The following is a 60514-nucleotide window of genomic DNA, read 5'->3' as shown; positions in this document are numbered from 1 at the left end:
GACCCAAGGAAATGCAGGTGTTGGCCATGGAGTATTTGGGAGAAGAGCATTCAGGCAGAGGAAACACCAGTGCAGAGAGGCAGACAGGGGTAGGAGTAGAAGAGAAAGCTGTTGAAAGAGAGCGTGAGGCCGAGTAGAGCCTGTAGTCCCTGCAAGGACGTTGTCTTTGTGCTGACTGACAGGGGGAAGCCACATGAGGGTGTGAGCAGAGGCGTGAGCTGCTTGGATTTATATTGGATCAAGGTCCACATCCTTACTCAGCAGCGATGCGTGGACTGCCTATCTTTGACCTTAGGGACACAGTAAGGTCCACTGCCATCCCCACTTCTATTCCATGTGGTGCTGGAGCTCCAAACCAAAGCATGAGTCCAGGGACAAACAGAACACGGTCATTACCCATAGATGCCACGATCGTATACATAAAAACTATACAACCATCTGCAGGTAAATTATTCAAATAAACAGAGAATCTAACACTGCTAGAGGCGAAGAGAATCACTCCATAAAACAGAAGTTTTACTCCTCCCGGAAGGTAGAACAATGTAAAACTTGGTTGCCTAACAGCTTCAAACTCTATAAAATAGAAATGGATGTCATTAAAGGAGAAACAGACAAATGCACAATCATAGCAGAAGATATTAACACTCTTCCCTCGGTGATTGACAGAACATGCAAACCAAAAAGAAAAAAAAAAAACCAAATCAGTGAGAATATGAAGGTAGGAACCATGCAAAAGCAAATTTGGCCACTAGATAAATAAAGCACTGCCCTCAACTGGTGCATCCATTTCCTTTTTAACCACACACAGAATATTTATGACAATTGGCCACACTCTGCCTTGCGAGGCAAGTCTCAACAAATCTCAGTAGACTGCATCACACAAGGTGTTCTCCTGGCAATTCCCACGTGTGATGCTCGTAGCATTGACTCTCCAGCAATGACAGTGCACAAGAGACAGCTACACACAGCATGGATGTGTCCCACAGATGGGGCATGAAACCGCAGAAGTAAAGCACAAAAGACATTATGATTCCATTTCCATAAAGTTCAAAACCAGGCAAAACCAAGCTACATGTTTTAGGGTATGTGGGCGGATGGTGAAATCATAAAAGCTAAGAAACCGTTGTAAAAGTTAGGATAGTGGTAATCTCTGGGTTGGAGAACTGGGGAGGGTGGGGGAGGAACGATCTCTTGAGGGCTTGAGCATGGGACGTCCTTTATTTCTTCAGGTGATGGCTACTTGGGCATTAATGTTACAATTATTTGCCACAGTACACAGTACACAATGTAACACATCCATGCGAATGTTCTTTCCATAGGTATGCTATGTGAAATGTGTACAGTACTGAATAAATGAAAACAGAGCACGACAGGGAGGTTGTGGCTCAGCAGTAACGAACCCCACTGGTACCCATGAGGTTTTGGGTTTGATCCCTGGTCTCGCTCAGCAGGTTAAGGATCTGGCGTTGCCATGAGCTGTGGTGTGGGTCGCAGAGGTGGCTTGGATCTGGCGTTGCTGTGGCTGTGGTGTTGGCCGGCAGCTGCAGCTCCAATTAGACCCCTGGGAACCTCCATATGCCGCAGGTGTGGCCCTGAAAAAGAAACCAAAAAAACTGTGACAGACCATGATAAAATGTAATTCTCAGTAGGTCGTATGTTGAGAAATGGAAACCAGAAAGTCAGAAATTTGGGAAGCATGTCACTGTCTGTGATACAGCAGGGAACCCATGTAGCAAAACTCCCCGCCCAAGGGAGCTATTTCCGGGCAATGCGGCAGCTTGGCAAGCAGGTAAAAGATTTTGAGCTCCTCAGCAGAATTATCTTTAAGATCCTTTTTTCTCTTGGCTCTGAATGAATTTTAGAGAGGAAATTTAAAAGATGGAGAAAAGCAAGTCAAAGAGGACCATTCACAAGGGGGATTGGGGACAGTGGGAAATGGAGGGGGTGTTTCAGGGAGACCTGTAGCTGTTAATGAAATGAGTGTGGGGTGGTGGTGAGGCTCCTTCCTCTCCTGGCAAACTTCTCAAAGGGAGAGTTCAAGGACAGCGTTTCCCTGGGGCCCTGCACCTGTGCTTGAAAACTGTGCAAAGGGAGGTCCTGTCATGGTGCAGCAGAAACAAACCTGACTAGGATCCATGAGGACACAGGTTTGATCCCTGGCCTTGCTCAGTGGGTTAAGGATCCGGCCTTGCCGTGAGCTGTGGTGTAGGTCGCAGACAAGGCTCGGATCTGGCATTGCTGTGGTGGTGGTGTAGACCCATGGCTACAGCTCCGATTTGACCCCTAGCATGGGAACCTCCATATGCCGCAGGTTCATCCCCAAAAAGACAAAAAAAAATTTTTTTAATTAAAATAAATAACTGTATAGAGACAGAGTTCCCTGGTGGCCTAGTGGTTAAGGGCTCGGTATTGTCCCTGTTGTGGCTCGGGTTTGATCTCTGGCCCAGGAATTTCCATATGCTACAGGTGCAGCCAAAAAAATAAATACAACTGCAGTGAGGATCCTGATGTGCAGCCTGGTTTAAGAACCCACTGTGCTCCTAAGATCTTAATGTCCCTACAGATCCCCTAGAGGACTTGAGGAGGCCTGGGGAGGTGCTCGAGTGTCTGCATTTCTCATGGGCTCTCCACCGGTGCCCATTTTGCATTGGAGCCCACATTCTGAATATAGATAGGCTAAAGAAATCCAATATAATGTGAAGTATTGAGCTTGTGAAACAAAGCATGTGTGTTTTCTGGCAGAGTGAGATTCCTGGGGCTTCTCCTGTTATGAAATGAGAGAACAGGCACAAAACAGCCCCACAGGACACAGTGGACCTCCGTAGGGGGTCACTAATTGAGACAGTGCGGCCCCAGGCATACTCTGACCCTGGGAAATATTTTCACAGGGCTCTGACTGTTTTTCTCCACCAAATTATGTCTTCTAGTTGTGTCTTGATTGCTTGTTCCCAGCAAAAATATTTGAGGTGAAGAAATAAATTCAGCCAAAGCCAACACAAAGTGCAGAAGGGTTCTTCACTGCTCTCCAGCCAGTGTTTTCATAGCACACGGCTGGCTCTTACTAATGCAGGAGATCAGCTGAGTGGTCATGGTGAGAAGCCACAGTGTTTTCCAAATAAGCTTGTTTCTGCATCTGTTCTCTCTGACCTGAAAAGTCTGTTTGTTCCATTCCCGGCTTTCGAAACAATGCCCACTCGGTGCAAATGAGTTCCTTCAGACAACGGAAGGATTGACGTCCAGAAAAGCCTTTCAGGTTACTCTGTTGAAATAGTGTCCTTTGGAAGTGGGCATATGGACAAAAGGACACAGCATATCAAGTCTGTTATTTTCCTTACTCTGAGTCTTAGAAAGCCTCTGCAAATTCAAACATTTTTGTTAGGATTTCCCTCATTTTAGGTTAAGTCTTCTTTGCTTTCAAGGCTTCGACTTCTCAGTCTCTTTTCTTTCTCTCCTTTTGAAAGCTGCCATTAAAGTCATCTGTGTCCCATTTTCAAAGCTCACAGCAGAAGCAGGGCTAGAAACAGAGCCACAGCCTGAAGTTGCCACCAAAGTCCCAGCTCTGTGCAGTCACCAGCCTTTGGTTCTTGCCAGCAATTCCTCACCACCCTAGGGGTTCTCTGTCTCACTTAGATGTGCCAGACAGTCTAAACTTAGTGGAGAAGGATGGTACTGTCTCCCATTTTGCAAATTTAGAGTGTTAACTCAGATTAGACACTTTATTTTTTCCCAAAATCCATCAATAACAAATATAATTAATTGCTTAAGTGCATATACAACGCTATAGTATATATCATATATACCATGTAAAGACTAAATTGGGATTTCTCTTGTGGTTCAGAGGGGGAAGGTTCTGGTGTTATTGCTTAGTGACTCAGGTTGCTACTATGACGCAGGTTTGATCCCTGGCCCAGGAACTTATGCATGCATAGGCAGGGCCAATTAAAAAAAAAAAAATCGTACACATTAGGAAATAGTGTTAAATGACCCTCACAAAAAAAATCAGGCAAATCCTGAATGTAGGACATTCTGCAATTTAAACAGCTTGGTCTCTTCAGGAAGTCTGTGTCATGAAAATAAAAAGGTAGGAAAACCGTCCAAAAAAGCAGTTCTGTTCATGACAACCAAATGCAATATATGAACCTTATTGGATCCCAAAGCGTTCTGGCATAGTTTCACAGAGTCTAAAGTTATTCACTTCCATAGAACGTTTGAATTCTTATCACTATTCTAAATTTCATGCAATTGTACTGTTCCAGGACTTAAGTTTTAGCTTTTTGTTTTTTCAAAATCCCCCTAATTCAACAACCCTCTGCAGTGAGACCTTTGAAAATGGATTAGGGGCTCCTCGTGATACTCTGGAGCCTCATCATGATACATCTTGATATATATTTCTCTCTTTTTTAAAAATCCTACTAAAGGAGCTCCCGCTGTAGGGCAATGGGATTGGCGGTGTCTTGGGAGCACTGCCCAGCACAGTGGGTTAAGGATCCACTGTTGCCACAGCTATAGCCTAGGTCGAGACTTCAGCTCAGATATGATCCCTGGCCTGACAGCTCCATTTGCTGCGGGGCAGCCAAAAATGGAAAAAAAAAAAAAAAAATCCTACTTAAGATTCACTGGACTACATGAATCCATAGTGGAAAATGCTGAGCTCTTAGTACTTGACGTATGACTCTGTCCATGTTTCTCTCTTTTCTCCTTGCAGAAATCTAGGTAAGCCTGCACGACTTTATTGCCCTGCATATCTTACCTATATATCTTCTTTTCATATTTTTAACTCTTTATCTCTTTGTGCAATGTCCCAGAAAATTTCTTCTGATATATCTTTGAGTTTGTCAAATCTCTTTTAAGCTCTATCTAATCCACTTTTTTTTTTTTTTGGCTTTTTGGCTTTTGGCTTTTTGAGCATATGGAGGTTCCCAGGCTAGGGGTCTAATCGGAGCTGTAGCCGCCGGCCTACACCAGAGCCACAGCAACGCAGGATCCGAGCCGCCTCTGCAACCTATACCACAGCTCACGGCAACGCCGGATCGTTAACCCACTGAGCAAGGGCAGGGATCGAACCCGTAACCTCATGGTTCCTAGTCGAATTCGTTAACCACTGCGCCACAACGGGAACTCTAATCCACTTTTAAACCCATCCTTTGGGTTTTTCATTTTTAGAAGTTCCATTTGGCTCTTGTTCCAATAATCTATGCCATTTTTCATTTCCCATTCTTTACTTTTTATTTTCTGCCGTATCTCAGTAATGGAGAGACAAGTGTAGAAATCACTGTCATGATACCAGATATATCAGTTTTTCCCTGTAGTCCCATCACTTTTGCTTCCTGGTTTTGTGGGTCTTTTTTTTTTTTTTTTTTTTTTGCCACACTCATGGCATATGGAAGTTCCTGGACCAGGGATTGAACCCAACCACAGTAGTGACAATGCCAAATCCTTAACTACTGATCCACCAGGGAACTCTGCTTCCTGGTTTTTGAAGATATTTTATTAATTGTATTCAACTTTGAAAATGCTTTATTTTTATTATTATTATTAATTTTTTGTATAATAATTATTTTTTTCCATTATAGCTGGTTTACAGTGTTCTGTCACTTTTCTACTGCACAACATGGTGACCCAGTTACACATACATGTATACATTCTTTTTTCTCACATTATTATGCTCCGAAAATGCTTTCTAATGCTGTCCTTTCTATCACTAATATCACTCTTGGTTTAAAGTTTGTCTTGTTTGATGTAATACAGCTCTCCTTAGCTTTCTTTTAGATAAAATTTTCGTGCTATGTCCTTTTCATTATTTTACTGAAAATCTTTCTGTGATCTTCTGTCTGGTTTGTCTCTTGTAAATGGCATGTAACTGTAAATATGAATTTTTTTTATTCCAGTCTTAAAGTCTTTGTCTTTCACGTGGTCCATTTAATCCATTTATAGTTATTATAATTACTGATGTATTTGGACTGCATAAAACAAAATTATCATACTCAATTTTTTAAATTTTTTTATTTTAATTTTTTTTTGGCTGTGCCCACAACATGCAGAAGTTCCTGCGCCTGGGAACAAACCCATGCCATAGCAATGACAACACCAAATCCTTAACTGCTAGGCTGCTAGGGAACTCCACCATACTCAGTATTGATGATGCCAAAGACATGTCCCCACTAATTAAACTAATCAGCCAGATTAGTTTAATACCAGATATTAATTCAGTATTATTGAATATCTCCCAGATCATGTGAACTTGCAATTCATTCTGATTAATTTCCTTTATATTTCTAAGAATTTATGTAAGCTCTTAAGTACCTTTAAGCCAATTAAATAGAGCTCATCTACAAATTAATTTTGATAATACCATCTGGAGGTAAAGACATACCATATCTCTAATGTACCTATGAGACAGAATAATAACTCAAGTAGTCAGCGTAGGAGCATGGGCTTTGATGCATTCTTTGACATAGCTGTAGATGAACATTTGGGCTTAAGGCCTCCAGGGAGTAACATCCCCACAGGCCTTGTTTCCTTTTGAGAGTGTGGACATTAATCTCTAACCTACTCCTCAACTTATAGAAAAAGAATGAGGGGAATGGTGACTCAGTCTGTGGGAAGAGAAACCATGAGATTTAAGGGATATTTCCACCCCTAAGTCCCCTACTGGACAAGGACTGATACAGGTAACTGGGCAAGGCCAATGGGAGAAAACCACATCTTTCTGGACTTCCATAGGACAATAGCGAGGGGGACTCTTCTTCCCCCTCTCAGCCTGTCCTGGGAGCTATTTGTTTTCCTGTAATAAAGACTCTGCTTGCTTGCTGCCTGTGTGTTCATGAAGTTCATTCTTCAGCTCCGTAAACAAGAACCCAGATTCAGGTTGCATCTTTCCGGCATCACACAGACACACACATCCATACATCCATCCATGTACACGCAGCGGTCTCATAGGTTTCCTGCTTGAATTTAAAAGCCCTCTCACCCCACCCCCTTTTTTCAGTCTCAGGAATTAGAGAAGGTCAGATAAGACGAGTTCCTTAGACCCCTGGTGTAACATTTACACTTCTTAGAAATCCAGCTTCTAATTGCATATACAAAAACCACTTTGGGAATGTCAAGAGAGCCATTTCACAGTGATATTCTTCAGTTCCCAATAGCGAATTCAGTTAAACAAACCACAGTAATAGACAATCATATGTCTCATTCACTCACTTTCACACTTCCAGATGAGCTTGCCCACTTTGAATCAGACTCAAGACCAAATTTAAATGATCAATGTCTAGGAGTGTCTAGACCCCATTCAAGTTACCAGGATCCTGTAATGGTCAAAAACTCAAAGAGATGCATCAAATTATTCCGTGTATCCCCTGAGGGGGAACTAGGACTCTGTTTTATCACTGAACTATTTGCTTTTCCTTTGCTTCTGCATTTCTTCACTTCCCTCATTAGCAACTGCTTCAGCCCACTCTTTGCAACTCAAGAAAGGTCTAAGCCTTTTTCTACAAACAGGGGACACAGAGTGGCTTTTGTATCTAGGAATGCCCCAGAGGATTCTGCTCCATTTCACTGTCTCCTCAGCACGTGCGCGCGCGCACACACACACACATACAGGCACATGCAACACATGCATGCACAGACACATACACATATCCACACACAGCTCCAGGGCAGGGGCTCCCCCCAGGCTCTTTCTTGGAAGAACCTTCCTCTTCACTCTCTGAGCTAGGCCAGTGCCCCTAGCAGCTCCTTTGCAGAATCTCCTCATACTGGCTTCCACAGGCCTATTTGCACCAGGTCTGTCTCTGCTTCTGTGGGAAAGTGAGCAGGTGCCTTGGACAGCAGGGAAGGGAGGAGTATGGGATGACTATCAGTCATGTGCAGAGGTTTTACCTCGAGTCCCCAAGCCAGTTCCTGGCAGATAGTAAGTGGTAGGTGGGCAGTGAGACTTGAATGTCTGAAGAAACCTTCTGCATCACACACATATCAGGGTCTTGGATGCTAGGAAACAACACAGATGACTTTATACTGAAGTGCTCAGATTCTGCAGCAGGCTTCTCATGTATCAACTATATTGAGACCCAACCATGCCCCTGGCACTAGGGAGAAAAGGCTGAATAAGACACCACCCCGGACACAGCCCAGAGAGGACACACATCTTGCCTTTTTCTTGACAAGGCAGCACCAAAGGTGCTGGAAACCAGATATGCACTTGGGCTTGAGGGCAGGGCAGGGCAGGGCAGGGGAACTGATATATCCTGGCTGGCACAGAGGTGCTGAGCCTTCTTAAAAGGTGTAATTATTCTATCTGGGTCAGGAAGAATGGGCAGGCTTTTCCTGGGTCGAGATGGGAGAAGGTGCTCTTGGTAGAAGGAACTGCCCAGGAGTATAAAAATGCACAGCATTTTAGGAAGGTGAAAAAGCCTAGCTTCCCCTGGAGTCTGGATGAACAAGGGTCAAATTCCGCATGGCCCAATTAAAAAAATAAAAATTCCTAGAGCCTTGCAGACCAGGCTAAGGAGTTTGGACTTTATCTTTAGGGAACTGGGAACCACTGATGGAGATTAAGTAACAGCAGGATCACTAGAATGAGCGTGTTCCCAAGCGCTGTGCGGCCAGAACTAGTGGGGTAAGGATCTGGAATCCAGGCTGTGCCCAACACCCACATAATCAGGTCAGGCCCATCGCCACTTTCTCCATGCTCTTCTGGAAATCAGATAACTCAGGCAAGCCAGCCTTCTGTCCTCCGGGGAGTGTGTCCTGCAGCATGTGGCACGGTGAGACTGGACTGGCCAGTCCACAGGAAGGTTTCATCCACACTGGCAGTGGGGGTCCCCAGGGAGCACTTAGGATGGGGCTTAGCTAAGCTGGAAACCCTACTCCCTTGGGCACCTGACTATTGAGAGCTGACCTCGGCCCCCTTGTCCCACCACACAGAAGTTGCTTCCCCAATCCCTGTAAAACGCTGGGCCAGCACCGATGAGCTGGTGAACAAGAGCCAGAACATTTTCAGGAATGTTCATTTTGTGAGCTGACTGCTAAACATAGCCATTAGTAAAAATTGTTATGTAAGCTAACGATTTAAAACAGAGGTAGGGGAGTTCCCGTGGTGCCTCAGTGGAATCTGACTAGGAACCAAGAGGTTCCGGGTTTCATCCCTGGCCTCGCTCAGTGGGTTAAGGATCCGGGTTGCCGTGAGCTGTGGGGTAGGTTGCAGGCGCGGATCGGATCTGGCGTTGCTCTGGCTGTGGTGCAGGCCGGCGGCTGAAGGTCCAATTCAACCCCTAGCCTGGGAACCTCCATATGCCATGGGAGCGGCCCCAGAAAAGGCAAAAAGACAAAAAATAAAAAAGTAAATACGTAAATAAATAAATAAATAAATAAATAAATATAATAAAACAGAGGTAGGGAATTCTCAAAGTCCACCACTTCCTAACTATTTTCTACACTATTAGCTATGAACTTGAGGTTGTGTATGTCATTGCATATGTATGGTGGACAGTCAGTGTAACAACGAGTTCCTGCACTTCTCTCCCTACTCCATGTTCAGGGAACACGTTGGGAGCTTGGAATTGGCTGTAGTGGGACAATTTACACCATAGAAACTGGTTAACGCTCCATAGCACAGCTCTTTCTACGAAGCCAGTTGTTCAACCTTTGCCAGCCGTGCTGCCCACAGTCCCACCAAATGCCTCACACCGTGGACAGGCTCCCAGGGAGGGACTGGAGGGAGATGCTGGCCTGATCCCTGGGGTAGGGAACTGAAGAGGGGCCTTGCCCATGTCAAGCCAGCAAACTCCAAGCTGCCTCCCGTTCCAGGTAACAAGCTGAGCATCTCTCCAAGGTGCCTGGCTCCTGAATGCCACTGCATAGCCAGGAGCCCTTTAGGGAAAACTCAGTTATGAGAACAAGAGCACACCAAGCAGATCACTGGCAGCAGCAACATGCCTTCGGCAACATTAAGGCAGCCCTCTCAATGGGCCATAAATTAAAAATCTCAGGGATAGCTTCATGACCTTAGCTATAAGGAGAAAAAAAAAAAGGAGACCACTAAAGTGAAAGATTAGTAATTTGGGACTTTATTAAAATCAAGAACATCTATTTATCGGAAGATACCACTGATAGAATAAAAAAGCAACTCATAGACTAGCAGAAGAAACTTGTAATACATAAAACTGACAAAGGGATCACATCCAGACTATATAAAGAACTATACAGACAAGCCATTTAAAACTAGAAAAAGCTATAAACCAACTATAATGGAAAAAAATGAAAATAATTAAAAAAAAAAACCCTGGCAAAAGACTCAAACAAGCACTTTGTGAAGAAGGATATGCAAATAACCCCATTGGCTTATGAAAAGACATAGCCTTATTGGTATTAGGGAAATTACAATGAAGAGCCACAGGGAATGACACACCCACAAGACTGGGGAGAATGCTAAAAACAGAAGGACAACTGTGGGTCAGGAGGTAGAGCAACTGAAACTCAGGTGGGAGTGTAAACTACTACATCTCTGCAGAGTGTCTGGCAACTTCTAAAGCTGGCCCAGAGTGGGAGTTCCCATCGTGGCTCAGCGGTTAACAAGCCCAACTAGCATCCATGAGGATGTGGGTTCCATCCCTGGCCTCACTCAGTGGGTTAAGGATCTGGCGTTGCCATGAGCTGTGGTGTAGGTCACAGATGCAGCCCGGATCGGGCGTTGCTGTGGCTGTGGTGTAGGCCCGCAGCTGCAGCTCCGACTGGACCCCTAGCCTGGGAACCTCCATATGCTTCAGGTGAGGCTCTAAAGAGACAAAAAGACCCCCCCTCAAAAAAAAAAAAGATGACTCAGAGTTTCCAGCAAGGAGCATATTCATGCACCCAAGGATATGTACTAGAATCATCATCACCGCTTTATTCATCACGGCTTCAAAAGGGAGACAACACAGACATCCACCAGTCGTGAACTCAAGCATGTTCACACTATAGAATACTAGGCAGCAGGGATAAAGGACATCACAGGGTGCACATTAGAACGTGAATAAATCCCACTGAGGAACCAGGGTACCAAAGAGCATCTACCACATGAGTTCAGTTTTAGAGAGAGAGGTCAAAGCAGCTGAGACTAACCTCTGGGAGAGAAACCTCCTCCAGGGAGGAGGCGAGGGGGTTAAAGAAACCAAACAAACACTCTAGAATCCAAAGTTTAAAAATCAAAGTTGTCTCCGCTGCTGCACTAAGAACTTCTTCTGCTTTGCTTTTTGCAGGTAGAAAGTTAGAAGACAGGTAGTGTGTCTGAGGAGCCTCTACCTTTCTTACCACAGCCCCCTTTCTCATCTGCCCCCAGCCGGGCAGGAACTCTGAGGAAAGTCCACACAGGGGCCGGCCACAGTAGTGATTTCATTTTGGCATCAAGTAAGATTGCCACTGGCAATTCTGCTTTTCATTTCTTTCTAATTTTACTTATTTATCAAGTATTTTCTTAGCTCTTATTATGTACCAGGTGCACTGTTTAAAGTATGTCATTACGATTTAGTGTGTCACCCATTCATTCATTAGGCCTATAACAGTGGCTCCTTTTGGAGTTCCCGTTGTGGAGCAGGGGAAAGAATCCCACTAGTATCCATGAGGATACAGGTTCAATCCCTGGCATTGCTCATTGGGTAAGGATCCAGTGTTGCAATGAGCTGTGGTGTAGGTCACAGACGTAACTCAGATACTGCATTGCCGTGGCTGTGGTGTAGACAGGAAGCTGCAGCTCCAATTTGACCCCTAGCTTGGGAACTTCCATATGCCAAGGGTTTGACCCTAAAAAGAAAGAAAAAAAAAAAACAAAAGGTTTCTTTATTGAGCACTTAGCATGTGCCCAGTAGTAAGCTGAGTTTCCGATTCCCATGTGAGCCCATGGGAAAGGGAATATATATGTTCCCGCCACAGATAAGGAAACAGAGGCTCAGAGGTTAAATGATTCATTCAAGATCACACAGCCAGGTCGGTGGCAGAACTGAGATTCCAAGCCATATACCCTGCATTACTTCAGGGTACATGACTTGCCATTTCTAGTGACCCTCTTAAACCAAATCCTCTTGAGAGACTGGTAAAAATATGAGGTTTCTTAGGTCACAAGCTGAACCTAGTAAATCAGCATCTCTGGTCCCAGCAAGAGAATCTCCCACAGTGGTTGTTCAAAACCTGATTCCTGGCCCCATCCAGCACTACAGAGCCAGCCTCCCAGCCCTTCACGCCATGGGATCACACAGCCTGTCCGTGGATCCAAGGAGATGGCTGCCTGCATCAGTCTTCCTCCGCAGGCGAGGCTGGGGGCTCCCTCACTTCCTTCTGGTTTCTGGGCAAATGTAAATCCCCTCCTCTGGGAAGCCCTCCTTGACCACCCTGCACATGACACCCCCACACCCCGCCCTCTCCCCAGAACTTCTAATCCCTTTGCTTTGCCTTCCTTGCATATCTGTCTTAAATAGGGACTAAGACGAACTATATGGAATTGTCCTTTCTGTAGGTCAAAACTAGCTGAATACGGTATTTCATCCAGTCCATTTATGCAATTCCCTTTGCCAGAATGTCGACTCCGAGAGGGCTTGGGCATGTTGCTGTTCACAGCCCTGTCGGCAGACAAAGCCTGGCACACAGTAGGCACTCTGTAAAGGCTGGGTAGGTGCTCGAATGAACGTGACCACTGCCGGGAGCGTCACAGACGACACACCGGCCCCCACGTCGAGCCCAGTGACCAGAGCGCTGCCCTGTACCGCGCAATCTCCGGCGCCTTCCCGGCGGAGGCGGCCGGGCGGCGGGGTGGGGCTCACCGTCATCCATTTACCAGCCTCGCCCCTCCGACGGGCGCGCCGTTAATGAGATTAGCAATTAAAAAGCCGGCGAGCGGCCGCGGCAGAGGCGCGGGGCCACCCACCCCGCCGCGCGCCGCACTCCGAGGCCATGGACAAAGCGCGGCCGCTGTGGGACACCCCGCTGCAGTTCGTGTTCGCCTGCATCTCGTACGCCGTGGGCCTGGGCAATGTGTGGCGCTTCCCCTACCTGTGCCAGATGTACGGCGGAGGTGAGTGCGGGCGCCTCCAGTGCTGAGCGGCCCGGGGCGGAGCGGGGGGGCGCGCTGGGTTGGTCCCACATTCGCGTGTCAGTAAACAGGCTCAGAGAGCAAAGTGATTTGTCCAAAGTTAAAGAGCCGGGAATCGGACCCAGGACATCTCAGTCCACAGTTGGCGCTCATATCCAGAGCGCCTTCCCCGGGCCTTTCCACCTCAGAGAAGGGTCTGCTAGTGAGTTAGCCGTACGTTTAAGTGCAAAAAGTGAGCAGGAAATTGTCTTGTTCACAGAAACTTGTTAAGCAACTTTCAGATCAGAAACTTATATTCCTGGCAGCATGATTTGAAACTCAGGATAAAAGGATCTTAATCTCTTTATTTAATTTTTTATCAAAAAAGTTAGGCTTGGAACCACAGTAGGCAGGAAGGCCAATCACTCTATTTCAGTTTTATTTGCTTTTGACAAATTTTTCCTCTGAAGCATCACAGTGCATTCACCAGACAGGCAGCAACACACCCCTACGGCATTCCCTCAGCTTCCAAGGAGCTGGGGACACCTTCTGTGACATGGCAGAGAACATCTTTTTGGAAGGCAAGGTGGCAATAGAGATTGAAGTCTCAGCATTAAAAAAAAAACTTTTTTTTTCTGAGTTATTCCATTTCTAGAATTCTACCTGAAGGAATATTTCTGACAGAGGTAGACAATAAAAGGGTGGCCTCCATCTTTTACTAAAAGCAAGATATTAGAAAATTCCCAAGTCCTCAACTAAAAGGGACTGGTTCCATAAATTATGGAACACGCACGCCATGGTGCTCTTAGAAGCCATTAAAATGATGTTTTAAAGAAATGCATTTGAGTATTTTTTCATGTCATTTATTAAGTAGAGGGAGGGAAGTCAGATTCAAAGATATATAAAATGCATGGTCTCAATTATGCATTGAGAAAAGGGAATGAGCAAAAACATACCAAAGGGAATGAAACAGCAGTTATCTCTGGGTAATTGTTGCTTACCTTGTAGTGTGTGTGTGTGTTTGTGGGTGGGTGGGTGATGTCTTCTATAATCAGTGTGAATGGCTTTTTCACCATAAAGGACATGAAAGATGTTAGACCAAAGTATTTACCACATTCATCCCATTTAAGGAGACTAAGACCTAAAACACTGCTCCCTCACTCACACCCCCACCCCACCCCCACCCCACCCCCGCTCAAAAATAAAAGTTATCAAAAGGTTTTAATGTACAGTTTTTTTAAAACAGTGCATTCTTAAGCCTGATTCCTTTTTTAAATTTGAAAGGCACATGCACATCATATTCTCGTGACGTGCCTGTGTTCCCATATGCTCCAAGAGCTTCATAGCCAACTTCTGAAAAGAACCGTTTGTCAGGATGAGATTTCCACAGCATTCTGTGTTCAGCACGCCTACCCAGGACACCTTTATGCTGGCTACACATTTCCCAGGCCCCAGGCCAGGCGAGCCTTGCTGTCACATGACTATTTAATTCCTTGTTTGTCACAACACCATCACCTGAGTAGTCTGCAGGTGGACACGGGTGGGGTGGAGTTGCTCTGAGGCAGAATACCGTTGACCCTTGAACAGCCTGGGGGTGAAGGGCATCCATCCTCCACACTGTCAAATATCCCCATATCCCTTACAGTCGGCTCTCCACACCCACAGGTCCTCCATGTCCACGGTTCAACCAACCAGGGATTATGGAGTACTGTGGTATTTACCACAGAGAAAAAGCTGCATTTGAGAGGACCCGCAGTGTTCAAATCCAGTGTTGTTCAAGGGTCAACTGTATATAGAAGGAGTTGCTAGTGAAAGGGCAAGAACTTCAGGACCCAGGAAGAAAGAAGAGATATTGTGCCTGGTACAGAGTATACTTAGGCTGATAGGTGGATGGACAGATCAATAGATGAGGGTTGCTGTCGTTAGCCTGGAGTGTTCCCGGCACCTGGTCAGAAGGACTGCGCTTTGTTTTAGAGTTTCTGTCTCTCACTCGCCCCATCTCTGTGAAGTGGTGGGGTCAGAGGAAACGCTCAGTGAAGAGTTGTTAGATGAAGGAGCCAGGTCTGTTTTGAAAAGCTACAGAGTTCGTGAGGCAGGGATGCTGGTGGTTTTCCCAAGCCTTTCACTACCCAGTGGTGTCACCTACAGTAAGTGATTTATGTTGGCACACCCATTCTGTACCTGATGGGTCACCAACCACATCATGAAAGGGCCAGGAGATGCCCAACTTCCCTCTTCACAGAGCCTTGGCTTCCGCCACCCCACCCCCTGCCAGCCAACAAAGGGCTTATTTATAAACCACAGAGCCAAGCTGTGCCAAAATACTTCCCAGAATAAAAAGGATTAAGGGCCCGAGCTCCTTTTCATGAAGCTCTGCCTGTAACCTGGGAGGCTGGTTTCCTTCTTGCCCTGTGGCCCGGCCGGCACAAGGAATGTTAATTCTGAAGATTACATTCCAGGTGCCAACCACCTCTTATAGCACCTTGCTGCTAAAACAAAGGAAAGGCAGCTGAAGGAACTGCACAAAATCTACTTGGTAAAGTCAGCAGGTGGCAGCTACCATGTCAAAGTCTAAGTCCATGTTTGTTCAGGAAGAAATAGGGATGAAAAGGTGCTGTGTAGGAATGTGCAGAAAATGAGTGCAGAGGAGTTCCTGCTGTGGCACAGCGGGTTAAGGACCTGGTGTTGTCTCTGCAGTGGCCGAAGTTCAGGCTGGGAACTTCAACATGCCGCAGGTGCAGCAGAAACAAAAAATGGCAAGAAGGAGTTCCTGTTGTGGCGCAGCAGAAACGAATCAAGCTAGTATCCATGAGGTTGTGGGTTTGATCCCAGGCCTCGCTCAGTGGGTTAAGGATCTGGCATTGCCATGGGCTATGGTGTGGGTCGCAGATGTGGCTCAGATCCCGAGTTGCTGTGGCTGTGATGTAGGCTGGTGGCTACAGCTCCAATTCAATTCCTAGTCTGAAAACTTCTATATGCTGTGGATGGGGCCCTAAAAAGCAAAAAAAAAAAAGAAGAGGAAGAAGAAGAAAAGAAAATGCGTGTACCCGCAGTTGACTTTTATGTAAACATGGTCAAATGGTGGAAGAAATGGAGGAGGGGGGACAGTTTTGTGGTTCCTAGAAAGCTGGGCTTTTTTTTCCCTAAATTTTCTCTGTATGCTGCTATTTGAAGCACAAAGATGGGCAGTCAGAGGACACCTGACCAGGCAGTGGGATGATGACACTGCCCCTCAAAGCCTCTTCTGCTCATCCCTGGTCATTAGATCACTGTGTCTCAGACTTTGCCCACCCAAGCATCTTGATAAACTATAGGCTGCTGGCCCCACCCCTAGAGGTTCTGACTTGGAGATCTGTGCAGGAGGGCAGGATTCTGCATTTCTGACAAGCTCTTAAGTGATGCTGATGGATGCTGCTTGTCCATGGTCCACACTTTAGAGGAATTCCCTGCCCTCCACCAGACCACCAGCTGCTTGGAGCCAGGCAGTTGGGTGCCATTAACGTAGAACAACTGGCTTTTGGAGGGAGGCGCAGGATCTAAGTTAGAGTGTTTGCTGATGACTGCAGTGTAAATACTCCCACTGTGGCCTAGTTCAGACTACCAACATAATGCCCAGGAATGAGGGGCTGGGAAGAGCTGCACAGCTTTTGTGAGCTGATGTGAGCCCTGGCCCACCCCTGGAGCCACAGCCCTTGGGGGCAGCTCCAAGCCTCGGACTGAGCCACACCAGGTCAGTCCACAGATGGATGGGTGGGCTAAGGCACGACCACTGCTTCCTTGTACTGGGGAGGTGGGGGTGGGGGCGGGCACGAGTGCATGCTCAGTCTCTGCTCGTGGGGTTTCTGCAGTCCTTTTGGATGGAATAAAAACCTGAATTTCAGAGGTTGTCAAGTATCAAACACAATGTGCAAAGTAAGCTCAAGATGCTGGGTCCCGGCCATCGAAAATGAGGCCTGGGAGTCCCTTGAGAGGCCAGGCCACATCTGACATCTGCTGCTCATCCCGGAGTTTCTTTTCTTTGTTTGTTTTTGCTTTTTAGGGCCGCATCTGAGGCATATGGAGGGTCCCAGGCTAGGGGTCTAATCAGAGCTGTAGCTGCCAGACTACGCCACAGCTACAGCAACTCAGGATCCAAGCCGAGTCTTTGATCTACACCACAGCCCAGGGCAGTGCTGGATCCTTAACCCACTGAGCAAGGTCAGGGATCAAACCTGCATCCTCATGATTGCTAGTCGGATTCGTTTCTGCTGTGCCACGACGGGAACTCCTGCTCATCCTGAGGTTTCTAGATGCAATCCTGATAGCAGCCATACCCTTGGGCTCTGAGCATGTACCAGGCATCGTATGGAGTATTTTCTGTAAATATTCAAGTTGCTCTTCACAACACCCCTGGGGTTGGAATTGTCACCCCCACTTGGAGATAGGAATCAAGTTCAGAGAAGAAAAGGGGGCTTTGGAGAAGCAGCTGGGACCACTTCCGTGTCCAAGCCATGTGGAGGCAGTGGAGTGAGGGAGGAAGGCAGGAGCCCTGTTCCACAGCCTCAGACGCCTCAAGAGGGAGTGTGGGTGCTGGTCCAGGTGTAAGGAGATGCCAAAAAGGGTTTTGACCAGGTGGGAGGGTGAGAGGTCAGGGAGGCAGAGAGTGACATGATCTGAGAATAACTAACTGTTGGTGGACCCAGAGGACTGCGGCAGAGATGTGATTGGGATGAGGTTGGGGTTAGGCTGGGCCTATAAAATTTTTTTTGGGGGGGGTCTTTTTTTAGGGCCACACCCATGGCACATGGAGGTTCCCAGGCTGAGAGATCAAATCAGAGTTACAGCTGCTGGCCTACACCACAGCCACAGCCACACCAGATCCGAGCCACCTCTGTGACCTACACCACAGCTCACGGCAACACCAGATCCCTAACCCATTGAGCAAGTCCAGAGAGAAAACCCTCAACCTCATGGTTCCTAGTCAGATTCGTTAACCACTGAGCCGCAACGGGAACTCCTAAAATATCTTATTACAAGTCAATCACTAAAGGGATGTTGCCTATAAGCTTAAATTATACAAAATGGCCCATCTCTGGGAACCCTGCCTCCCAGGTAACAGTGTTAAGCTAAAATCCCTAAGTTTAACTCACAGGAAACTTCCTGACTAGGCCCACCTGTCAGTGGCTGCATCCCCTCCAGAGGCTGATGGGAATCAGGAAGCGTTCAGCTTTATGTCCTCACCTTTTGGTATAAAAGGAGCCTCTGGCAAGAAGTTTTCTGGGACACAAATCTTCTCGTCTTTTCGGTTGGCTGGCCTTCCAAATAAACATCGTTATTCCTCGCCCCAACAACTGGTCTCACCATCGATTGGCCTGTCCTGTGATGAACAGTATGACCTTGGACTTGGTAACGAGCAGTTGCAGAATTTTCAGGTAAGGCCCTAGCAGCTGCCAGGACCTCTTGTCCTGACAATTTGCGCATCAAACTTCCGCAAAGCGGCAGCCCTAGGGCCTGGCATTTGAAGCAAGGAATCGACATTTGGGAGCTGAAGGGCTCCCTACAGTAGGAGTAGACATTCCGTGTCCATAGCTGGAGACTTTATCTCCTCTCCACTTGAGGGTTTTTTTTCCCTCCAAAATAAGCCAATTTGTTTGGAATTTGAGTGGGATACCCTTTTGGAGAGAGGAAAGCGTTGTTGGACCTCTACCCAATTTGTAAACTGGTCCATCTGCTTCTTTGGATGTTTGTGCTGTTTTTAAAAATGGGGAATGTTTCAACTATCCCTAAAGGAAGCCTTTGGAGGTACGTTTTGGCTAAGTGATCTGATGTTTGGCTAAGTGATCTGACGTTTGGCTAAGTGATCTGACGTTTGGCTAAGTGACCTGACGTTTGGCTAAGTGATCTGATGGCAGCCATGGACCCATGAGTGAGAATATGCTATTTTACTTTGACAACATGTGGCCATAGTACCTGTTAGGGTTTCCACATGGGGTTTCGGTAGGGGTACCATGTCCTGCCACCCTTGCTGTTTTCATTACATCCTTTATGGTCTCCTGTGTTGTTGGGATATGTAAAACCCCAAGACCAAACTTGCAAGTTTATTAGGATTTTGTTTGTCCTTTGATTTTTTTTTTTCTCTTTTCATTTTGCTTGATTTGACTTAGAGAAATGGTACCCGTCTTGTGACTTTCAAAACTTGTGCTGATGTCAGCTGGAGGAAAGGAATAGAGTGTGGGACATTCCCAGGGAGAACAGAAATATTACACTTGATTCCCCAAATCGCCAAACACCCCAGCCCAGAATACAGCCCACCTGGTTGATGTGAAGGCAGAAGACATCCTTTGAGATGATCATTGGCTAGTTATGGTTTTCTGGTGGCTCTTCTGTGAAGTGGAAAAGAACGATGTTCTTCATGTGCAAGCACTTGGGTTCTCACATCAGGGAAAATGAGAAAAGGAAGGGGAGTGAGGATAAGTTACTTCAAACCTATTGCCTCCGGCTGAGCTGGCTTCCTTAGCTGCCCCATCTGCTTTGCCAATATATCCACCTTCCACTCCTATCCAGCCCCAATTCCTGACACTTGGGGCTCAGGACTGCCCCTCCTTCTAGGGCTCAATTAGAGTATCCTGTGTTAGTCTAAATCCCAAGAGGACACCCAGTGGGCCAGGGCAGCTTGGATCCCAAACCCACTTGGCAGCACCCACAGCTGAACCAAATGTGATCCCAGTAGGGGAGGAAAGCTTTTCCTAGAGCACTGCTTCCAAGTGCACCTTGGCAGGGCTTTGAAAAGGGGAATAAAGGCGAAAGAGTTTGAACAGAATTCCAGAGAGAGCAAAAAAGATAAGACCTCTCTGAAGTTTTGGAAAAAATTGATCAGGCCTAAAGACATTAGACTAATGCAGATCCCAAGGCCCCTGAAACTATTAGGATGGTAAATTTGACCTTTATTCTGGGGTGGGGGGGGGGTGGGGGCGGGGCAGAGTGCTTCACACAGCAGAAGAAAGTTGCAAAGCGATGGTGCATTTGGAATGGACCTTTCTCAGTTGGTAGATGTTGCACTGAAAGTGTTCACCAGGGAACAGAAACAGAAGAAAGAACATGCAAGACAAAGCACCACCTTTTGTCAGCGACATTGGATTCGCGGAAAGTGAGAAACCTGAAGAGGGAAGAGCCAGCACTAGAAAGAACAGTGTGCTTCCTGTACAGAGGGGGAGCTTTGGAGAACAGATTGCCCTGGGCTGCAACATGTTGATGAATGAAGAGGCCCAGGAGCCCAAGGTAAAACTGACATTAGGGATAGACTTTCTGATAGACCTCACCCTGAAGCTCTTCACCAGAACATGCTCGGAGCCTTCAGATGGTGGTCATGACAACACCAGGACAGGAGACAAAGCGCTTCCCCCTGCCTTCCCGTTCCCCAGGTCTGTGAACAGGCGAAACCAGCAGTGTATGCTCACTGCCACCCAGGGAAGGTCAAAAACACATGGCCAACATGAAACCCATTTAAAAGGGACGCTGGGACACTTCATCTAAAACGGTAGCTTCAGGAGTTCCCGTTGTGGCTCAGAGGTAATGAACCTGACTAGTATCCATGAGGATGTGGGTTCGATCCCTGGGCTTGCTCAGTGGGTTAAGGATCTGGCATTGCCGTCAGCTGCAGTGTAGGTTGCAGACGCGGCTCAGATCCCAAGTTGCTATGACCGTGGCATAAGCCAGCAGCTTAGGTCCAACTCCACCTCTAGCCTCGGAACTTATGTATGCCTCAGGTGCAGCCCTTTAAAAAAAAAAAAAAGGAGGATCACTTTTTCCATAGATTCACTTGTCCACATACTAGCCAGTTATTCAGAAAAGGATGGAGAGGCCCAAAGAATAGGGTTTCATGCTTGACCACACCTGGTCTGACTAGGATCCTAGAGCACAATTGTTTCAATCCCCGAGGTGCTCCAGGGCACTGAATGCAGTGCATTTGTAATAGTACCTATGACTGGAGAGATGCCACATTACAGTGGATCCAAAAATACTTAACAGGGCCTAACTTATGAAAGACCATCCAACAAGCCACTCGGCATTGCATGACTGGTGCTAAAAGTAACCCAAAGACGGCTGGCAGACACTCCCGGATGGAGACCCAACCTAGGACCTACCCACTGAGGACTGGACTCCAGTGCCTGGAGCAGCAGGAAGTCAAATCTGTTGAAAGGCACAGGGAAGCTTGGAGGAAAGTGCTTCCTGGGGACTGTGTGGGCTTCAATGTCAAGAGTGTGTCTGTCAAAGATGTTTGTCATGACAGTGTGGCTGGTGACAGCAAAAATGACCCACTGATGGAAGCAGCTGGCTTCACAGCTCAAATAATCTTGAACTATCCAGGCCAAATCCTCACTGGAGATGCACCTGTGCTGATGGCCACACAGCTTACATTGCTTACATGCGATTAGCCCCTTCTCAATCCCAGCCCGTAACAGCCACAAATCAGTGTTCTGTCCCTATAGTTTTGCCTTAGGGACATGCCTTAGACATGCCTTAAGAGGTCATATAAATGGAATCACATAGTATGTTTGAATCTGGTATCATTCACTGAGCATAATGCTTTCGAGATTCTTCCATGTTGTTTCATGAATCAGAAGTTTGTTCCTTTTTACTGGCTGAGTAATGTTCCATTGTATGGGTGTGCCAGGGTTGATTTATCCATTCACTCATTGAAGGACAATTAGATTGTTTCCAATTCATGACAACTGTGAATATAGTCATGATCAACATTCATGTATAGGTTTTTGTGTGAATGTAAGTTTTCATTTCTCTAGAGTCAATACCCAGGAGTGGGATTGCTAGGTCACACAGGAATTCTATGCTTAACTTTACAAGAAACTGCTTTCCAGAGTGGCTGCACCATTTTCCACTCCCTGTAGCAATGTACGGGAATACCTCCAAGTTCTTGTGAGCACTTGGTATTGTCACCTTTCCTACTTTAGCCAGTCTAATAGGTGTGTCATGTCATCTCTTTGTGGTTTGAATCCGCATTCTCCTAATGATGGCTGGTTGAACCTGGATGATTCAAGATCATTTGAGCAGCTTTCCATGTGCTAAAGTACTATTCATATATTTTCTTTGGTGAAATGTCTGTTTACATTTTTGTATATTTTTGAATGGATTCTTTGTTTTCTCATTTTTGAGTTTTGACATATTCTAGTTATATAGAGAAAAATGTCTTTGTCGGATAAGTGTTCTGCAAATACCTTCTCCCAGTTTGCAGCTTGTTTTATTCTCCTAAAAGTACCTTTCTCAGAGAACAATTTGAAAAGATGTCTGATGTTTTGTCAATATTTATCAATACTTTCTTTCACAGGTAATGTTATTGATATTGTATCTAAGAAATTTCTGTCTAACCAAAAGTTAGATTTCTTCCTGTGTTTTATTCTAGAAGTTTTATAGCCTTGAGTTGTACCTATAGGTCTGTGATCCATTTTTGCAAGCCTTTTTTTTTTTTTTTTTGGTATACAATGTGAACTGTTGGTTGAAGTTCATTTTTTTCCACCATATGGATATTCAGTTATTCTAGCAGCATTTGTGGAGAACATGATAGTAGAACATATCCACTGGGATTGTGTGTTTGGATGGTTGGCTAGTGGGAGGGGTAATAGACCTGACTGAAGGGCAGGGCCAAAGAGTGGGCAGTAGGCCTTGACTTTTCAACTCTTCCGCAGGCAGTGGGCCGTCAGGCAGGCTCTGTGAAAGAGAAAAGCCTCCTATGGACCTTGCCGGGCCTCCTGTGGTTACTGTTTAACACCTCAGGTGAAAATAAACCACTTTTCTTAGAACCTCTGAGGCTGTGCATGCCACTCTAGGCAGGCGGTGCCAGTGCAACCTGTGTTAGGGATAACTGGTGGGTGTGAGCCCCTGAGGGCCTCTTGGATTCCTTGCCAGGCAGAGGACCTGGGTAGAGGTGTGAAACATAGGTCTGCCCAGCAGGAAGGGAGCAGGGCCTAGTAGAGTCCCCGGAGCAGAGCCCAGAAATGAGGGGGCAGGCCTTGTAGCCCTGACGTGAGCCAAGAGGTCTAAGCTGGGAGTGCCGAGGCCTGGTGCTGGCACCCACCCTCCCGAGCACACACTGGCACCTTGCTCTCTGCAGTGAGAGCACCTCATGCCAGCCAGTCTCCCTTTGGGATTTCTATCCTGAGGAAATAACCAAATGCGTGGACCCGGCTTTGTTTAGGATAGCAGAACCCTGGCACCAGCCTAAGTGTCCAAGGCTGAGGTGACGAAGGGAAGTCTGGGCTCGTTTTCCTAGGGGAATGTTAGGGCTGATGTGAAGGTATATGGTGTGGTTGAGAGGGATTGGGATCCTGTCTGGGGAGAAAAGTGGGTTGGCTGTTTGTGGGAGCATATGTAGTGACGATAATAGTTGATGAGCCAGTTCCTTCTGTAACCAGCCCTTAATCCCTGCAGCTGTAGGATCAGGGTTTTATTTCAGTCAGAAGTCCTGCCCTCTTGCCCCGGTGAACCTTTTGACATCTGCTACCAAGGATCCAGGTACGGGAGGATGGCTGGCCAAGGGGCTTCACAGGAGAGGTAGTGGGCCAGCTGCCTTCAGGGACAGCCGCTGTGGGAGACCCTCCTGCAGGCTGCTGTCCTCTGTCCATGTGTCTGGCAGTGGGGGGCCTTTCGTAGCTCCATTCACCTGCCCTGGCTCCCCATTATCACCAAGGGTCCTTGTCTGCAGATGATGCCTTGGGAACCAGTGGGTTTAAAATTCCTATTAATCCCAGTGCCCCTAATGAAATGAAATTGTAGGCCAAAGGCCACTGTATAAAAGAAACACACATATATCCTAGGTGCTGTGTAAAGGGAGGTGGTGGCTGGGATCTCTTGGAGTCCCCCTTGTCTCTCAACATACACATCAAGACCTTGCCTCATCACTGCAGATGTCAGGCCCAGAGGAGTATTCTGTGGCTCAGAACCATCATGAAGCTGCTGGAATTCCTCTGCCCGGGTGATGCCTCATGGGCAGGGAGCAGGGCAGCTAATTTCCCTTCCAACTCACACTTAGCTCAGGTCCCAGCCCAGAGGATGTATTTAGTAAAACAGTTAATAAAATTAACGCCTCCTGTGAGGCACCTTCAGGGCTGTACAAAAAGGCCAAAGGAAGTGTGTGGAGGTGAGCAGATGGATGGATGGACTTGGGGGGTAGGGTGGTGTGCAGAACGTTTAACCACTTAGTGGTCCTGGCTCTGCTCAACCATTAGCTGCCATAATAGAGGATGGATTGGGGGTTTCTGGCAGAGGATCTGGTGCAGCTGAAGCATCAAGGAGGGTGTTCAAGGCAATGGGCCACCCCAGACGAAGTATTTGAAGACTTCAGTAACTCACATGGCTGTGGGTCATCTGTGGATGGCTGGCTGGATGGATGAGTAGGAAGAGGAAAGGATAGAAGGATGAACGGATGGAAAGACAGAGTAAATGGGTAGAAGAAAGGAGCATGAGTAGAAAGATAGGATGGATTCTGAGGGAAAGATAAAAGAAAAGAAGAATGAATAGAAGATGGTCAGATGGATGGATGGATGGATGCAAAAGTAAAAGGGTGAATGAAGAGGTGGAAAGACCTGAAAGGGAGGAAGGGATGGAGGATGGGTGGAAGGACGTTTACAGAGAGTTTGGGCGGGTTCCAGAGTCCAGCCCATGGGTGACAGCCTGATTTTGGCTCTGGACACTACAGGTAGCTTCCTGGTGCCCTACCTCATCATGCTCATTGTGGAGGGCATGCCGCTCCTGTACCTGGAACTGGCAGTGGGGCAGCGCATGCGCCAGGGCAGCATTGGTGCCTGGAGGACCATCAGCCCCTACCTGGGTGGCGTCGGTAAGTAGCCACTCTCCTGTCCTCTCCCATCTGTGGACCCCCAAACAGTACCCTGGGAAAGAGGAGGTGATGGGGGAGTCCACTGGCAAAGCTGCTGGGGCAAGTGGCAAGCACAAGGGGCCCACGAGAATCCTTGAATGGGGTGGACAGATGGCTGGGCGGAGGTGGGGAAGCCATAGCATGTGGGCTGAGAGGGTCTCTATTCTTCCTCAGGGGACAGGGAGAAAGGGAGGATACGGCCCCCGCCTTGGAGAGCTGATGCCACATGGCTTCTCTTCCCTGGTCTCATCTGTAAGGGGGAAATAGCTGTCAAGAAGAGCTGGAACTCGGGGTCCTGGCCAAGAACCATTCTGGGAACCCTTCTAACCGCTCTCTGCTAGTCATTACTGACACGGCATCCCTCTGGCAGTGGTGCTGGCCTGTGTGTGTGTGTGTGTGTGTCTCACTCCTCGCCACACCAGAGGATGTGGGTGCCATCCACATCTCCAGGGCACGAAGCCCAGGCACAGTGGATGTTGCGAGGGGCTCTGCTCTCCATCCTGCCCCCTGAGTTACTTCGAGCCAGTGTCTGGGGTACCTGCGGGAGATTCGCCTGCCCTGCACAGCCCTCGCAGGCCAGGGCTCCTGCTGGAGCAGGAGGAACTTTGACCAGCAGTGGCCACGGTCTGTTCTGCTCACTCCTCCTGCCCCCAGGCAGAAGGGGAAGGACAGGAAACAGAGGTGTCAGGAGCCAGAAGAATGTAAACTTGCATGTGACTTCATCTCAGATGCAGAAGAAATGTGTCTAGTGGCCTTACACATCACTTCCACATCCCCCTGCCGCCTCATCTCAAATAGCTGTTAATTTTTAACAGGGAGGTGTGTGGTTTTAAGATCAGACCAAGTCATCATTCACAGAGGGCTTTTTCGAGGCAGCCTTCACTGCCTAATAGGAAAGATACCAGATGTTTGTGTCTGTCAGGGCTGCTGGTGAATGTTTAACAAGCAGCTCTTGAGCTGGGGTGGATTGAGGAGAAGGCCGGTTGTGCAGCATTTACTGATGCTGTTGGTGTGACTACTGCCACCACGGCCAATGTCACCTACTAAGGAGATGTCCCAGAGCGTGGGGTTGGGCAGAGATGCACTCGGTGACTTTCAGGGCTGGTGAGAGCTGGCTGAAGGACACCCCCTGGTTACTAACCCTCTCTGCTCTGAGTCCCCCCGCCCCCAGCCCCCTCTGGTTCCCCACCGTTTGGACCAGGAGGGGGGCAGCCCCAGTCCCCTCGACTCCTGACGTACCTCCTCAAGCCCTGCCCTGTCACTACCAGGCGGTGTTCGGTACAGGTGCCCCAGCTTCAGGTAAGCCAAGGAGGGAGCAACAGGGATGTGGCAGCAGTGATGAAATGCTTCTCACACTAGGTTCGAATCCTAGTTCTGCCACTTAAATAGCTGTCCTGAACAAGTACTGTGTCTTAGTTTCCTCCCCTGTGAGGTGGACATATTACCTGCTTAACATTTTCATGAAGACCTAAAGCACATAAAGTACTTAGCACAGCACCTGACACTTGGATCTCAAAAGAACATCACCAGCCTCATGTCCCAGAAGGTGGGGAGAGAGGTAGCAGAGGGGACTATAACCCTTAGCAAGTGCTCGCACGTTGGAGTTCCTGTTGTGGTATAGCGGAAATGAATCCGACTAGAAACCATGAGGTTGTGGGTTTGATCCCTGGCCTTGCCCAGCAGGTTAAGGATCCGGCATTGCCGTGAGCTGTGGCAGACCAGTGGCTACAGCACCGATTAACCCCCTAGCCTGGGGACCTCCATAAGCTGCGGGTGCGGCTCTTAAAAAAAAAAAAAAGTGTTCTCGGGTGCCTGGGTGAGACCACCACTTCCCCTGGCCAGGTGGGTGGGGGAGGGGTGGTCCTCAGAGCCCTCCATGTTCTTGTCCCCACAGGTGTGGCCAGTGTGGTGGTGTCCTTCTTCCTCTCCATGTACTACAATGTCATCAATGCCTGGGCCTTCTGGTACCTCTTCCACTCCTTCCAGGTGAGTGTGCCCATGCCCGAGCAGGGGCCAAGCAGGAAAGCAGAGGGCAGAGGGTGTGTGGGGGGGGGTGGCAGTCTTGGGGGGAGCCAGGAAGTGGTGTGAGGGGTTAGGGGAGGCTGGCACCCCAGGCCAGTGGAGGGCTCTGAGTCCATGGGCCCCTGCTATAGAGTGTGGTGTATGCATGCATGTTACTGGGGAGCAGGACCACAGCTTTCATCAGGTTCTCTATGAAAAATGTGACCCCCAAAATATTAAGAACCACTGCATAGTAGGCCCAGGAGGGAGACCTTGGAGAGAACATAGGGACTCCACCCCCAAGCATGAGAGTACCAGCATCCTCCTCCCACCCCCCCTCCATCACTTGTTCTTCCTGGTCTCTCTCAGCCGAGGCCCTACTTTTTCCCTGCAGAACAAAAGTTCTCCTAGAAGGACCCTTGTCAGCCCTGTAACACAATGGCAGCTGTTCTCAAAGATAAACATTTGAAAAACTCATTTCTTTTTCTTTCTTTCTTTCTTTTTTTTTTGTCTTTTGTCTTTTCAGGGCCACACCCTCGGCATATGGAGTTTCCCAGGCTAGGGGTCTAATCAGACCTACAGCTGCCGGCCTACAACACAGCAACAGCAATGCCAGATCTGAGCCGCATCTACGACCTACACCACAGCTCACGGCAACACCGGATCCTTAACCCACTGAGGGAGGCCAGGGATCAAACTTGTATCCTCATGGATCTCAGTTGGGTTCATTAACCACGGAGCCATGGCAGGAACTCCGATAAACTCATTTCAGATTATAACCATAGTGGATGCTCATGGAAGAAAATATTGGAAGGGGCTGGAAGTTGTGAAGAGAGAATCCTCATTCCACACAGAGGGCCGGTCTTTGTTTCCACAGTGGAAACTTCCCATCCATTGCCCAGGTTCCTGTCTTTTCCTTGACACCTGCCTTTCCCTCTCGGGGTTCCCCCTCCCTTGGCCCCCACGCATCTCCCAGCAGCTCCTGCATCTCAGCCTCCTCCCAGGAGGGAGAAGACGGGGAGGAGGCAGGAGCTCACTGGGCAGATCCCTCACCCTCTCCCTGATCCTTCATAGCACAGACCCCGTCTCCAAGGTCAAATGGTAGGTGGGGCCAGCTGTGGACTCTGAACTGACCCCAACATGTGGGGTCACACTGGGGCAGGCCTTGAATCCTTGGGGCCCGGAATGCTTAGGTGAATGACCTCAGTAATCAGGAGTTGGCATCTACCCTGAGACAGTGCTCCATCCACACCCATCTCTGGCTTCCCAACCCGCCCCACCCAGAACATCTCCTTGGAAAATCCCCTGTGCACATGCCACATGCCTGACGGGAAGGACCGGCCCTGAGCTTAGCTGCAGCCCCTCATCCTCTCCTTGGTTCAGTGTAGAGTTTGAAGGCCAGCCTCCACGCAGACTTGTGGGTAGAAACAGGGTGCTCTGCAGCCTGGGGCCCATTCCCCTCCCTCTGAGCAGGATTGTCATGTATGGTTGGGCAGGCCGTGCACTGTACAATGCCATATGCCACCTAAGGGGCTGCCCTACTACGTGTCACAGACATTGTATGTCTGTATACTTAAGAGTTTTCCAAAGGTAGAAGCAATGTGTCCTCTCCTAATGAGTCAGGATCATTTGACCATCTTCCAAAGGCAAAAATAAAGTGCCTGCAGAAAGGAGTACCCTTGTGTAACCCTCAGAAGTGTGAAGATCCGTGATGCCAGGAAACAACTTGGCCGTTCATTTCAGCCCATACAGGTCCGCAGGCCCTCTCCCTTATCCCCTCTGCCTCCACAGTCCTGTATCAATGATAGTGATGATGGCAGCAGATACTCGCTCATACTTGCTCTGGGCCAGGTAGGGTCATGAGCACTTGGAAGTACCCGCTCATGGGATCGTCCCCGTCTCCTGTGGCACTGATGCCTGAGTACCAGAGGCAGAGAGGGGTTGAACAGCGGGGAGACTGGACATGGCAGCCTGGTCACAGGGTCTGTGCTCTTGTCTACCCCCTGACCTGGGTGGGCTTTCCAGCCTTGCATCTGGCCTTGCCCTGCAGGGGCACCGGGCTCTTAGAAATGCTGTTGCAGGGATCCCAGCCTGACCTGCTGATCCAGAGCAGAGAAGCTGGGTGCTGAGAGTCGGTCAGTATAACACGTCCTTCTATACTTGAAAGTTTCTCCATACTGACTGCACAAAGGGAGCTTTTAAAACTCTGAAGCCCAGGCTCCACTCCGGCTGCAGAAGTTGTGGGTCAGAGTTTGTTCATTACAGACCGGCTGGCCATTGTTCGTTTGATTCAGTTTTTCAGACCCGCTGGAGAGTTGAGTAGTTTTCAACCAACGCCTGTAGGGTCGCTGGGAGTGTGGCGGCCCTCCTTGCCTGTCACCTCTACCCCCACCCCATCCATGCTTGAGACAAACTCTCTGATGCCCTGTCTGCCTCCAGGTGCTCCAGCCGCCTGGCCTTTGGGGACCACTGACCTCTGCCTCAGCCCTCACCTCTGTGTATAACGCTTGCCTTTTTTTTCTTGAGGGCCACACTCGTGGCATATGGAAGTTCCCAGGCTAGGGGTCAAATCAAGGCTGTAGCTTCTGGCCACAGCGACGCCAGATCTGAGCTGTATCTGTGACCTGCACCACAGCTCATGGCAACGCCAGATCCTTAACCCACTAAGTGAGGCCAGGGATGGCCTCATGGTTGCTAGTCTGGTTTGTTAATTGCTGAGCCATGTCAGGAACTCCTCTAATGCTTGCTTTGATCCCAAAGGATCCCTTGCCGTGGTCTGTCTGCCCACTGAATAGCAACCACACAGGCTATGACGAGGAGTGCGAGAAGGCTTCCTCCACGCAGTACTTTTGGTACCGCAAGACCCTCAACATCTCACCATCCATCGAGGAGAATGGGCCAGTGCAGTGGGAGCCAGCGCTCTGCCTCATCCTGGCTTGGCTGCTGGTGTACCTGTGCATCCTGCGGGGCACCGAGTCCACAGGCAAGGTAGATTGTGGGGGGTGGGGGGGGTAGTGGCTGGGGAGCCCTGGACAGTGGCAGGAGCAGGGGTTGCCTCTGTGGCCAAGGGGGCGGAAGCTGTGCTGGGGAGGAGGGCCAGACTGTGATGCTGACCTGTCACCCGCTCAGGACTAGACATGGCTGGCGGTGCTTAGTTGCAACCCTAAATCTTGAAAGCAGGACTTTGCTATTTCCTATAAAGATGAGCGTTTCTATCCCAGCTCCAAACCTGTACTACCCATGGGGCACCAAGCAACTTGACAGTTTCCCATTCTTTAGAAACTTAGAGGTCACAGGTGTCCCTGAGACACCCTCGGCTCACCCTTCCCTGCACAGCAGTGCCTCCTGGAGGGCTTTTGAAACTCTGGTGTCCCAGCCCTGTCCTCCATGGTCCTTGAGTGATCATTTGGGGTGTGACCTGATCACTGGGACTGTAGAACTCTCTGGGATTCTCTTATGCAGCCGGGTCTGAGAACCTTTAGCCCAAGCGGCTTTCCATGAGCCCACAGAGCTGCCAGGCCTGATTGAGAAACCTTTTCCTCCTGGGTGCATCAGCAAGCTTATACTCCTTTTGAGGCTGAGTTACTTGTTTGTTTGTGTTTTGCTTTTTAGGGCCACATCCTCGGCATATGGAGGTTCCCAGGCTAGGGGCTGAATCGGAGCTATAGCTGCTGGCCTATACCACAGCCTCAGCAACCTCAGATCCGAGCCATGTCTGTTACCCACACAGCTCATGGCAACACTGGATCCTTAACCCACTGAGCAAGGCCAGGGATCGAACCCACAACATCATGGTTCTTAGTCGGATTCATTTCTGCTGCGCCACAATGGGAACTCTCAAGTTGCTTCTTTAACTCCAAACTGCTTCACGTGGAAAGTTGTTCTGCAGTGACTGCATGACCTGCTGTCTCTCTCAAGCTGCAGCCAATGCCAGAACCCCTGGTGTGGCCCCTCATACTCGGTCATTCCTCAGAGCCCATCCACAGCAGGTCGGATGTGCATATTATTTCCATCTTGCAACAGCCCTTGGTAGATTTTCCTGTCCCACTTGCCTGAAGCTTAGAGAGATCTGCCCTAGGGTGAGGACAGAGCCAGGTCCATCCAGAGACTCCCCGTCAGCTCTTTTTAGTGAGCCACCTCCTTTTCCTGCCACTTGTCATGGTTTAATCCATCCCAGCTTTTCCCTTCCTCAGAGGCCATTTCTTTTCTTTTCTTTTTTTTTTTTTTGTCTTCCCACTGTACAGCAAGGGGATCTAGTTATCCTTACATGTATACATTACAGTTACATTTTTTTCCCCACCCTTTGTTCTGTTGCAACATGAGTATCTAGACAAAGTTCTCAATGCTGTTTAGCAGGATCTCCTTGTAAATCTATTCTAAGTTGTGTCTAATAAACCCAAGCTCCTGATCCCTCCCACTCCCTCCCCCTCCCATCAGGCAGCCACAAGTCTCTTCTCCAAGTCCATGATTTTCTTTTCTGAGGAGATGTTCATTTGTGCTGGATATTAGATTCCAGTTATAAGTGATATCATATGGTATTTGTCTTTGTCTTTCTGGCTCATTTCACTCAGGATGAGATTCTCTAGGTCCATCCATGTTGCTGCAAATGGCATTATGTCATTCTTTTTTATGGCTGAGTAGTATTCCATTGTGTATATATACCACCTCTTCCGAATCCAATAATCTGTCGATGGACATTTGGGTTGTTTCCATGTCCTGGCTATTGTGAATAGTGCTTCAATGAACATGCGGGTGCATGTGTCTCTTTTAAGTAGAGTTTTGTCCGGATAGATGCCCAAGAGTGGGATTGCGGGGTCATATGGAAGTTCTATGTATAGATTTCTAAGGTATTTCCAAACTGTTCTCCATAGTGGCTGTACCAGTTTACATTCCCACCAACAGTGCAGGAGGGTTCCCTTTTCTCCACAGCCCCTCCAGCACTTGTTATTTGTGGACTTATTAATGATGGCCATTCTGACTGGTGTGAGGTGATATCTCATGGTAGTTTTGATTTGCATTTCTCTTATAATCAGTGATGTTGAGCATTTTTTCATGTGTTTGCTGGCCATCTGTATATCTTCTTTGGAGAAATGTCTATTCAGGTCTTTTGCCCATTTTTCCATTGCTTGATTGGCTTTTTTGCTGTTGGATTGTATAAGTTGTTTATGTATTCTAGAGATTAAGCCCTTGTCGGTTGCATCATTTGAAACTATTTTCTCCCATTCTGTAAGTTGTCTTTTTGTTTTCTTCGGGTTTCCTTTGCTGTGCAAATCTTTTCAGTTTGATTAGGTCCCATGGGTTTATTTTTGCTCTAATTTCTAATGCTTTGGGAGACTGACCTGAGAAAATATTCATGATGTTGATGTCAGAGAGTGTTTTGCCTATGTTTTCTTCTAGGAGTTTGGTGGTGTCCTGTCGTATATTTAAGTCTTTCAGCCATTTGGAGTTTATTTTTGTGCATGGTGTGAGGGTGTGTTCTAGTTTCATTGCGTTGCATGCAGCTGTCCAGGTTTCCCAGCAATGCTTGCTGAATAGACTTTCTTTTTCCCATTTGATGTTCTTGCCTCCCTTGTCAAAGATTAATTGACCCTAGGTGTCAGGGTTTATTTCCGGGTTCTCTATTCTGTTCCATTGGTCTGTCTCTCTGTTTTGATACCAGTACCACACTGTTTTGATGACTGTGGCTTTGTAGTATTTCTTGAAGTCTGGGAGAGTTATGCCTCCTGCTTGGTTTTTGCTTCTCAGGATTGCTTTGGCGATTCTGGGTCTTTTGATGTTCCATATAAATGTTTGGATTGTTTGTTCTAGTTCTGTGAAAAATGTCATGGGTAACTTGATAGGGATTGCATTGAATCTGTAGATTGCTTTGGGTAGTATGGCCATTTTTACAATATTGATTTTCCAGCCCAGGAACATGGAATATCTTTCCATTTCTTTACATCTTCTTTGATTTCTTTGATTAAAGTTTTATAGTTCTCGGCATATAGGTCCTTTACCTCCTTGGTCAGGTGTATTCCGAGGTATTTGATTTTGTGAGGTGCAATTTTAAAAGGTATCATATCTTTGTATTCCTTTTCTAATATTTCATTGCTGGTATACAGAAATGCAACTGACTTCTGAATGTTAATCTTATATCCTGCTACTTTGCTGAATTTATTAATCAGTTCAAGTAGTTTTGGGGTTGAGTCCTTAGGGTTTTCTATGTATAGTATCATGTCATCTGCATACAGTGACAGTTTTATCTCTTCTCTTCCTATATGGATGCCTTTTATTTCTTTGGTTTGTCTAATTGCTGTCGCTAGGACTTCCAAAACTATGTTGAAGAGCAGTGGTGAGAGTGGGCATCCCTGTCTTGTTCTAGATTTGAGTGAGAAGGCTTTCAGTTTTTCCCCATTGAGTATTATATTTTCTGTGGGTTTCTCATAAATGGCTTTTTGTTCAGGAATGTTCCCTCTATACCCACTTTGGCGAAGGTCTTGATCATGAATGGATGTTGGACTTTGTCAAATGCTTTTTCTGCGTCTATTGGGATGATCATATGATTTTTGACTTTTTTTTGTTAATGTGGTGTATGATGCTGACTGATTTGCATATGTTGAACCATCCTTGTGAACCTGGGATGAACCCAACCTGGTCATTGTGTATAATTTTTTTGATATGTTGTTGGATTCGGTTGGCTAAGATTTTGTTGAGAATTTTTGCATCTATATTCATCAATGATATTGGGTGATAGTTTTCTTTTTTGGTGGTATCTCTGTCTGGTTTTGGAATTAGGGTGATGGTGGCATCATAGAGTGTCTTTGGGAGTATTCCTTCTTCTTCAACCTTTTGAAAGAGTTTAAGGAGGATGGGCACCAATTCCTCTTTATATGTTTGATAGAATTCACCTGTGAAGCCATCTGGTCCTGGACTTTTATTTGTAGGGAGTGATTTTACGACCTCTTCAATTTCATTTCTAGTGATCGGTTTGTTCAGTTGGTCTGTTTCTTTTTGATTCAGTTTTGGCAGGCTGTAAGATTCTAGAAAATTGTCCATTTCTTCAAGATTGTCAAACTTGTTGCCATATAGTTGTTCATAGTATTCTCTTATGGTTTTTTGTATTTCTGCTGTATCCGTTGTGATTTCTCCTTTTTCATTTATAATTTTGGTTATTTGGGTTCTTTCTCTCCTCTTTTTAGTGAGTCTGGCCAGGGGTTTGTCAATTTTGTTTACCTTTTCAAAGAACCAGCTCTTGGTTTTATTAATTTTCTCTATTTTTGAGTCTCTATTTTATTGATTTCTTCTTTGATCTTTATAATTTCCTTCCTTCTGCTGACTTTAGGTCTTTTTGGTTCTTCTTTTTCTAATTCATTTAGGTGGAGGATTAAGTTGTCAATTTGGGATCTTTCTTCTTTTTTGAGAAAGTCCTGTATTGCTATACATTTCCCTCTGAGCACTGCTTTCGCAGCATCCCATAGATTTTGAGAGGTTGTGTCTTCATTATCATTTGTTTCAAGGTAGTTTTTAATTTCCTTCTTGATTTCCTCATTGACCCATTGGTTTTTTAGTAGCATGTTGTTTAGTCTCCATGTAGTAGGTTTTTTCTTTCCTTTTCCCATGGTTGATTTCTAATTTCATGGCATTGTGGTCAGAGAAGATACTTGAGATAATTTCTATGCTCCTAAATTAATTGAGGTTAGCTTTGTGTCCCAATATGTGGTCGATTCTTGAGAATGTTCCATGAGCATTTGAGAAGAATGTGTATTCTGCTTTTTTTGGATGTAGTGTCCTGAAGATATCAATTAAGTCTAACTTTTCTATTGTTTCCTTTAGGATCTCTGTTGCTTTATTGGTTTTCTGTCTAGAGGATCTGTCCATTGATGTGAGGGGTGTATTAAGGTCTCCTACTATGATTGTATTCTCATCAATATCTCCCTTTATGTCTGTTAATATTTGTTGTATGTATCTGGGTGCTCCTATATTTGGGGCATATATGTTGAAGATAGTAACATCCTCTCCTTGGATGGATCCCTTAATCATTAAGTAGTGTCCTTCTTTGTCTTTCTTTATGTCTTTTGTTTTAAAGTCTATTTTGTCTGATATGAGTGTTGTGACTCCTGCTTTTCTGTCATGTCTATTGGCGTAAAATATTTTTCCCCACCCTTTCACTTTCAATCTATATGTATCCTTTGTCCTAAGGTGAGTTTCTTGTAGGCAGCATATTGAAGGTTTTTGCCTTTTTATCCACTCAGCCACTCTGTGACTTTTGATTGGAGCATTCAGTCCATTGACATTTAAGGTGATTATTTATTGCCATTTGAACCTTGTGTTCCAGTTGATTCTATGGTTCTCCATTCTTCCTTTTTTTTTTTTTTTTGGTTGGATGGTTCGGAGGCCATTTCTTAACTGCCTGAGTTGCCTCTTTCAGTCCCATGTTTTCTTGAGGCATCGAGGCCAGACCTACCCACAGTATTTGAGCTGCCCTGTGACCCCCAATACCATGCCTGGTAGGACCTCCTTTTTTGGTTTCCCAGCCCCATGATGGGCGGCATCTTCACCAGGAGCCCAATCTCGCTGTCAAGCTTGACAGTCTTGTGAATGTTTCTTGGGAAAGTTTAGAGCCAATAGCAACTCTGTCCCCTCTTGAAGCATGGCTGGTGTTTTATGCTCCATTGAAAAAGTTCTAACAATTGGTTTTAGCCAGATTATAATGAACATGATCGAAAAGATCTGAGGGTAACAGCTGCAAATGTGGAAATTTAATGAGGTCATCCCTCTGCCAGATCATTTAGAAACATGTTAAATGAGGTCACGTCATGCCATGTGGACTTAGTCTGATGGTCTGTTTCCTCTGGTTAAGCCACACCCCACTCCATGACAGAAGTGCCCCAACCGATCTATTTATAGGGATTAATTGTGTTCAAGACAGTGTGCCATATCCTGGCCTCCTCTGTTAGAATCCGCTTTTTTTTTTTTTTAACCTGTAAGATTTTTTTGCCAGGTTGTTCAGAAGTGGTTTTTCCTTCGAGTGTGCTGGACCACAGGTCCAGCCATCCTGCCAGCTTCCCTGCTAGGCTGAAGTGAACCAGCCTTGTCTGATTCCAGAGACCCTTCCGGAAAACTTCTTCACCTGATGGGGAGGAGAGAGGTTCCACAGTGGCCCAAAAGTGTCCCCTGGTTATGGGCATGTGTCATCCCTCCCCGTGGTCCCTTGATTTCCTTCAGTTCACTGGCCAAATGCCCTCTCTTGCCACTTATTACTTTCATTTTTTTTTTTAGGGCCACACCCATGGTATATGGAGGTTTCCAGGCTAGGGGTTGAATCAGAGCTGCAGCTGCCGACCTATACCACACAGCCATAGCAATGCCAGATCCGAGCCGTGTCTGTAACCTACGCCACAGCTCATTGCAATGCCAGATCCTTAACCCACTGAGTGAGGCCAGGGATTGAACCTGCATCCTCATGGATACCAGTCAGGGTTGTTGCCCCTGAGCCACAATGGGAATCCCTAAAAAGTTACTGAATACCAATTACATTTATTATAGGGACACCAGGTGTCACTACATTCCTCTCTAGCACTCATGGCTAAGCTTCTCTCAGGCCCCAGTCCTAGGGATACCTAACCTTTCTGCAAGCCCCTGGATCTTTCTCCTTTCAGAGACAATATAAATCTTGCAAGCGCTTGTGTTTCCCGCTTTGCTTGGGCCACTAGGAAACTCAGAGATGAATCTGGCCCAGAAATGGTGTTGTGCCTCACACATGTTTTCTGTGGGCTGCCTTTTTTTTGGGTGTGTCTTACTGGATTGCCTGTGTTTTCTTTTTATACCTATTTCTTTATTTAGCGATGTTGCAGTGCTGATGTGAGGTGTTTTTGTGGACTGCCTCAATCCTTTCTGGAATAAGGTTGGTGGGAGGGAGGGTGGAGGGCAGAGGTCTCACGTCTCTGTTCCCTCTTCTCCACTGAATGAGATTTCCGGTGTCAGAGCCATGGCCATCCACACCCCACCTCTCAGCTTCCCAGACTCAGAACCTGCATCTCACCAAGAATCTCTGTGCCTTTCCAGCCCCCAGTAGCTCAATCAGCCAAGACGGCGCTGTGGTGTTTCGTGGGGACAGTGGGTCCATCCTGGGCAAGAGGGCCCTGTGGTCACCGCCTCTGCAGGAGGCTGACTGTGCCCTCTGCTGCATACAGGTGGTGTACTTCACGGCGTTGCTGCCCTACTGCGTGCTCATCATCTACACTGGTCAGGGCCTCACCCTCCATGGAGCCACCAATGGCCTGGTGTACATGTTCACTCCCAAGGTAGGGACTAGAGGAGGTGGGGCCGAGGGTGCCCCATTCATCCTTCCACCTTCCAGGATGGGTGGGAGTGGTAGTGCCCCTGGCAGAGGGTGTGAGCCACCAGGCAGCCTCTGTCCTCTGTTAGTTCTGAGACCTTGAGTCTCTTGTCCTCACTGCCTCCCAACCAACTGCCATCCCCACCTCATGTCTGAACTTTGCCCCCACCTCACCCCATACCCTCCCTCAAGCCCATGTACCGAGCTATTTACCAAAGTGTCACTCCAGGCAGCTCACCCTCCTGCTCGCACCTCCCTGCACCCCTTTCCTGAAGGGGTGAGTCCACACTCTGCAGGGCTCTCCGGGGTCTGTCCCCCAGGCACCCCACAGCCTATGCTCATTAAGGGGGCCACCATTGCCTTGAGAACAGGATAAGTTCTTCATAGCAACTCTGGTCCCTGGAAACTGACTGTGGTGGTACCATCCCCCCGCCCATCCCCATCACATTCCAAGTGCCCCCTAATATCAGTGCTGGGGTTCCACCCAGACCTGGACACCAGCACCTCCATCTCTGGAGGCCCAGACCCGTGCAGGCATGGGTCATGGATCAGGGGCTCAGGACCTTGAAAAGTTAGCTCACCCTACCCTTCAAAGTTGCACACCTCTGTGGGGAAGGGGCAGTGGAGGGTATTACATGAGGGTGTGTTTTGCCTGCTGAGGGACCGGACAGGGCAGGGCAGGGGCCCAGAGAGCTGGGTTCGGGGTCCCAAGCCTGCCTCTGGCTGGCTGTGTGCTGTGGGCAAGTTGCTTCTCCTCTCTGGCTCCACCCCACCCCCCCGCCCCGCCCGCCTCTGCTGGTCTTCAAGTCTGGGCTTTCTCCCGTCACCATCCTGGGTTCACTCTCCTGTCCCTGCTGTTTTTCTAGGTGGAACAGCTGGCCAACCCCAAGGCCTGGATCAATGCAGCCACCCAGATCTTCTTCTCGCTCGGCCTGGGGTTTGGCAGCCTCATCGCTTTTGCCAGCTACAACGAGCCCTCCAACAACTGCCAGAAGCACGCCGTCATCGTGTCCCTCATCAACAGCTCCACCTCCATCTTTGCCAGCGTCGTCACCTTCTCCATCTATGGCTTCAAGGCCACCTTCAACTACGAAAGCTGCCTGAAAAAGTAAGTCTGGGCCATGCAGTGGACCCCAGGCCTCAAGGAGGCCAAAGCGGAGCTAAATGGGGCCCCTGGCAAATGGGGTGTGGGGCAGAGGGCATTGGCTTTGCCATCCTCAACTCAGGGTTCAGATTGTAACCACCAGCAGCTGATCAGCATAAGGCAAGTCCTCATCCGCCTGATGGGATGAGGGCAGTTTCATGTGTTCACTTAGCACCACAGGACATTCAACACACAAACTTTAGTTTCTTCTCCCCACTTAGTCCAGCTTAAAATAACCAGGAGCTGTCCAGCTGAGCCATGGAGATTACAGAATCTACTTTGTGCTGCCCCTCCCCTGAAATAAAAGTAACACCATCCAGAAGGAATGCTGTCCACTACAGTGATCACTAGGCACTAGGGGCTGTGCCAAATTTACTTACTTATTGATTAAATGAATGGGGATGGCGATTAATCGGGGAAGAGGTGTATTTTATTTTATTTTTATTTTTTGACCACACCCAGCATACGGAAGTTCCTGGGCCACGGATTGAATCTGAGCCACAGCCATGACCTACACCAGATCCTTTAACCCACTGTGCTGGGCTGGGGATTGAACCTGCACCACACCCACATCCCAACTCCAGCAGGGATCTGAGTCACCGAAGTGAGATTCTTAATCCACTGCACCATAGTGGGAACTCCTTTTCCCAAATTTGAATGTATGTTAATTTCAGGTGTTCCTGCTATGGCTTGGTGGGTTAAGAACCCAACATAGTGCCCATGAGGATGAGCGTGTGATCCTTGGCCTCAGCGGATTAAGGATCTGCTGTTGCCGCAAGCTTCACCCTAGTTCACAGATGCAGCTCAGATCCAGCGTTAGCATCTCTGTGGCGTAGGCCTCATCTATAGCTCTGATTCGACCCTTGGCATGGGAACTTCCACATCCCGCAGGTGCAGCTGTAAACAGAGAAAAATACAACAAAATAAAATAAATGTAAGTTAATTTTACATTTAACTGAATTTAAGTCAGTTCCTCAGTTGCCTTAGCCTCCCTCATCCGAGTGCTCAGCTGCCACATGAGGCTGGTGGGGACCGTGCTGGCCAGCACTAGAGTAAAACACAGGGAGTTCTGTCAGACAACACAGGTCCAGAGGTTAAGACAGCCCAGCTGTGTGGGCTTGGTTCCTTTGGTCACCCCTGTTCCTATCTGAGGCTTCTTCAAAGCCCTTCCGAGTCACCCTGCCCGTTACAAGCTCACCAGTCAACCAATTCCCTTGGTTGGAGAGGCCTCACCTAATGGAAGAGAAGAGGTGAGGGTCTGGTGAAAGTGGCCTTTGTCTTCAGCGAAGGTTGTTTGGCCACTCTGCTTCCCAGGGTGATTCTGCTGCTGACCAATGCTTTCGACCTTGAAGATGGCTTCCTGACGGCCAGCAACCTGGAGCAGGTGAAGGGCTATCTGGCATCTGCCAACCCCAGCAAGTACAGCGAGGTGTTGCCACAGATTAAAAACTGTAGCTTGGAATCAGAGCTGGAGACGGTAAGGCGCTGGCAGGGACCCAGCTTGCTTCTCCGCAGTGCTCCCCTGCCGCTGTATGAGCTGTCTGTTAGGAGTGCAGCTTAGGGGTAGGCAGACCCTGCCTCCTCCTTCCCCTTGACTCCTGGAAGATGAGTGCCCGTGACCCCTCTCCCTGATGCTGGGGTATTGCCGGAGGCCCAGTTTTGCCCAGGTCCTTTGGGCCCTGTGTCCTTTCTTCCTTGAACCTTCCTCTTGTTAAATGTTAAAAATAAAGAAGGTAGGGAGTTCCCTGGTGGCCTAGCAGTTAAGGATCTGGTGTCATCACTGCTGTGGCTTGGGTCACTGCTGTGGCTCGGGTTCGATCCTGGCCTGAGAACTTCGACATGCCGAGACTAATAAACTCGCAATATCCATCATTCAGAATGAACAACTGTAAACATTTTGTTGTTTGGGCTCAGATGCTTTTTTTTATAGAAAAGAAGAGAACATTTTGGAGACAAAGTGTAAGTCCCCTTTGTTACAGACCCCAAAGCTCTCACTACTCCCCAGAGTTCAGAACCTTCATTTATTACTCACATAAATTCATGAGTCATATTATTATTCTGATTGAGTTTTTTAAGTGGATATGAGTGGTCCTGGGAGATACTTTGTCATGTATCATTTCATTTTTGAGGTCATTTATCATTTTATTTTTGAGATTGGTCTATAGTGATACATGGGAACTCTCATTCATTCATTAAGATCTGCATTTTATTCCATCATCAAATATATAATTTATTATCTCTTCCCTTTCTAATAGACAATTGGGTTAAAAAAATTTTTTTTGCTACTAAAATCACCCTTATTTATATTTTACAGAAATACTTTTGGTATGCTGGGACCTTTATTTTTTCACATTAATTTTCGGGTCAATCCGACAAGTTCTACTGGGAGGGGGAGAGAAATCCCATTACTATTTTTTACTAGAATTGCATTTATTTTATAATGTTATTTGGGGAGAATTCATATTTTTTGAATAATGACTTTTGATTAAGGAACAGACTTTACCTCTTACTTGACTGAGATCTTTTAAATTTGGGGATCATTTTCTCCATGAATAACCTGGCACATCTTTCATTAGCTTTATGTCTAGGTATCTTACTGCTTTGTTGCTATTGTAAATGGTATTTTTCTTTCCTGACTGCTACCATTGTTGGTTTTTGTTGCAAAAGAAAGCTAAAGGTTTTGTATGTTGCTCTTATATCTAGCAACCTTGATGAATTTCCTTTGTTTGTTTGTTTTGAGGGCTTAAAATTTTTTCATTTTTTTACAGTTTTATTGAAGTATAGTTGATTTTACAAGATTGTAATATTTCTGCTGTGCAACAAATGATTCAGTTATATAAGGACACAAATCCATTCTCTTTCAGATTGTTTTCTCACATAAGAATTCCCTTCTTAATTCTCATATTTGTCTATTTGCTTCACTTTTCTATGTAAACTCTTACATCACCTGCAGATACATTTTGTGTTTTTCTTTTCAATCCTTCTATCTTTTTGCTTCTTATATTTACTTCCATTGTGTATGGAGCACAATGGAAGTGGAAATGAGAGTGAGCATTTTGTCTAGTTGTAATATTTAATGCAAATACTTGTAGAGAGTGCTTCTAGAGAGTCCCTCTAGAAAATACTTGTAAAGAAGGGGGAACTGTGGAACTTCCCTTGTGGCCTAGCAGTTAATGATCCGGTGTTGTCACTGCTGTGGCGTGGGTTCAGTCCCTGGCCTGGGAACTTCTACATGCTGTGCTTATAGCCAGGAAAAAAAAAAAAAAGAGGAGGAAGAGGGCAGAGTGAATGCTCATGGCTCTGACTGCCAGCAAGCTACCCTGGAGGTTTCTTGGCCCTTGATTTCATAGGTAGAGCCATTACAGGCCATTTCCTAAATGAGGCAACACTTTGTTTCTTCTGGCTCCCTGCTCACACCTGGCCTGGTGTGTGACCCTCCCTCCTAAGGGGGAAGTCCCCCCCCCCAATGACATTTAAGGCCTTGATTGCAGTCGGATGACCCTTGAGTTTTTCTTTTCATGCTCTCAGTTCAAATTTCTTTTTTGTTTTTGCCACCTGGGAGTTTTCATTGCTTATTTTTGAGTTTGGCTCAGTGCCCAAGAATTATGTGGTTATTGATTTATGTAGACTTTTTTTCCACTTGATTTTTTTCCATGCATATTTCACTTACCAAAGTCTAAAGTGAAACTATACCTTGACCTCCTTCCCAGACAGTTCAAGGACTTTGAGACGATTTCACTCTCCTGTTTTAAATGCCATTTTTATCTGATTCTTTTTTTTTTCTTTTTTCTTTGTTTCTCCTTTTTCGGGTCACATTGGCAGCCTGTGGAAGTTCCCAGGCTAGGGGTCAAATTGGAGCTGCAGCTGCTAGCCTACACCACAGCCGCATGGGATCCTTACCCCACTGAGTGAGGCCAGGGATCAAACCCACATCCTCATGGATGCTAGTAGGGTTCATTACCACTGAGCCACAATGGGGACTCCTAGAGTTCTTTTTAAGCTTGTAAGTTGTGTGCTATTACTCTATTTTTTATTTTAATTTAATTTTATTTTTTTGTCTTTTTAGGGCTGTACCCACAGCATAAGAAGGTTCCCAGGCTATAGGAGTAGAATCGGAACTGTAGCTGCCAGCCTACGCCAGAGCCACAGCAATGTGGGATCTGAGCCTTGTCTGTGACCTACACCACAGCTCACGGCAACACTGGATCCCCAACCCACTGAGCGAGGCCAGGGATTGAACCAGCGTCCTCATGGATGTTAGTCAGATTCGTCTCTGCTGAGCCACAATGGGAACTCCAGGGGCTATTATTTGATATGATAGTACTTGTATTGACCTGCATGCTTCCCATTATTTGTTCATCTTTCTTACATCCAGCTCTCTTCTGGGCATGGGGGTTGGGGGTGTTTCTGCCTTAAAATGCATTCCTATACAGGAGATTTCTTCATGAAATTTCTCCGACTTTATATTTAAATGTTCATATTTATCCCTCACCTTTATTTATGCTTTTTTTTTTTTAGGGCCACACATGCAGTGTATGGAGGTTTCCAGGCTAGAGGTCACATCAGAGCTACAGACTCCAGCCTGCACCACAGCCACATAGGATACAAGCCCCACAGCTCAAGGCAATGCCGGATCCTTAACCTACTGAGTGAGGTCAGGGATTGAACCCAAGTCCTCATGGATACTATTCAGGCTCATTACCACTGAGCCACAGTGGGAACTTGCTCTCCTCTACTTTTAAAGACAATTTTCCCCTGAGTAGAAAACTCCAGGTTAACAGGTATTTTCTCTCAACACTCTGAAGGTATCTGCCTTGTGGGTCTGGCTTCCATTGCTGCCATTGTAATATTCTTTAATTCTTTGTAAACAGTTAATTCCCCAAGTTTATTTTCTCTGATTTTCTCATCATCCACCTTTTGTTTTGGCCTCTGCAATCTAAGCATGGATGTATTTATATTTATCCAGTCTCATCCTGGGTGAGTTTGGGCTTCCTGGATCTGTGGATCCAGGTGTCTTACCAGTTTGGGGAAATCTATACCTGTTCTCTCTTGATCATTGCCTCTCCTGCTCTCTATTTTCTTGTTTCAGAATTTCCCTTAGACCCATGAGGACTGTCTCATCCTACCATGCACGCCTATTAATTGCTTTTTTAATTTTTTCCCATCTTTTTTTGCCACATTATCATGCCTTCCTGGGATGCATCTCCCAGTTCACTAATTCTCTGTTCAACTGCAAGTGGTATTTAACTGTCCACTGATGCTTCTAACTCAATAATTTTTACGCACTATTTTTTCTTCTTTCTTTTTTTGGCTTTTTAGAACTGCACCTGCAGCATATGGAAGTTCCCAGGCCAGGGGTCCAATTGGAGCTGTAGCTGCTGGCGTACACCACAGTCACAGCAATTGTGGATCTGAGCTGTTTGTGCGACCTACACCACAGCACATGGCAATGCAGGATCCTTAACCTACTGAGCGAGGCCAGGGACCGAACCCGCATCCTCAGGGATACTAGGTGGGTTCGTTACCACTGAGCCATGAAGGGAACTCCATCTTTGGTTTTTTTTAAACACATCCTAGTGGCAATGGGCAGGGGCGTGAGAGGGGTTCATCCTCATGGGAATGTTTTATCACTGACGCTCTTGAGAATTGAAGAATCATAATAATAAAAAGCAGGCCAACTTGAGTAGGTCTTGTTGTTGTTAAAAACCTCTAGGTCATCACTCCCTTAGGGCCTACGTCTAGGGCTCATGAATCCCATTGTCCTCAGTGGTATGTGGTTGAGCTGACCTGTGTTTCAGATCGGACAATGCAGCATGTGCCATTTTGGTGTGGAAGGGTGTTGAAGTCTTAGTTCTTATTCCTTCTGCCTCTTCACAAGTCAGAGTAGCTTGCCTTCTTGTGGCTTTATACATCTCGGTTTACAAGCTCACTGCTTGATCATCTCTGGTGGTCTTGCAGGTAACTGGATTTAGACCTGCAATGAGTGCTTTCCCGTTTACTTCTGCTGCTGTTTCTGCTGCTGCTGGCCGCCAGGGGGTACTCCCCACACAGGACCCTTTTCAACTAGGAGTTCAGGCTCTGTGTCCACAGTTTGGTCTCTCCACAGAAGTCTTAACACCTCAGGGATCTACCACCAAACAGCCCCACTCTCCTGGCTGCCTGTTGGCCAGGCCAGCTCCCCACCATCTGGCTCCTGTAGCTGTGGCTCCACCACCTCAGCTCCTGGCCGCTGAGGCCTCAGAACACCCAGTCAGTCATGATACAGGAAGCAGAAATTATCCAAACATTGTATTACTGTATTTTGTCCAGAATTGATGTGAGTTGGAGCAGGAGAGGGAAACTCAAGTGTCCCAACTAACTGCAAAGTCTCCTCACACTCTGCGGCCATGGGCTTGGCACCTGGTATGTTGATGGCATCCCCTGGGTGTGTAACTGGTGTCTTCTCCCTGTGGGCAGGCCGTCCAGGGCACTGGCCTGGCTTTCATCGTCTACACCGAGGCTATTAAAAACATGGAGGTGTCGCAGCTGTGGTCAGTGCTCTACTTCTTCATGCTGCTGATGCTGGGCATAGGGAGCATGCTGGGCAACACGGCCGCCATTCTCACCCCTCTGACTGACAGCAAGCTTATCTCCAGCTACCTGCCCAAGGAGGCCATCTCAGGTGAGTGGACCAGCTGCGGCAGGGCTCAGGGAAGTAAGCAGGTAGAGGAGCTGACTCGGGCCACGTGCTTATCCAGAGGCCACAGCAACCTCGCAGGGGCCCTGCCACGGCCGTCCCCTCTCCAGCAGTCTGGGACCTGGTCCGGGTGATTGGCCCAGTGCGTCTGGTTCTCCACATCATGGGGGAGTGAAGTGGTCCCCCCCAACCCTGGGCAAAGGCCAGGCTCCCCAGCCTGGCACCTGAGTTCTCCGGGATAGCAGAGAGCCTGCTTTTGTCTTTGTGTTAACTCGGGTATGACAATTACAACATGTACGTTTCTTAAGCACAAACTCAATGAACCACCACCCGGGTCAAGGTACAGAGTGTTTCCCGCACCCCAGGAAGCCCCTTCTCGCTTCTTCTCAGTTAGTCTACCCCCCACCCCAGAAGCCACCTCTGTTCTAACTTCTTTTCACTGAGGTTTGTTGTTTGTGTTCTTGAACTTGGTATAAGTAAAAATACATGGTACCTCCTCTCTGTCTGTTGTCTTTACTCAAACGCTGGCTGAGAGATCCAGCGACGTGGCAAGTCACAAACTTCTCTTTGCCTGTTTGTGTAACACATACCATAGTTTGTCTACCCATTCTGCTGTTGGCATTTGCAGATGTTGACACTTGCATTATTAGGGAAGGAACCAATTTTGCCGATCACGTCTCCCTGGTTCACTCCACCACCCTCCTGCTCCACTCCAACCCAACAGTGTCTGGAGGACCCTGTGACCATCTGCACCTGCCTCTGATGAGGCCATTCCACCACATCCAGGATGTCCCTCTGCCCAGCTCGAGTCACATGGGCTCCTGTCAGAGCCCTCTAGCATTAGCATCCCTCCTCAGCGCCCCACCAGCACACCAGCCTGTTCTTGTGTCCCTGTGGGGCAAGGTGGCTGGGGGATAGGGCGTGGCAGTGGAGAGGGCAAGTGGGAGCTTTACAGTCAAATGCTTGGGGCACTCAAGAGTACCCCAAACATGGGGTTCCCAGTGAAGGAGACTGGGACAGGACAGACAGAAGGGCCTGTGTTTGAATCCCGACTCTGCTTCTTACGTGCTGTGTGGTGTTGGGAAGTTTACCTGACCTCTCTGAGCTTCGGCCTCCCCATCTGTAAAAGGAGGCTCCTGAGGCCTCCTCAGAGGCTTAAGGATGCAGTGTGTGGCAAGTGCTGCGGCGTGGTGGGAGCTGGGCATGCACTGCTTTCTTCCCAACCCCTTTTCTCTGCTGGTCAGACGGAAGTCCCCTCCAGAGGATGCTGAGAGTGATGGCCCACACCTCAAATCTCCTCCCCTATTTTACCTCCAGAGAGCTCAGGGGCTGAGCTGTTAGGACAAACATGACTAGACCCACAGCCTGGGTGGGAAGCCCCAGACAACAATGCACAACTTTCTTTTCCGTTGAGTCTGCCCCCTGCTGGACAGCTCTGTGAATTAACACAAGGAAGTCCTGCTGACACTCCTTGGGACACATTTGCCACCCCCTCCCCCAGCACAGGCGTGACACACATGTGCAGAGAGGCTAGTCCATGACATCTCTTCCAGCCCAAGTGGATGAACCAAATGGTCAGAGGCCCCTCGGATTGTATGGCTGTTGAGCCCCATAGAGAAGTGGATGAACAGGAAGGGTCTCGAGCCTAAGCAGGTGGTCTTGTGGCCCTAGGTCTGGTGTGCCTCATCAACTGTGCCATCGGCATGGTGTTCACCATGAAGGCCGGCAACTACTGGTTTGACATCTTCAATGACTACGCTGCCACACTGTCCCTTCTGCTCATTGTCCTGGTGGAGACAATCGCCGTGTGTTACCTGTATGGGCTGAGGAGGTAAGGAGGCCCCACTCCTGGAGTTCCCGTCATGGTGCATCCGAAACAAATCCGACTAGGAACCAGGTGGTTGTGGGTTCGATCCCTGGCCTTCCTTGCTCAGTGGGTTAAGGATCTGGTGTTGCCGTGAGCTGTAGCGTAGGTCACAGACGCAGCTTGGATCTGGCGTTGCTGTGGCTGTGGTGTAGGCCAGCAGCTGTAGCTCTGATTAGACCCCTAGCCTGGAAACCTCCATATGCTCCGTGGGGGCGGCCCTAAAAGCAAAAAAAAAAAAAAAAAAAAAGGCGGCCCAGGAGACCCGAGCCCTGACAGCTGCACAGAAGTGCACCCACAGAAGCCACCCCAAAGAATCACCTTGGCACGTGGAAGTTCCCTGGCCAGGGACCAAACCCACACTGCAAGTGACAAAACCAAATTCTTAACCTGTGATGCCAAACGGAACTTGTCACTTTTTTCCATTAAGCTTAAGCTTTTCCAAGCTTTTTTCCCTTGGTCCCCAATCTCAGCTAATTCTCAGCCTCCTTTCACCCTCCATTTGCATTCAGCTACTATCTTCCCTTCCTGTATTTTTATTTTTTTTAGAGAATCTTTGCCTGTAGGCCCTGCCTGGCTTTCCTGGGGCAAGGAACCATGCCTCCACTGTATCTGCTTATCATGGGCCAACATGAGTATCTTAAAAGCATGCTGACCAAAGTCCAGTTGATAACTTATGCCTAGGACATTTGACCAATTCAGAATGTCACATTCTCAATCCTAGGTGCACAGTGCAGCACTGCAGTATTTGATTTTTTAATTAACTCAAGTATAGTTGATTTACAGTGTTTTGTTCCTACAGTACAGCAAAGCGATTCAGTTATATAAAATCTTTGTCATTTTTTCCCCAAAGTTGGGTTATCATAGGATATTGAATATACTTCCCAGGTATATACAGTAGGACCTTATTATTTATCTGTTCTATATATAATAGTCGGCATCTGCTAATCCCAAACTTCCAGTCCATCTCTCCGCCACATCCTTCCTCCTTGGCAACCACAAGTCTTGTCCTCTGTGCTGGGTCTGTTTTTTTTGTAGATAAGAAATATTTGTGTCATATATTAGATTCCGTATGTGAATGATATTGTATGGTATCTCTCTGACTTCGCCTGGTATGACAGTTTCTAGGTAGATCGACGTTGCTGCCAGTGGCACTGTTTCCTTCCTTTTTATGGCCGAGCCCCAGTCCCTTGGACCTAAGGAGCAGGTCTTCTTGATCCATGCATCTGTGGATGGACACCGAGCTTGCTTCCACACCCGGGCTGTTGTGACTTGTGCTGCTCTGGACCCGGGCGTAGGGGTGGGGGGCCTGTGTGGTTTGGATCGATAGTTTTGTCCTGCTCTATGCCCACGTGTGGGACTGCTGGATCATGGGGCAGCTCTAGTGTTTGTCTTTTCCTGTTCTCCATCACAGCTGCCCCAGTTGACATTCCCAGAGGCAGCCCTGAAGGGAGCCTTGTGCGCCACAGCCTCTCCAGCATTTGGTCTTGGTTGATGTTACTTGATTTTTTTAGTGATGGTCATTCTAACCACTGTGAGGGGGCACCCTCTTTGTAGTTTTGATTTGCATTTTTCTATCTTAGCGATGGTGAGCATCTTCTCATGTGCCCATTGGCCATCGGATCTGGATGTCTTCGAAGCAATGTCTCTGTAGGCCTTCTACCCATCTTTCTGATGAGGGTTGTTTTTGTTGTGGAATGGTCTGAGCTGCTGTATGTTCTGGACACAAAACCCACGTCAGTGACATCATTTGCAAGGCTTCTCTGCCAGTCTGTCGGTTGGCTCTTGGTTGGTGTTATGGTTTCCTGTGCTGTGCTTAAAAGGGAAAAGTGGGCGGGTTTGATTAAGGCCCGTGTGTTGATTTTTGCTTTGGTGTCTCTTGCCTTGGGAGACTGACCCCAGATGGCACTGGTAGGGTTCTCAAACAGAGAAAATGTTTAGCCTGTGTTCTCTTGTAGGGGTTGTATGGTGTCCTGTCTTCTTGTTCAGTCTTGAAGCCATTTTGAGGTTATTTTTGTGTATGGCGTGAGGCAGTGTCCGGACTTCACTGGCTGTCCACCTGTCCCAACACCACCTGCTTAAGAGACCATCTTCTCTCCACTGCATATTCTGGGCACCTTGGTCAAAACGTCACTGGCCCTAGGCGTGTGGGTTTCTTTCTGGGCTCTGTCTTCTGTTCCAGGGACCCATAAGTCCGTTTTGGTGCCCAGGCCACGCTGTTGTGATGACTGTAGCTTGGTGGTCTTGTCTGAAGCTGGGTGGGTCACGCCCAGCCCTGGAGTAGGTTCCATCTCTTGCCTGGCCCCCAGGGAGAGATGGAACTGGTTGACTGGGCTAAGAACCACTGGCCTGGAAACTTCTTCCCATCTTGGCCTCTCAGCTGAACCACCAGGGGGCGCCACCCATGGGCTCTGATTGAGCATGTGGGGAGGGTAAGGGGACAAAGCATTCACACTTCAAACAAGTTGGCAGGGGATTCTGAGGAACCACGGTCTGAGGTTCGGTGGTCTAGAGAGCCTTGCTCATCGGAGTAGGGTTCCAGAGGGCAGCAGCCACCTTACCAGAGAGCAGCTGAGACATGCAGCCCAGACATGTCCCCCCAGACAACCCAGGCCCATGGAATTCGATCCTGCCTTGGAAGCCATCCAGGAGTCAGAGGCTCATGGCACTTTGCAAACCTCGCTCGAATGTGAGTCTGATGGGAAGGCTGTACCCTTGGCCCCCTGCCCTCCCTCTTCCGCAGTTCTTCCAGATCCTCCCTCAAAAATGGTGAGGAGGGACTGGTGAGAGAGCGTTGTGTTTGTGCCTGTGTTTGTGTCCGTGTGTGTGTGTGTGCATATGTCCGTGCACACATGTGTATGCGTGGTAGGGACATACCAGATGTCATACACTCTAGGAGCCAGGCCCCTTACCTGGTATCTCCCAGTGTGTCCCTGGAGGCACTAGGGTTTGACTCAACCTTGTGGGTTTTCCACGATCAAAGAATTTCAGGGCAGGACAGAAAAGGGCTGAAATTTCTTTTTGCAGGATTTCTCAGAGCCAGGGTGACAAGAGTAAATCTCAAAGAGGAGCTTATAATTTATAGTGTTTGCAAAAGCCTGGTGATCCAGGAAGTCCTTTGAATCCTCACCTCACCCCTGCCCCGCAGTTGCCAACAGCCAGCCCCAAGCAATCAAGGTCACATGGACACGGATGTTAGGGTGACCGACTCTCCCTCATCTCCTGGGCCCAAGGCTTTGCAGGGCAGTGGCAAGTTCAGTGCTAAAGGTCCAAAGAAAAGTGGGAGCAGTTGGTTCCCGAGGAAATGCCGGTGTAGGGGGCACCTCAGACCGTGGGTTTTTCAGGAGAGAGGAGCAGACCCCAGGGTGGTGGGTGTGGGGTGCAGGGCGCGAGAGACAGAAGGTGCCTGGGAGGGGGAGTGGCGGCGTCTTTGAAGCAGCCTGATCCCAGAGCAGCTTGCTATGAGCACAGCGCCGCCTGGTGGCCACACAGCGGCAGTGCCATGCTCCCTTTGCTCTGCAGCCCGTTCTTGACACCGGTGTGGATCAAGGCAAGTGAGGGGCGAGCGGCGGCGTGAAGGGACAGGAGAATGGAAACACTGTGTTCGCCGTGGTTTCAGGGACCCCAGGTGTTCACATGCACGTGAGTTTTTGTGGCCTAGGGCCCAGGCTTCTGAGAGGTCAGAGGCAGCAGGGGCGCAGGTCCAGGAGAGGCAGGGCGCTATGGCTGCCGCTCTGCCAGGCTCATCCCGGCGTGCTCCCGTCGCTGCCTTCGCCGGTGGCGCTCCACCTCGGCTGCCTCTCCTACCACGGGGAGCAGTTTCAAAGGCCCTAGACTGCAAGTAGGATTCCAGCCTGTGTTCTGGGCCTGGGGCTTCCCCTGTCTGGGTGCCCTCAAGCAAGTTACATCCCAGCCCAGGGACCTCAGTCCCTTCCCCTGGGAAATGCCCAGAGAGCTGGGTCAGCCTTCCCACAAGGGGTGAAGATGCTTTCCATATCTATTTGTGCCTGTGTGTGTGTGAATGTGTGTGTACCAGTGCCAGAAATACACGAGTGTATCAGATCCATGGTCAAAAAGATACTCTTGTGGAATTGCTCACTTCATTGTGAGAGTCTATATTTGTTGTATTTCAGTTTAGAATAATTGATTTGTTAATTCTTTATTGACGTCTTGTTGATTTACAATGTCAGGTGAGTTTCAGGTTACAGCACAAGAGATTCTATTATACACACACACACACATCCACATCCATACACATGTAAATATATATAGTCACACACACACATACAAAATCTCTTTGGGATTCCTTTCCCTTCCCATAGAGGCTCTTCCAACACACTGAAAAGCATCCCCCATGCCATACAGTAGGCCCTTGTTGAGTACCTCTAGTGGTGCATATGAGTTCATGGCAACCTCCCAGTTTATTGCCCTCCACCCCTTTCCCGTTTGGTCACCATGGTTTGTGCATCTATTTCTATTGTGTAAATAAGTTCAGTTGTCTTTTTTGGTGCTTCCACCCGGGAAGGATAGCCTCTGGTATTTGTCTTGCTCTGCTGGCGTGCTTCACTTGGTATGCTAATTTCTAGGTCGATCGACGTTGCTGCCAATGGCACTGTTTCCTTCCTTTTTATGGCCGAGCCCCAGTCCCTTGGACCTAAGGAGCAGGTCTTCTTGATCCATGCATCTGTGGACAGACACCGAGCTTGCTTCCACACCTGGGCTGTTGTGACTTGTGCTGCTCTGGACCTGGGCGTGGGGGTGGGGGGCCTGTGCAGTTTGGATCGATAGTTTTGTCCCGCTCTATGCCCACGTGTGGGACTGCTGGATCATGGGGCAGCTCTAGTGTTTGTCTTTTCAGGACCCTCTGTCCTGTTTTCCATCGCAGCTGCCCCAAATTACATTCCTAGCAACAGTGTAGGAAGGATCTGTTTTCTGAAAGCATTAATTTAAAACAAAAAAGCATCTGTCTGCAGGCATGATGGAAATCAGAATGATGGTCTGTAGGCACCTACAGTTTGGAAGCATTGCTGCACACCAGGTCCAACGGGCCAAGTTGTCTCCACAGTCACAGCTTTGGCCCTCCTTTCGCCCCAGAAAAGATGCTCTGGTTTCAGGCATTTCTAGTGAGGAGGAGAATTTCTGCTACAAAGCAGCATGGGAGGGATGGGCTGGGCCACCCTCAGGAGCTCCTGGAATGGAGAGCTGGCTTCCTAGGTGTCCTGCATGCCCTCTCTTCCACACCAGCAGGCTCCAGCTGAAGGTCAGCACCAGGAGTATGTCCTCTGATGTCCACTGCTCTTTAGTGGCTTCAGCAGCTCTCTTCCCAGAAGGAATCAGAGGGCCCAGTGGTCATGTTCAAACTTCAGTGGTGCCCAGCACAGAATCTTCCTAAGCAGACAGGACCCCCTTACACCAATGGCACGGATAATCCAGGTTTTTTTCCCCCCACTCTCCAGATTTGAAAACGACCTCAAGGCCATGATGGGACACACTCTGAACTGGTATTGGAAGGTCATGTGGGCTGGCGTGAGCCCGCTGATCATCATCAGCCTCTTGCTCTTCTACCTGAGTGACTACATCATCACGGGGACCCTGCAGTACCAGGCCTGGGACGCCTCCCAGGTATCTGCCTTCTTGGGGCCCAGGCTCGCTCATGAGCACAGACCTCTATTCTTTTGAAAGTAAGGAACTCTCGCCAGGGTGTGGAAGGTTATTTCTCACAATGTGGAATCACCATCCAGGTACTTTGAACCACTTGGCCAGGATGGCAGAGTATGGCTCTGAGTTTTTCACCATGTGCTGCAGGGAAGAGAGTAAGATTCCCTACAGAACTTCCTGGGGGACTGGAAGGCAAGCTCCCCCACCCCTCCCCAAAGCATGGAGCAGCTGGGTGGGGCAGTGAGTAGTTAACATCCCAATTGCTGGATCTTGGGAGCATCTGCTTGCCAACCAATGACTGATGCTAACAGTGGTGCATGTGGCCTGAGGGACAGCCCTGGCTATCTGCCCAAACTTTCACAGTAAAGATGTACTGAGCAAGGAGAGTAATACCATTGGCCACTTTGGATTTCTGCTCCTGTGAGAAGATGAGGCTGCCCTTTAGCATATGGTGTGTGTGGATCATGTAGATGGGGAGGTAGGGAGGGGCTTTGTGCTCCAATCCCCACAACGCGGAGGCTCAGGGTGTCTCCTCCAATCCATGGCAGGCTGATGCGTGTAGGAAATGTATGAGATGTAGGAATGTATGAAGGTGTAGGAAATGAGGGAAACTATGAATTACTTAAAGCAATATCAAATACACACCCTGAACAGTTATTAGATTCAGCCTACAGAAGATTGTGCTGTCAAATTGGGTGAATTGTTTCTAAACATTTCCTCCCAATTTTGTACTTAGCACAAAGGATACAGAGTAACAGATGAGCACCACGAAGTCTGTGGGGTGGTGCACGGCTGCATGGCATTTTGCTTTATAAACCACACTTTGGCTGACAGCAAGCCCGTGCTCTCTGGACTTAGCTGTGGCCTGGCTCCTTTGCAGAAAGGTGGCATTTATTGGCTTTGGGGCCTTAGCTTCTCATCACTTTCATGGTTGGTTGATAAAATAATGGATGTTTCCCTAAGTCCTGAGGTCTGTCAAAACTTTACTGAGATGAGAGATGTGTTGCTAGATAGAGGAGCTAATCCCCACATGTGGCTATTTAAAATTGTATTTAATTTTAATGAATTTAAATTTGTTTTTTAGTATCACTGTCCAGATTCCCAGTGCCCAATGGCTACCTGTGTTTTCTGGCTGCCATATTGGACAGAATTTCTCTCATCACAGCTCCGTTGGGCAGCACTGGGCAAAGGTGTCCCCTACATTTGGTCTTGAACACAATAAGCCTTTGATTATTCTTGTGACTGCGCTTTACAGGTAGCTTCAAACAGTATGCAGGTTCGTTGAAGTTCATGGAGGTGAAAGCAGATGGGGGCGTCGGTCTGCCCGGCAGCCTCACTACTGAGCTGCATGCAGAGCTGGGGTGCCTCATAGGCACTGCTTCTCTTGCTTAAGGGCCTGAGGCCTGGATGGGTGGCACCCTCAGAAGGGTCTGCATGGGTGGCTCTCTTCTGACACTTGGCTTCTTTCCTCAGGGCCAGCTTGTGACCAAGGATTACCCCGCCCTATGCACTGGCCATCATTGGGCTGCTCGTGGCCGCCTCCATCATGTGCATCCCCCTGGTAGCCCTGGGGACTTTCATTAAGCATCGCCTCAAGCAGGGAGCCACAGGCACCATGGCCTGAGAACTGGCATCCCAGAAACCGCTGCCAGCTGTCCCTGTTTCACTGCCACTCCGTACAGGTGGGGCCTCTCGGCTGCTCTTTGAGATCAGGTCTCCAGAGGCACTCAGTCTTCATCTTCGTGAGTCAGTAGAGGAGGAGGAAGGTGTAAAAAAGAAGACTCCCTGGGGAGCACCCCCAGCCAGCTCACCAAGCAGCCCCTCCTTCCCTCCGCCTACCCCTGGGGGTTGTACTGTGCTGCCTCACGGTCACCAAGGAGGCAGGGTTCTCAAGGCCAGTCTTGATGACAATTGCTTGATTCTAGGAAAGCTCTGGCATTAGGGCTCACTGTGAGCAGAATAAAATTTAAGCAATTTTTTTTCTTTCTGAAGAGACCCCAAAACATTAGAGGGCATTCATTTTTAGAGCAGTTTGAAAAGGAGTTTAAGTGCCAGAGATGACAAATATGAATGGCATCAGTGCAAAATGAATTCTTTTTATAGTCACAGTAAATATACAAGTACTGTGTTTTCCTTTGCTAACAGGATTGCTTGGCCATAAAGAAAGGTGGCCTCTGTATGGGGCTGACAGAGAAGGTCCAGGACAAGTCCTCCCTTAGTTTGCAATCCCAAGCCCTCTTCAGCCATGGTTCCACGAGGGGAAGATGCAGATAGCCTGGCCCTGGTGTCTGAGTGCACTGAAGTGCTGCCAGGGCCACTATGAACGTGAAGCTACTTTCCTACAGACTTCAGGTTGTATTTGGACATGATGACCAACTCTTTATAGGAAAGACCATGAACATGACTTACCATCTGTTTTAAATTATTTATCTGTACGTAAGTATTTATATTAGAGCATCTTGTACCTGAGAGTACCCTGTTTGGGACGCAGCATTAATCCATCAGGCAAACATCTCATCTTTTAACTGCAGTAAGTAGGCAAAGTTATCCCTGAAATGAGAATGACCTTCTGTTCAACATTGCTCAATTCCAGGACCTCAGTGCAGTGAAGCACAGAAAGCTTCTTTGAATACACTTGTACAAACATCTTAAAAGACCCTTAAACACTTGTAACATCAGATGGAAATGGCACTTTTTTTTGAACTTTTTTCAAGCGATAAACTTCCCTATAACAAGACTAGGCATTTGCTAATACACCAATAGACAGATCAGCCAGACAGGCAATCAATAAGGTCTTAAATGACAACACTAGACCAGACAGACTTAACTGATAACATTCTGTCTGAAAGCAGCAGAATGTACATTCTTATTAAGTTCATATGGAACATTCTCCAGGATAGAGCACATCTTAGACCACAAATCAAGCCTTGGTAAGTTAAGAAAACTGAAATTATATCAAGCATCTTATCTGACCACAACACTATGAGACTAATCAACATGAAAAAAACAGCAAAAAACATAAATGACCTGGAGACTAAACAATGAATGGATCACAAAGAACTTAGGAAATCAAAAAATACCTATAGCCAAATGACAATGTTAACATGATGGGAGGAGACACAGCAAAAGCCGTGCTAAGAGGGAAGTTTACAGCAATACAATCTCACCTCAGGAAGCAAGGAAAATCTCAAACAACCTAACTTTGCACCTAAAGAAGGAATAATAGACAAAGCCCAAAGTGAGTAGAAGGAAAGCAATCATGAAGAGCAGAAATAAATGAAGGAGATGAAGAAAACAGTGGTGAAGATCAATGAAACCACGAGTTGGTTCTCTGAAAAGATCAACAAAAGTGATAAACCTTTAGCCAGAATCAGCAAGAAAAAAAGGGGAGAGGGCTCAAATCAATTAAAAGTAGAAATGAAAAAGGAGAAATTATGACATCCCAGAAATACAAAAGATCATAGGATACTACAAACAACTATATTCTAATAAAACAGACAACCTATAAGAAATGGACAAATTCTTACAAAAGTATAACCTTCCAAGACTGAAGGAATAGAAAGGATGAATAGAGCAATCACAAGTATTGAAACTGAAACTGTGATTAAAAAACTTCCAACAAACAAAAGTCCAGGAGAAGATGGCTTCATATCAAACATTTAGAGAAGACCTAACACCTAATCTTCCAAAAAGGTACAGGGGAAGGAACACTCCCAAGTTCACTCAATGAGGCCGCCATCACCCTGATAGCAAAACCAGACAAAGATACTACAAAAAAAAAGGAAATTAGAGGCCAATATTACTGATGAACACAGATCAAAAAGTCCTCAACAGGAGTTCCCGTCGTGGCGCAGTGGTTAACGAATATGACTAGGAACCATGAGGTTGCAGGTTCGATCCCTGCCCTTGCTCAGTGGGTTAATGATCCGGCGTTGCCGTGAGCTGTGGTGTAGGTCGCAGACGCGGCTCGGATCCCGCGTTGCTGTGGCTCTGGCGTAGGCCGGTGGCTATAGCTCCGATTCCCTAGCCTGGGAACCTCCATATGCCACGGGAGCGGCCCAAGAAATAGCAAAAAGACAAAAAAAAAAAAAAATCCTCAACAAATAATCAGCACACTCAATCCAACAATACATTAAATGGATTATACACTATGATCAAGTGGGATTTATCCCAGGGATGCAAAGATTCACAAATAGGGTTAGGGTTAGGGTTAGATGCAGAAAAATCTTTTGACAAAATTTAACAACCATTTCTAATAAAAACCCTCCCAAAGTGGGCATAGAGGGATTCTACCTCAACGAAATCAAGGCCATATATGACAAACCCACAGCTAATATCACTCTCAATGCCGCATTGCTGAAAGCATTTCTGCTAAGATTAGGAACAAGACAAGGATGTCCACTCTTGCCACTTTTATTCAATATAGTTTTGGAAGTCCTAACTACAGCAATCATAGAAGAAAAAGAAATAAAAAGAATCTAAATTGGAAAAGAAGTAAAATAACCACTGTTTGCAGATGACATGATACACAGACAGAAAATCCTAAAGACGTTACCAGAAAACTATTAAAGCTCATCAGTGAATTTGGTAAGGTTGCAGGACACAAAATTAACACACAATCTCTTGCATTCCTATGCACTAACAAAGCAGAAAGAGAATTTATGGAAACAATCCAATTTACCACTGCATCAAAAAGAATGAAATACCTAAGAATAAACCTACCTAGTAGCAAAAGACTTGTATTCTGAAAATTACAAGACACTGATGAAAGAAATAAAAGACGACACAAACAGATGGAAAGATATATCATGCTCTTGGACCAGAAGAATCAATATTGGCAAAATGACTCTACTGCTCAAGGCAATCTACAGATCCCATGCAATACCTATCAAATTACCAATTTTTCATAGAACTGGAAGAAAAAAATTACTTTGTATTGAAACACAAAAGACCCTGAATAGCCAAAGCAATCTTGAAAAAGAAAAATGGAACTGTAGGGCTCAGGCTCCCTGACTTCAGACTACACTACACAGCTACAGTCATCAAGACAGTATGTTACTGGCACAAAAAGAGAAATATAGGTCAGTGGAATAGGATAGAAAGACCAGAGATAAACCACCCCCCTAGGATCAATCTACACAAAGGAGGCAAGGGTGTACAATGGAAAAAGGTCAGTCTTTTCAATAAGTGGTGCTGGGAAAACTGGATAGCTACATGTAAAAGAATGAAATTAGAACATTCTCTAACACCATACACAAAAATAAATGCAAAATGGATTAAAGACCTAAACCTAAGGCCAGATACTATAAACATAGAACACTCTCTGACTTAAATCACAGCAGTTATCTTTTTAGCTCCACGTCCTAGAGTAATGAAAATAACAAAAATAAAAACATAGAATCAAATGAAATGTAAAAGCTTTTGCACAATAAAGGAAACCTAAAAAAAAAAAAAAAGCCAACCTTCAGACTGGGAGAAATAAATCTCTACAAACGAAGCAAATGACAAGTGATTAATCCCCCATATGTACAAACATCTCATGCAGCTTTATATCAAATCAAACAACCCAATCAAAAAATGATCACAAGATCTAAATAGACATTTCTCCAAAGACAGACAGATGGTCAAAAAACACAAGAAAAGAGGTTTGACACCACAAACTATTAGAGAAATGCAAAACAAAACTACAACGAGGTATCTCCTCACACCAGTCAGAATGGCCGTCATGAAAAAGTCTACAAACGAGAGGGTGTGAAGAAAAGGGAACTCTCCCACAGTGTTGCTGGAACTGTAAATTCTGTCCATGATGGAGGACAGCATGGAGGTTCCTCAAAAAAATGGATACAGAACTACCCTATGACCTAGTAATCCCTCTCCTGGGCATATATACGGAAGAAAACCATAATTCAAAAAGATACATGCACCGCAGTGTTCACTACAGAACCATTTACGATGGCCAAGGCATAGAAATAACTTAATTGTCCATCAACAGAGGAATCGATTAAGAAGATGTGGTACATATGTACACAATGGAATATTACTCAGCCATAAAAAAGGAATGAAATAATGCCACTTGCTACAACATGGATGGACCTAGGGATTATCACACTAAGTGAAGTAAATCTGGCAAAGGAAGACAAATACCATATGATATCCCGTATATGTAGAATCTAAAATGTGATACAAATGAACTTACCTACAAACCAAAAAGACAGACATAGAGAACATACCTGTGGTTGCCAAGGAGGAGAGGAGAGAGGGGGAGGGAAGGGCTGGGAGTCTGGAATTAGCAAATGCAAAGTGTTATATATATTAAAAATTCTGTAATAAGCCAAAATGGAAAAGAAAAAAAAATCACTTGGCTTTCAAATGCATGAACCAGCATTTACTAACCAGAACTAGTCAATTTTGTGATTTCTCATCAGAAGGGTTCTTCAGTGTCAGAAAACCTCAGCTATCAAGGCTTGAAGAGGGCATACTTGATGGCAGATACATAGCACAGAGTCTGTTCCTGAATCCTTACAGGTCAGTCCCTGCCTTAGCCCCTAGTCATGGTCACTGTCTTACAACAGGGGCCAACCCTCCCGGGGCTGGTCATCAGCTGCATGTTTCAGCCCCAAATGCTAGATGACCTCAGGCTCGTAGAGACCATCACTTTATTCACAGTTGCTGTGCTTCTACGCCAGCATCCACCGGAACCACCTGGGAGCATTTAGAACTTCCAGTGTCCAGGCCATGCCCAGAAAGCTGCCAAATCTGAAAACAGGGTCCCATTTGAGAAGGAAAGTGTGTCATACATTTAGGCACATTTACATTAAAAATGACCTTGAAAAGTATGAAAGCATCTTAAAGCATTTCTAGTTGTATTGGAAAGTCACTTCTACAGAATATGTTTTGCTCACAAAAGTAAAAAAAAAAAAAAAGCTTTTCTATTATTATAGACTAATGTGTTCCAGATGAAATGTTTTGGTTCAATTTTATTCTGGTTTCTGGCAACTACATGAAGAGTATTACATTTTGCCATAATTGTCTTGAACCGCTAAATCCTGTCTCAAAAAATTCTTGACTATGTTCTAGGGACTGCAAAAGTAGTCATCTTAACACCTGTCCACTCACCTCCAATAAACTGGAGAGAAAAAGGTGCATTCCACTCTTGCGCCCTTATCAGTAACCATGACATTATGGCTAGATCACAGACTGCAGAGAGCTTTCTACTTATACTAAAAACATACAGACACTTTGTTCTAAGAAATCAGGTGGGGAAATACTTGGTTTTTAGCAACTATCACAAATAAAACCCTAAATACTGTATATCTCCATGTTATTTTGGTCATTTATGGGGTGCAGTTTTGAGACTTCCCTCATTATGTAAACATACTGGCTAGTTTGGGGGGAAAGAATGGAAAATAAATGAGTTCCCGTGGTGGCTCAGTGATGATGAATCTGACTAGTGTCCATGAGGATGTGGGTTTGATCCCTGACCTTTCTCAGTGGGTTAAGGATCCAGTGTTGCTGGGAGCTGTAGTGTAGGTTGAAGAGGCAGCTCAGATCTTGTGTTGCTCTGACAGTGGTGTAGTCTAGCAGCTGTAGCTCTGATTTGACCCCTAGCCTGGGAACCTCCATACACTGTGGGTACAACCCTAAAAAGACAGAGAGAGGAGACTATATCTGGGCACTTTTCTATTTGCCTCTTCTATATCTGCTGCCTCACATACAGTGAAACCACACCAATGCAGTGTTTGAAGGCCATCACATGAGAGCAGGAGGGCTGTGTTCAGTAGAAAAATTAGGGAAAAAGTTCTCATTTTTTGGGTTTAAACAGAACGTGAGCTTTTCCCAATTGCTGCAGAATCTTTCCAACCCCTTTTTGAGGTGCCCAGGAGTCTGCCCATCTCAAGATCCCTCATTGGCTGAGGCCATCTGAGAACCCACAGTAAGGTGTGACCTC

General features: G+C 47.1%; 1 protein-coding gene and 1 long non-coding RNA gene across 3 annotated transcripts; one reads left to right on the top strand and one right to left on the bottom strand.

Moving 5' to 3' along the window:
• The first annotated feature begins 12862 nt into the window (after positions 1–12862).
• SLC6A20 (solute carrier family 6 member 20) lies at positions 12863–54543 on the top strand. Of its 2 annotated transcripts, none has more exons than XM_047771917.1 (11): positions 12863–13039; positions 24726–24866; positions 26800–26891; positions 29667–29894; positions 37079–37189; positions 38091–38332; positions 39683–39845; positions 44825–45029; positions 46716–46875; positions 52365–52530; positions 54040–54543. In XM_047771917.1, the coding sequence occupies exons 1-11, from the start codon at positions 12919–12921 to the stop codon at positions 54148–54150; spliced, it is 1740 nt and encodes a 579-aa protein (XP_047627873.1). In that variant the 5' UTR covers positions 12863–12918; the 3' UTR covers positions 54151–54543. The 2 variants fall into 2 exon arrangements, with proteins under 2 accessions (XP_047627873.1, XP_047627863.1); XM_047771907.1 differs by adding an exon at positions 25080–25157 and having other exon boundaries at positions 52365–54172.
• Positions 51052–55457, bottom strand: LOC125122945 (uncharacterized). The gene is made up of 2 exons (XR_007133938.1): positions 55032–55457; positions 51052–52296 (listed from the first exon to the last, which is right to left on the bottom strand). It is a non-coding gene; the product is annotated as an uncharacterized LOC125122945 (long non-coding RNA).
• Between the last annotated feature and the right edge of the window lie 5057 nt (positions 55458–60514).

The sequence above is a fragment of the Phacochoerus africanus genome, chromosome 1, assembly GCF_016906955.1.
Source record: "Phacochoerus africanus isolate WHEZ1 chromosome 1, ROS_Pafr_v1, whole genome shotgun sequence".
In the NCBI taxonomy this organism is placed as follows: domain Eukaryota; kingdom Metazoa; phylum Chordata; class Mammalia; order Artiodactyla; family Suidae; genus Phacochoerus; species Phacochoerus africanus.
Note: the sequence above shows the minus strand (reverse complement) of the source record. Positions and strands in the feature narration are given on the sequence as shown.

Excerpts from the sequence above, each read along its gene's own strand:
- SLC6A20 (XM_047771907.1), top strand. The coding sequence starts at position 12,919 with ATGGACAAAGCGCGGCCGCTGTGGGACACCCCGCTGCAGTTCGTGTTC. Across the intron at positions 13,040-24,725 it reads GTGCCAGATGTACGGCGGAG|GTAGCTTCCTGGTGCCCTAC; the intron begins GTGAGTGCGGGC and ends TGGACACTACAG. Across the intron at positions 45,030-46,715 it reads GCCCAAGGAGGCCATCTCAG|GTCTGGTGTGCCTCATCAAC; the intron begins GTGAGTGGACCA and ends TTGTGGCCCTAG.